This window comes from Zootoca vivipara, chromosome 13 (genome assembly GCF_963506605.1).
Source record: "Zootoca vivipara chromosome 13, rZooViv1.1, whole genome shotgun sequence".
NCBI classification, from domain to species: domain Eukaryota; kingdom Metazoa; phylum Chordata; class Lepidosauria; order Squamata; family Lacertidae; genus Zootoca; species Zootoca vivipara.
Genome location: NC_083288.1, coordinates 32,008,031 through 32,062,451, shown reverse-complemented (window position 1 = coordinate 32,062,451; position 54,421 = coordinate 32,008,031). Strand labels below are relative to the sequence as shown.

Below are 54,421 nucleotides of genomic sequence, written 5' to 3'. Positions count from 1 at the left end.
GCAAGATCAACAATCCACATCTGAAGTGCTATAAAACCCTTATGTTCAGAATAGGATATAGGTAAGAACTGGGTTCTGTTACTCTCTTCTAAATCCATTGACCAGCAAATCTTCCTAATTCCAGATTCTGACTAGGTATTCATGAGCACACACAAAAACATGCAACCTGCTATTTACCTTCCATTCTTTTGCAACAACTGATTTCGCACCATTCTACCCCACTTTTGCACATTAAGGCATTGCTACATTTTCATTTTTCACCATTAGATGAAGAGTGAAGAAATAAATGATTTGATCCTGAATTTGCTGAGCATAGATCTCATTTAAATCAATCAGACAACTCTGAAACAATTTAAGACCCATTAATATCAGTGAGAGGTTAGTTACATCATTTAATTGGCAACGAAAGGAAATACATTGTTCAATGACACTGGTGGAAAAGAGCCATTATTAACTGCCTGCAGTGGTTCTCAGATTCCCTAAGATCAGTGCACCATTCAAGTCAGTTTGTGGCAATCCTGATAAAAACTGTGTCAAATGCTGTAGAAGAAAACTTTGGAGTCTGGATTTGGCATAGGCGTTCTATCAACGGGATCATGTTGGTCATTGTGTTGCTACTAGCACTACTATGTCATGCTGTATGCAAGAAACATTCCATTAATTGCAGCATATATGATGATCCCCTTCCCATTACTCATGAATTTTACCAGTCAGGAGACCTTCTCATTGGTGAAATTGTTTCTCAAGTATTCTTCCTCTATGATCTCCTCTCTTTTATGAAACAACCTACGCAGATTGTGATTTATGAACCGATGTAAGACTTCAGGTTTTTATCCTCTTTCTCATTTCTTCATTCTTTTATATGTCTCAACCATATCTGTTGCTTGACCCATCGTCATCTTGGTGCAGTGACTCTTAGTTTCTTGCATGTATTGAGTGATATAATATTAATAATAATAGGCTATTGGAGAGATGGCAAAAAAAATCACTCTACATCTCCCTTCTTCTTAGCATTTCCTTTAAAAAGTTAGTAGTCATGTCATAGTTTATATATGGGCTTGGGCTTATTGTTTTTAGGCAAAGGGAGTGAGTCCATTAAGTGCACATAGAAGCTCATTAACTAGAATGAACCATCAACATTTTGAACATTTAGCTCTTCAATTCAAATCGTGTATATTATTTTCTAAGGTTGTTAAGTTACACCTCATTTTTTAATATATGGTTCTTTTTATTAAAGTATTTTCATAGTTAACAAGGGTACATACAACCTCTCTGATTTCAATTCACAGAATCCTTTCTACAGGTCAATTATTACTGAATATATGAAAATCAGTTCTGAAGAATAAGAATGCATTTTTATTGCTTCTGAAACAATTGCTTTATTTATCAGCTGTAACAACTCTAAATTCCATTACAGTTCAGTGCCAAAGAACTACCAGCACATCCTGGCCTTGGCATTTGCTGTAAAAGAGATCAATGAGAGTCCCAACATTTTATCAAACCTCTCCCTGGGATTCAGCATTCTTAATAGCTACTACACTGCAAGGATGACCTACAAGGCCACCCTCAGTCTGCTTTCTGCACAACATAGGTTTGTCCCCAACTTCAAGTGTCACAACCAGAACAATCTGATAGCTCTCATTGGAGGGTGTCTATCTGAGATCTCTGTCAATGTGGCCATCATTTCAGCAATCCACAAAACCCCACAGGTAAGCTGTGGTGGTATGGTGATTTTACAACTGTGGCACAACATCATAAATTCAGAAGTTGCCCATGATATTTTGGTTACAAACTAGTTTAGGGCAAGCTATTTGATATTCTTGGTCTATCACTAGTAGTATAAGATGTTGGATATAACTTGTAAATGCAAATAATGGTAATGGTAAAAAAGCTTTAATGTCACCAAAAAAGTATTCTAGATATTAATAAGAAACAGAAACTTTTCTACACACTTCCATGTAAACAAAGATACAAGCATTAGATGCAAATATATACATATACTGGTCAATTACTGAGAAAATTATTTTTCAGCAGTTAAATTTGGAATCACTAGGCTTTTCCAGCAGTCCAGAAGTATAAGTTGTGGGCAGTGAATGAAAACAGAATAGAATGAGGAATGTGGGGGCTTTATGTCTACACATGCCATTTTTTAAAAGCTGTATCATGGAGGCACCATTTAGAAATTATAACCAGTGCTGTTTTTCTAGAAAACGAGGTGCCAAAACTCATGATGAACACCTCCTTTGTTCTCTTATAATGGAATTGGTGCCCATGTGAGAGGTGCCAGAACTGCTTTCTGGCAAGTTCGGACTGAAGAAAAGCCCAGATACTATAAAATTGAGTCTCCAGGAAGATCCTGTTTATTGGGAACATCCATTGAAAATATTTAGTGGCTCAGTTCTCAAAATATTTCTGTGTTCCAGCTTCAAAAAGATATGTTTAAAGAAGGTTAACTGCAAAAACTCCCCCCCTATACACTATAAATCAGAAGATGACAAATAATTTGTTTGTTTTTACTCCATAATGATTTATTGTTCCCTAGGTCATTGTATTCCTCCCATGTGTCATGATGAATAGAACATGTTCCTATATCAATCAATAATATATCAACCATATAAAGGACATGTTCTGTAGATCCTAAGCGAACCATAGCAGCGCACAGAAACGCCGTTTACCTTCCCACTGTAGCAGTACCTATTTATCTACTTGCACTTTGATGTGCTGTCAAACTGCTAGGTTGGCAGGAGCTGGGACTGAGCAATAGGAGCTCACGCTGTCGTGGGGATTCAAACTGCCAACCTTCTGATCGGCAAGCCCTTGGCTCTGTGGTTTAACCCACAGGGCCACCCACATCCCTCTGTAGAGCCTACCACCTGATTATCACAAGGGCATGCTCTTAAAGAGAGAGGGAGCCAGCATACCTGCCCCAAAGCACTTGGCATGGAATGACATCTAGCGAGAATAAACATTCTGCACTATTAAATAACATTGGATGTAAGGGCACTACAACAATTGAACAGCCAACTGTTGCAGCTCCTCTTGCTGTCAGAATCCACAGGTTGTTTGACCCAACTGCCTACAGGACTCACTGAAATACATTGATAGAATATGTTTTCGGGATCCATTTGAATAATGCTTATAAATTTCCTTCCAGCTCGCTTATGGATCATTTCTGCCCGGAGAGCACGCTAAAATGCAATACCCTTTTTTGTATCAGATGGTCCCAAATGAAGCCCACCAGCACATAGGAGTGGTGCGCTTGCTTCAGCATTTTGGATGGACATGGGTTGGACTCGTTGCTGTGGATGATGACAAAGGGGACAGGTTTTTACAAACAATTATGCCAATGCTTTCACAAAATGGCATCTGCTATTCTTTCATAGTGAGACTACCAAAATGGAATTATCTGGATGAAATTATAGACTTGGCTGTACAGCATTTTGAAAGCTATACAATTGCATTCAAGACAACAGCTAAAGTAATTTTTGTATATGGAGAACCTCCATCTTTTCAAGGTTTGAGATTTTTGCTGTTTGCAGCACCCTTCTTCTCTTTGCCACCTCTGAGTAGAGTGTGGATTGTTACATCTCACTGGGATTTTGCATCACTTTCTGTTCAAAAAGATTGGGATTTACAAAGCTTTCATGGTACCATATCCTTCACAGCTCACTCAAATCAGCCATCAGGATTCCCAAAGTTCCTTCAGATGCTAAACCCCTCCTGGGCAAAAGGAGATGGCTTTATCCAAGACTTCTGGGAGCAGGCATTCAGCTGTTCACTAGAAATGTCTATGGGCCAAGAGACAAACCAGAAGAAAACCTGCACTGGGGAAGAGAACCTGGAGAGTCTTCCTGGAAGTGTGTTTGAAATGAGCATGACTGGACACAGCTACAATGTCTACAATGCAGTCTATGCAATGGCACATGTCTTGCATGCCATATACAAATCCAGCCCCAATGAGAGAAGGTTGATAGAAGGAGAGAAAATGTTTTTTCAAAATGTTCAACCGTGGCAGGTAACTGTAACTCGTATAAAAGAGAAAGATGAGCTAGCTTTTAATAAAAATAAAATAAAAGGGATTATATATCTGCATAATACAGTCCCACTATTTTGTGCTTTTCATTTCATTTCATTTCATTTCAATCTTGGTTTTGTTTCTTTCAAATTCATTTTGGTAACAAATAACAACCATATGATAAAATAAGGTAGGGTTGTTTTATGTGTGTGTGTTTATAAATAAACATAGCCAGTTTCCTATTTGGAGCCAACGGAGGGAAGTGGCATCAAGTACTATAAAGTTCTCACATGTGCTGTCAAAATAAAATGGAAGATGGACCTAATAGTCCCTTTCTCTACATTCTCTTTCAATCTAGATCCATAACTTTCTCAGAGGCTTCACATTCAACAACAGTGCTGGAGATACTGTGTGCTTTGATGAAAATGGGGAATTCGTTGTAGGTTTTGACGTTACAAACTGGGTGATTTCCCCTAATGGGTCAGTAATTAGAGTCAAAGTTGGAAGACTGGAACCTCGGGCTCCTACAGGCAAAGAGTTAACCATTCATGATGATCAAATTGTGTGGCATCAAAACTTCAATCAGGTGAAATATAGTTGCCTGATTATTTGCTGTCTGTGACCAATTATTATCAGGTGGATATTTTAGTTCTAAAAAGGTTTGCTGTGGATCTCTTAGGTAAGAGTCTCTGTCTGTAGAGTTGGAACAGATGCGGCTGTAACGTAGGGCCTGGCTGTATACAATGGATTGTTTGGTATGTTTGGGATGGTAGCTAGAAGCATGTAGATATGTTTGTTGGTCAGTTGGTTTTCGGTATAAGATGGTGTCTATATGCCCACCCTGTATTTTTATAGTAGTGTCCAAAAAATGTATTTCTTGCATAGGTTGGTTCATTGTTAGGTTGATGGTGGGGTGAAAGTCATTTAATGTCTGGTGGAAGGTGTCCAGGGTCTGTTGACCATGTGTCGAGATAATAAAAATATTGTCAATGTATTGCAGGTACAAGAGAGGTTTGAGTGGGTAGGTGTTTAGGAAATGTTCTAAATCCGCCATGAAGATGTTGGCATACTGTGGGGCCATGCAGGTGCCCATTGCTGTGCCGCTGATCTGGAGGAACAGGTCATCACCAAATTTGAAGTGGTTGTGGGTAAGGACAAAATGGCAGAGTTTGGTAGCAAAGTCTGCTGTGATTTTATCTGAAATGGTGTTCCTTATGGCTTGTAAACCATCGTTGTGTGGGATGTTGGTATACAGAGATTCCACATCCATAGTGGCTAGTATAGTGTTGTTAAGAAGACTATTCAAAGATTATATTTTCCTCAGAAAATCTGTGGTGTCACGTATGTAGCTGGGAGCACTGATGGCATATGAACAGAGTCCATATAGCCAGAAACACCCACTGTAATAGTGCCAATACCTGAGATGATGGGGCGTCCTGGATTTCCTGGTTTGTGTATTTTAGGTAGAAGATAGAAAGTTCCTGGTCGAAGTTCCGCTGGTGTGTTTGTGAGGATCTGTTCTTGGATGTGTGGGGGCAGCTCCTTAACAATCTTGTTCAGTTCTTTTTTGTATTCTTGTGTGGGGTCTGAGTCCAATTTCATGTTATAGGCGGTATTGGAAAGTTGTCTGTGAGCCTCCTGGATATAATCAGTTTTGTTCATGATGATGACAGCTCCACCCTTGTCCGCCTCTTTAATTATAATGTCTGGGTTGTTTCTGAGATTATCTATGGCTCTCCTTTCAGATTTTGTTTTAGATTTTGTTGTAAGCGATGGTGCTTTCTGGTCACATCCATTTGGATTCTGTGGCAGAAGCAGTTGATGTACAGATCTAGTGTGGTATTGCGTCCATCAGGAGGGGTCCATGTGGAGTCCCTTTTTGTGTTACATTTTTTCGGTGGTAGTTGGTGGTCAATGTTCTGTTCATTAATGTGTTGGGAGGGTGGTGATTGTTCCCCAGTAGGTTGAGAGATGTTGTGTTGTGAAGATGTTGTTTGTTCTACTTTGTCTTGTTCTTGTATGTGTTGAAAGTACTCCTTCAGGCGCAGACGGTGGAAAAATGATTCCAGGTCCCCGCAGAACTGAATCATGTGTGGGGATTTGGCAGGGCAAAATGATAGTCCACGTGAAAGGACTGATTCCTCAGCTGGACTTAGTGTTTGCTGTGAGAGATTGACAATATTGTTGATCTTGTTGTTTTGATTAGTAGCCTGTAGGTTGGAAAGGTTAGAGATTATTTGCTGTCTGTGACCAATCTTTGTCCTATAAGCCATTTTTTGTAGGCCATTGAAAACAACTTGTTTTAATTTTGGTAAAAGCTAACAGAAATGGTTGTACGTGCCCATAAAGACACCTTTAAATCATCCATAGCGGCAAGTGGGAGGCATCACCGCCCTGGGTCAGTGGCAGAGCTTCATGCTCTGGCACCAGGGGGCGGAGAGCAAGTGGGGGCGGGGCTGGCACACGTCCTGGCATGCCGCCTGCAAGGGCGTGGTGCCCAGTGGGGGGGGGGGGTCAGCCATGATGGGACCCTACTGGGATCATGCAGCTGGGGGCAGTGCACTCCCCTCACACTTCTCTTCCTCCGCCAGTGCCCTGGGTGGCTTCCAACTTAGTGAAAACACCGCAAAACATCAAACATTAAAAACTTCCCTGATATAGGGTTGCCTTCAGATGTATTCAAAAAGTTGTGTAGTTTTTTTTCATGTTTGATATCTGATGGGAGGGTGTTCCACAGGGTGACTGCCATTACCAATGAAGACCTCTGTCTGGTTCCCTGTAGTTTCACTTGTCACAGTGAGGGAACCACCATAAGGCCCTCAGAACTGGACCTGAGTGTCCAAACTAAATGATATTTATGCAGATGCTCCTTCAGGTTTACAGGGCCAAGGCTGTTTAGGGCTCATCCTCATTCTCCCCCTCATATATGCTAGCTGTTGCAGAGGTTGATGACTGAAGAGCATTAATCTGTAATTGCAAACCCCACTTTTATGTATCTCTATAGGTGTATCCCCTTTCTGTGTGCAATGACAACTGCTACCCTGGCTATAGCAGGAAAAAGAAGGAAGGGGAGAAATTTTGCTGCTACGACTGTGCTCCATGTCCAGAAGGGATGATCTCTAAGTGGAAAGGTAGGAGGCATAATGTACAGAAATATCAATACAATTCTATAACACAGGATGTTTCTTTTGAAAATATGTAGCCCATTGAAGGTATATGAATGTAGTGTGCAATACAGGTTTAAAACAAATAACAATCCCCCCCCCCAAACAAAATTATCACTTTTAAAGTCATTATGGTTTGTAGGCAATGTAGCATGGGAGCCAGCATGGTGTAGTGGTTAAGAGCGGTGGACTTGCAATCTGTTGAACTGGATTCACTTCCCCGCTGCTCCACATGCTGGGTGACCTTTGGCTAGTCATACTTCTCTGAAGTCTCTCAGCCTCACTCACCTCACAGAGTGTTTGTTGTTTGTTGTGGGGGAGGAAGGGAAAGGAGAATGTTAGCTGCTTTGAGGGGAGTGAAATGAGTGAAAGGGGAGTGAAAGGCGGGATATCAAGTCCAAACTCCTCTTCCTCCTCCTCCTCCTCCTCCTCCTCCTCCTCCTCCTCCTCCTCCGGTCCCATAGTTTTATTCTTGTTCCACCAGAAGATATTTTTGTGCCAGTAGATTAGAACATTGCTGCACAAGAGAATGCATGAGCAGGTTGCTAGTATATATATATATATATATATATATATATATATATATATATATATATATATATAATGTAAAAGGGGCATGTGGGAGTTTATCCACTTTTCACCAAAACCGCTTGACCGATTGAGGTGAAATTTTGACACAACATCACATGTGAATGTCCGAAGGATATAAGATAGTTTGTTAAGATGGATGCCACACCTGGGCCACATAAAAACCCCCAAAACCCTGTGTTCCAGAACTCACAAATCACCTGCAAGTGCATGCTGGGAGCACAGGAGATGTTGCAAACCAGCGCCCTCTAGCGGTGGCTACACTGGTACTGCACCTATAAAACCTTCCCTCTCAACAACACCCCGGCTCCCACTTACATACTAGGCCGAAGCCTTTAGAGACTTGGCCGAATGGAGGTTCTGATTTGCCTGGGTGGGGATTGGGGGCAGGAGGGGACAGGATAGGTCAGGACATGGTGGAACCAGTCACAGGGATGAACCGGGGTGGGGGGAGGAGGGGGAATCACAGGGATAAGCCAGGGGGGAGGGGGGAATCACAGGGATAAGCCGGGGGTGGGGGGAGGAGGGGGTGGGAAACGTCATGGATCAGCACAGGGTGGGGAAAATCACACGGATATGCCACAGCAATGCATCACAGGGATAAGCCGGGGTGGGGGGGAGGGGGCGGGAAATGTCATGGATTGGCACAGGGTGGGGGAAATCACACGGATAAGCCACAGCAATGTGTGGCAGGGCCAGCTAGTTACTTTATAGTGCAAGAGATTGAACAAGCTTGTGCAATGAGTTTGCCCTAATGCAATTGCTGCATTGGATTCCTCTGATGAGCAACAAATAATATTCACTGATATGCTAGAACAAGTTCCCTTCGGCTAGCAGACAGAGAATTCAGGATATATCAAACTCAAAGCAATTTACATGGGCCTTCCAGGAGACCTTGGGACTAAAATTCACAAATTAAATGAACATACTAACATTTGGCATTTGAAGGGCACTTGGTGAATGTTTCACATACAGTATCCCAGTAAATCCTAAAAGACCCTGTAAAAATGTTTATTCCTGTTAAATGAAGGACTGTAGAAATGAAGTATCCCCCCCCCCTTTTTCTTTTTTCTTTTGCCAAGGGCTACATTCGATTGCTATACTGAAAGCTGTCCTTTAAGTAATGCATGAAAAGTTTTCTTCCAATGCTTGCAGACTGCTAAAAACATTCTCTTCATATATTTTTTTTGTTGATGTGGGGTTGAATTTACCTTAAACCTTAATGTTATGAGGTAGCCATGGGTGGTGTGCCCATTAAACATTTATTCCTCTGCTTGTTACATCATTTTCCTATCACTCATTGAAACACAGGAAGCCTTGGAGAATAGTTCCCAAGTACCTGAGAATATTGTGAACACTGGTTTGGTATTTAAATGAAGTTCTTCCATTTATCTTAAAAAAAAATAACAACTCTGCTCCCAAAGGACTAAAAGAACACAAAATGAGACACTTCATCTGTCTAGATAAATATTGGTCAGCAACTTTAAATATTTATTTAAAATAATTTGAATAACTTTTCTTCTTTTTTCCAGACATGGATGCCTGTGCCAATTGTCCAGAGGATCAGTACCCCAATAAGGAAAAAACTCAATGTATTCCCAAAGCTCCGAGCTACCTCTCTTACAAAGAAAATTTAGGGGTCAGCTTAGTTACCTTAGCTATTACTTTCTCCTTCCTCACAACCTTAGTACTCTTAACTTTTGTGAAGCACAGCGATACCCCTATAGTCAAAGCCAACAACCGCACCTTGACCTACATCCTTCTCATCTCCATCCTCCTTTGCTTCCTCTGCTCCTTCCTCTTCATTGGAAAGCCTGTAAAGGCAATCTGCCTTCTCCGACAAACAGCATTTGGCATTGTCTTCTCTGTGGCCCTTTCCAGCATTTTGGCAAAAACCATCACTGTGGTTCTGGCATTCATGGCAACCAAGCCAGGATCTAGGATGAGGAAGTGGGTGGGGAAAGGACTGTCAAATTCTATTGTCCTTTCTTGCTCATTCATTCAAACTGGCATTTGTATTCTTTGGTTGAGAACTTCCCCTCCATTCCCAGATACAGATATGCACTCAGTCATGGGGGAAATAGTACTGGAATGTAATGAGGGTTCAGCTGCCATGTTTTACTGTGTCTTGGGCTATATGGGTTTTTTGGCCATTGTCAGTTTCTTTGTAGCTTTCCTAGCCAGGAAACTACCTGACAGTTTCAATGAGGCCAAATTTATCACTTTCAGCATGTTGGTGTTTTGCAGTGTTTGGATAACCTTCATTCCAACCTACCAAAGCACCAAAGGGAAATACATGGTAGCTGTGGAGAGTTTCTCCATATTATCCTCCAGTGCTGGATTACTGGGTTGCATATTTTTCCCTAAATGTTACATTATTGTGCTTAAGCCAGAGTTGAACAGCAAGGCACAACTGATAAACAGAAAAAAGTGAGGGAAAATATATAAATCCATTCAGCTCTTATATAGATATTATTGGAAATGCTAGAGAAGGGGATGTCAAGAGAATTCAAACATAGGTGCTGTCTTAAATAAACATTCCACACTCAATTTATGAGGAATAGAGTTGAAATGGAAATATCCTGTTTCAATTTGCCCCCGATACCCTACCTTAGATTTGCTTCTATGGACCTACTGCTGGAATAGCAGTAGGTCCATAGAAAAAAAGAGCTATTCTCACTCTTCAATTATCATTTATTAATTTTATAAATGGCTGTATTTTATAAGCTACTTATAGCCAGAAGCTATTGAAGATGTGTACAGTACACAGCATTCTGTTCTCACAGTAGATAACCAGATGGCTTTGAGAAATCCACAAGCAGGACCTGAATACAAGAGCACATTCTCTTTCTCCAGTTTCCAGCATCTGGTATTCAGAAGCATACTGTCTACAGCTGTGGAGGCAGCACATAGCCTCCATCATGGCTAGTAGCCATTGCGAGCCTTCTCCTCCATGGAAAATTATACATGAAAATCGACTTCTTTTTAATGAATGTAGTCATGCTGCATATGACATATGAAGAAATGTGCATGCAGGGCTGGCCCTAAGGCAAGGCTGGGTGGCGCAATGCGCCAGGGTGCTGGCCCACCAGACAGCCATGCTTGGAAATGGGGTGGGGGGCGCCAGAGGGATAGTTCGCGCCACAGCGCCAGATATGCTTAAGGCGGCCCTATGTGCATGCACACAAATGCTCATACCAATGCCAACTTAGTTGGTCTCTAAGGTGCTACTGGAAGGAATTTTTTTATTTTGTTTCAACTATGGCAGACCAACACACCTACCTACCTGTAACTACATATGACATAGGGTTTTTAAAGATATAGGTTTAATATGCTTAAACTGCTATGTTTGAATGTATTGTATGTAAAATGCTGTGCAGAGAGCTCAACATTAGGTTGTCTCTAGCTAAATCTGGGGAAGAAAAGCGTAGACATTTCCATTCAAATTAATTGATGACTCATCCCAGAAACTCTTCCAGCTACAATCTCTTTGCTAGCAGGAAGATGAAACCTGAGGACTCGGTGTCCCAGTCAGTCGTTGAAGCTCAGCAATGATGAACACGCAAGATGCTTACATAGGCTCTCTCTGTGAGTCCAGAGAAAGGAAAGTTATTGAACTGTATTAAAGACTAAAAAGAAGATGGGACCAGATTGCTTGCTGTTTAAAAGCAATGTGCTACTTTGTTTTTTGCAATTTTTGGTAACTAGCTTGAGACTGTTCTGCAATAAATCTTTGAAACTTATTCTTGTGGTGGAGAGCACAAGCATTTCTACTCTGCACAAAGTCCAGATAAGGGATTCTGTTTGCAACAACTCTTAACAGAGGCTGCTTTCATTCTTTCTTAATACAATGGTACCTCGGGTTAAGAACTTAATTAGTTCCAGAGGTTCATTCTTAACCTGAAATGGTTCTTAACCTGAGGCGTGCTTTTGCTAACGGGGCCTCCTGCTGCCTCTGCGCTGCTGGCACACAATTTCCGTTCTTATCCTGGGGCAAAGTTCTTAACCTGGAGCAACCACTTCCTGGTTAGCAGAGTTTGTAACCCGAAGCATCTGTAACCCAAGGTACCACTGTAGTTTCAAAATGCTTTGGAGCAGGTTCAAACTTTGCTGCTGTTCTTGGTACATAAACAAGGAGATGTTGCAAATCACTTCCTGTGAAACTTTACGGTATGTAGAATGGTTGAATACACAGGAATATTAAATGGAAAAGCTATGGGTGCCCTCAGATATTGTTACGTATGGCTGTATCCTAATTTAGATCACATATTTCTGTTCCATTCTTGGCAGCCGTACAAAGTGCACAAACCAAGTAATTAGCTCCATATTATTTAGAAAATGAAAGCTCCACCCCCCACCCCGACATCACTAGAATGATTTGTAAGTGAATTTAATTCTAGCTCTGTGCAGAAGCAACAAGATTCATTTTTAAACCCCTTCATCTTTTATGCATAATGCAACTTCAAAAGCAAACAGCACATTTGAGATTGTTAATAATAGCTATTATAGTAAATTACTTGCTGGTTTCCCCATAGCAAACTTGGCAATCAGTGTTTGAAAAAAGCTACAAAACATACACTTTTCAGAAATGAAGCCAGGGATAGGCAGGGCTCTGCCAAGCTTTCTTCTTGCCCAGTGAATTTTACACTTTCCAGATTCTTATTGTGAAAAACTGTACCTTGACTGGGTATTAATTAACATCCCTGCACATTGCCTTACCACTGTCACATATGGACTTTGTGACAAACGACTGGACATTGAAAGAGCTATAAAGCACATTTTTTTAAAAAAATTATAAAGCACACCAAAGCAAAGCATTGATATTTATAGCTGAATAGCTGTATATGATATCTATCTTTGTATCGCACATTCTTATAAAATAAAGTAAGGAGATAAAGCATTGGATCCAAACTAACTCACCTGTTAAGTATGACTTCCATTGAATTCAACAGTCATACCCTAACTTAAATTCCATTGATTTCGATTGGAGCTAACATCAACTAACTTAATCTGTGGGAATCCAACCCAATGAGAACATGTGGTTCAGGGAAACTGAGGATCAGGGAACATAAATTAATTATAAACCTATGGCATGGGTGCCCTGATTATGTAAGAGGATAAGCTACACATCAGTAAGAACATCATCCGCCATTCAAAAGAGGCCATAATAACATTGCTATCATCTACATTTAATGCTATAGTTGGAAAAAATGGAAAACTGTGTTGGGAGGGGGTATTTTGTCAACAAAATCATGCTGGTGGTGATGTTATTGCTTGTACTGCTCTGTCACACAGTGTGCAGGACATATTCTATAAATTGCAGCATATACGATGATCTCTTCCCTATTTCTCATAAATTTTACCAGCCAGGAGACCTTCTCATTGGCGGGATTGTTTCTCAAGTCTTCTTTCTCTATAACAACCCCTCTTTCGTGGAACAGCCTACAAAAATCACTATTGGTGAACCTATGTAAGGCACCGTTTCCTTGTTCTCTCTCATTCTGTAATATGTTCAAATATCTAGAGATGCAACATTATGGGGAAATATGCTTAAATAACAGTTCATTTTCTTTCTGTCATGAGATTGGTGACATTCCTGCAACTTTTCTACTTGTTAATTTTCATCTCCTACCACCTTCTGTGTGGCTTTGCTAGGCATAAATGCTAGTATGTTTTCTTCCAAAAGTCCTTTGCAATGAGTGGATTCTGTGTATTTTTATAGGATTCCTGAAGAATAACCAAATCATGAATTATGCCTTTCTATAACTTTGTCATACCTGTTCTTCCCACACTTTCTTCCCTCTCATCCTTGGCCTCCATTGTTGCCTCCTCCACTGCACTTCCACTCCTCAGTTCTTTTTAATATTTAATTTTATTATTTTTTCAGTGTTTGTTTCTTTTAGAAATACAGTAATATAATAATCTTTATTGCGATCCAATGGGCCATAACATGGATTCAGAATAAAATACAGAGACATACAGGGAATGTCTCCCAGGGAAGGGAGACCGAAGTGTTATTTGTTTAGTCATGGGTATGCTGATCTTTGATTCATATGACTACTGAAAGAAACTTTGCCATGTTTCTTTCTTCATATTGTTTACAGCTCTGCAGTTTGCATGGTCTGTTCCCACCTTTCTAGTTCCTTCAGCTGACTTCATATAAATTGTACATATTTTTTTGCGTATTTCTTGTTTCATTGAAAGAGTTTGCACAAAGTTTCTCAGTGGGGTAAGTGATAAAAAAATGAAAGGAGTATCACAGTATGAGTTTCATCATTTAGACTTTGCTTTTAAATAACTAAGAGCAAATTCTAACTGCCACATCTGTCTGTTTACTTTATCTAGAGTTAGGTTTTACTGTTGGCAGTAAAGGGATTCACTCCAGTAAATTTAGGAACAGCACAAGAATAATCCTACACTATTTTGAGGATTTAGTTTTTCATGGGGTGAATAATTTACTTAAACCTCTTACTTTATTTTAACTTGACCTATTACTGTCTATGGTTTTCAAATTGGGAAGCATACAGCTGAGTGATGACAAAGATTACACCTGCATTTTTTCATTGCTGTTGCTGTTGTTTTATTAAAATGCTGTTAACTCTTATTGCAGTTCAACTCCTAAGAACTATCAACACATCCTGGCCTTAGCATTTGCTGTCAAAGAGATAAATGAGAACCCCCACATCTTATCAAACATCTCTCTGGGGTTCCAAATTCTCAATAGCTACTACACTGGAAGGATGACCTATAAGGCCACCCTAAGCTTGCTTTCCACACAGCATAGGTTTCTCCCGAATTTCAAGTGCCACCACCAGAACAATCTGATAGCTGTCATTGGAGGATGCATCTCTGAGATCTCTGTCAATACTGCAATCATTTTAGCAAGCCAGAAGACTCCACAGGTTAGCTCCATGAATGGGGGTATGGGAATTTAACAGCTATGGAACATCATCTTGATATCAAATGAGCATTTGATATCTATCACAAATATATCTTGGGTAGAAAACTGGTTAAATATGGGCTTGAGGACAATGGGTGTGTTTGCAAGGCATACCAAGCAAAGCTGGCAAGGATGGCATAGCTGTTGTTCCACCTTGGGGTTAAAATTCAGGAGAGGAGGAAGGCAGAACTGAGTTCCTCTCCAGGATCACACACATAAATCAGCCATATGTTGGCTTACTGAGACACACAAACCAGACCAACATATTGATTTTATTTATTTATTGTGCTGATTCACAGATAATTGGAAAATAGTATTCAAAAGTGCTCATAAAAAGACTCGAATGAGCTTGTCGACATTTTTATCAATGGCTTAGATCAGGGGTCAGCAAACTTTTTCAGCAGGGGGCCGGTCCACTGTCCCTCAGACCTTGTGGGGGGCCGGACTATATTTTGAAGAAAAAAATGAACAAATTCCTATGCCCCACAAATAACCCAGAGATGCATTTTAAATAAAAGGACACATTCTACTCATGTAAAAACATGCTGATTCCCGGACCGTCTGTGGGCCAGATTTAGAAGGCAATTGGTCCGCATCCGGCCCCCGGGCCTTAGTTTTGGGACCCCTGGCTTAGATGAACGGTGGCACATGCTGCAAGACTGTGAGAATTGTTAACATCAATGAAGGCAGAAATAACATCATCATCATCATTATTATTATTATTTTGTTGATGTGAAGGATATTATATAGAAAATTAAATTCAAGCAACAGAAAGCACTTTATTTAAGTAAAAGAATCAGATGTACAGCTACAGGATGTAGGATGTCTGATAGCAGTAGTATGTATGCAAATCGTATCATAATTACATTTGCTGAGAAAAGTCAAAACCTAAGTCAGCAATTGGAAAAGAGTCAATAAAAGTTTAGTTTGCTTTAATGGAACCATAGTTTCTATGTTAAAATACTCAGTTATTTAACATTACGTCGCAGCACCTCCTTGGGGGTATTAGATGCAGTTTTCCATGTTTACTTTAGGATACAGTACACCAAGAAAATCATTAAAATACAACAATAAATTACTGAATCCCATTACAAAATTACACAGGCTAAAATAGGCTGAAACCAACATTAGAGACATGACTAAAGTTCATTGGACACTAGAGAAGTTCAACAATGGAACTGATTAGCAGGATTTATGAATGGAAATGAACATTCAGCAATGGAACAATAGAGGTATTCTCCCTTACCAGAGGTCTAGGAAGCCATACATTTAAGATCTTTTGGCTCTGTATTGGAGAATGTGCCCCACTTCCCCCTACTATGAGTTAATGATTTAACACTCACTATTTTTCCATCATAAAAATAAGTTTATATTTTATTTTAGCTAACTTACGGATCATTTTTGCCAGTACAAGGTGTCAAAAGGCTATTTCCATTTTTGTACCAGATGGTCCCAAATGAAACCTACCAGCATATGGGAATTGTGCAGTTACTTCAGCATTTTGGATGGACGTGGATCGGGCTCTTGGCTGTGGATGATGACAGAGGGGACAGGTTTTTACAGACAATTGTGCCAATGCTTTCCCAGAATGGTATCTGTTCTGACTTCATAGTAAGATTGCCAAAATGGAATTACCTAGATGAAATTCTAAACAGGGTTTTACAGCAATGGGAATATTATGAAGTGCTCTTCGATAGAAAAGCCAATGTGTACTTTGTATATGGAGAACCTCCTTCTTTTCAAGGCTTGAGACTGTTGCTGTTTCTAGCACCGTTCTTCAAACTGCCACCTCTGGGCAAAGTGTGGGTTGTAACTTCCCACTGGGATTTTGAATCACTCTCTGTTCAAAAGATATGGGATATACAAGCCTTCCATGGTTCTATATCCTTCACGGTGCACTCAAATCAGCCAGTAGGATTCCAAAGGTTCATTCAGATGGTAAAACCTTCCTGGTCAAAATACGATGGTTTTATCCAGGACTTCTGGGAACAGACATTCAACTGCTCATTAAAAATGCCTAAGGAAAATAAAGTGGAAGAAAAGAAAACCTGCACAGGGGAGGAGAAACTGGAGAGCCTTCCTGGAATTTTGTTTGAAATGAACATGGTTGGCCACAGCTACAATGTCTACAATGCTGTCTATGCTGTGGCACATGCTTTGCATGACCTATACAAATCCTATTCCAGACACAGAAGAATGGTAGATGGAAGAAAATATGCATTCCAAAAGGTGCAACCATGGCAGGTAATTCAATACTGTTTACAGCATTCATTTTTCCATTCTTTCTGAGTGAATTTTGAGACAGAGCTAAAAAGCAGGTGCTGACCTGCATAAAACAATTCTAACAAATTTGTTTTTCTGTTTTCCTTATATTTTACCAGCTTTTCACACTTTGAAAAGTACCGACAGTAACATGGAATAGTGTTATATTATCATGGAGCAAACAGAGGTCAATGATCATATACTGTAAAGCATTAAGTCCACAAATATATTTTCCATTAGAGCAGGAGAGCAAAAAGAGAGGGGGAAGCTTAAACAGGTTGCTGTGAATCTCACACAATTAATTTCAAGACCTAGTTGTCCCTTTGTTAATATTTCTTTCAATCTAGGTCCATCACTTTCTAAAGCACATTGTATTCAACAACAGTGCTGGGGACAGCGTGTACTTCGATGAAAATAGAGAATTAGTTACTGCTTTTGATGTTACAAACTGGATGATCTTCCCTAACGGCTCAGTGGTTAGAATGAAAGTTGGAAGTCTGAAACCTCAGGTTCCTCCAGCCAAACAGTTAACCATTAACGATGACCAAATTACATGGCATCCATGCTTTAATCAGGTTTGTTGTAACTGCAGATACTTGAGTTTATAAAAATAAAAAAAGATTAATTCTGATTAAAGATTATTTTGCTGCTCAGCTATGTGAGGAAGCATTCACCAACCCTATTTAACTGCCCCCACACAATTAAAATCACATGATGAGTGGGAAGGAGCTCATTTGGTGCACCCATTCCTTGTTGACCATTCCAATTACTTCCACATCCTAATGACTGACAGTCAATTCTACCCATGTAGGCTGCTAATGCAAGTTAGAACTTTTTTTTAAAAGTCCTGTATATATTGAGCTACAGAAATGGGTGGCATGTGTGTGACATCTGGGGCCTTGGATTCATGGACACACACACACACACACACACACACACACACACACACACACACACACACACTATGTTGGAGGAGAATGATTTAAAGGAGCTAATCTCTTATTGCTGATATCTTTTATAAAATTCTGTACAGGTGCTTCCTATTTCAGTGTGCAATGATAATTGCTATCCTGGCTACAGCAGGAAAAAGAAAGAGGGCGAGAAATTTTGCTGCTATGATTGTTCTCAATGTCCAGAAGGGAAGATTTCTTACCAGAAGGGTAGGAGTCATCATATAAAGAGATAAGCAAATTTCATTAACAAGACCTACTAGTTTATTTATTCATGTATTTATTTTGGGGAGAGAGTGATTCATTGAATATACAAAAATATAATTCTCAATACAGATTTTTCTAATCAACCACATAAAATGGTGAAGATGAATTAGGACCAACTACACTGTGTTTCTCCAAAAACAAGACACCGTCTTATATTTATTTTTCCTCAAAAAACAAAACAAAACACAGTGGCTTATTTTCAGGGGATGTCTCATTTTCAGAGAAACACGGTATGTGCTGCCTTAGGCTGCCTGGGTTAACTACTTGAGTGAATGGTGGGATATATAACTGTGGAAGAATAAATTTAAATAAAGAAAAGAAAAGAAAAGGGAATCATAAAACAGCACCAGCAATTTTATAAGTCAAATGTCTGTCCAAAAACAAACAAAAAACATATCTGGTCTCAATTGCCACGGAGAAAGATCTCTCCTGGCTCCCAACCTATTGTATGCCTAGAGCCAGATCCCCAGTGAGATACCCACCAACGAATCATATTGCATAGGTAGGTTAAGATGAGCAGACTACATGGTATTCAGTAATGTTCAGAAAGTTTTGTTCTCTTCACCTTTTTGATACTAGTCCAGAAACTGTGATAATGGTTGGCTGTAGCTGCAACCACTGTCTCTGTGTGGAGGCTAACAACAATGTTTCAGCTTCCTTTTATCTCCTTTTTCCTTTTTTTAAAATAAATTTATTTAGTTTTCAGATTTTGAGATTTACAAACCATTGTCAAACAACCAAAACAAAAAGAGAATTCCATAAATTCCCATGGACCTCCTTCCTTCCCTTTGTGGGTCCTTATGCTAACTTTTTTTCTTCCTATTAATCCACTTCTATTAAATCTCCATTACAACCATAGTCCAACATAAAACTACAAGTGTCATTCCAATCCTACTAATAATTTTGTTTACAATGACTTTTAAGTTAAATTATATATTTTCCCCATTCCTTATTAAAATTTTGGTCTTCCTGGATTCTAATTCTCCCGGTCATTTTTGCCATTTCAGCATAATCCATCAGTTTAATTTGCCATTCTTCTCTGGTAGGGGCTATGTCTTCTCCCATCTCTGGGCTAGTAACATCCGAACAGCAGTGCTCACATACATAAATAGTCTCTTCTGGTCCATTGGTATTTTGGCACGTAGAATTCCTAGAAGGATTCAGCTTCCTTTTCAATGCTATTATTGTATTTTTTTAAAAAAATACATTGCTGTCTATTCCCCTAGTAGCTTTTGAGATGTGAGTTTCCACAAGAAGTACTAATGATCACTAATTTGGATGGCTTTTGGTCTGCAAACATTATTTAAATAATTACATTGTTTTCGGCATTTATCTTCTATTGAAATGCATTGAAATTATGTACTTAATTAACTAATTATACAACACAAATAACAAAGATACTAACAGAAGTTGAACTGTAGTAGAACAGAAACAGAGCTGATTACAAAGAACACAAAATGGAACTATAATCACTGTCTCCTTACATCCTAATTTATAGCTGTAGTGATTCTTGGCATGTGAAAAGTACTTTGTGAGTGCTTGAAGTACTGCCACAGAAAACACCACAGAACTCTTATAGCCACCCTGCAAGAGAAATTAGTATTATTATTGCCAGCATTGTAGATTAGAGCAAAACTGAGAAAGAAAGGCTTGTGCCTTAAAAATGTCTTAAAAATAGTAAGCACATCAGCTAAGTCACAATGCAGAACTGCAAAAAAGCAGAAAGATGCATTCTATCTGGCTACACCCAAAACTACTTAACATCTTCCTTTTATTTCAGACATGGATAACTGTGTCAGTTGTCAAGCAGACCAGCATCCCAACAACGACCAAACTCGATGCATCCCCAGGGTTATAAGCTACCTCTCTTACAAAGAAGACTTAGGGATCCTCCTAGTTATCCTGGCCATTTCTTTCTCTCTGATCACAACATTAGTACTTGGGACTTTTGTGAAATATAAGGACACTCCCATTGTCAAAGCCAACAACAGGACCCTCACCTACATCCTCCTTGTATCCCTACTCCTTTGCTTCCTTTGCTCCTTTCTCTTCATTGGACAGCCTGGAAAGGTGACCTGCCTTCTCCGACAAACAGCTTTTGGCATCATCTTCTCTTTGGCCCTTTCCTCTGTACTGACAAAGACCATCACTGTGGTCCTGGCTTTCATAGCAACCAAACCTGGAAGCAAGATGAGGAAATGGGTGGGGAAAGGATTATCTAATTTTATTGTCCTTGCCTGCTCCTTTATTCAAGCTGGTATTTGTACTTTATGGTTAAGTACTTCCCCTCCATTCCCAGATATAGATATACACTCATTGAGTGGGGAAATGATATTGGAATGTAATGAGGGCTCAGCTACCATGCTTTATTGTGCCTTCGGGTATATGGGCATCCTATCCATTGTGAGCTTCATTATGGCTTTCTTTGCCAGAAAGTTACCTGACACTTTCAATGAGGCCAAATTTATCACTTTCAGCATGTTGGTGTTTTGCAGTGTTTGGTTGTCTTTTGTTCCAACCTACCTGAGCACTAAAGGAAAATACATGGTAGCTGTGGAGATCTTCTCCATCTTGTCCTCTAGTGCTGGCTTACTGGGTTGCATCTTTTCCCCTAAATGCTACATAATTGTGTTGAGGCCTGAGATGAACACGAGGCAGCAACTAAGCAGGAGGCAGGGGGGAAATGAAAGACTCTAAGTTCATCTCTTCTTTCTCCAACTCTTATTGACATATTTCACTGGAAATGCTATTGAGAAGGATAGATTCATGGATGGGTGTTTTCACACATCATCATTTTTTTGAGTAGACTTACATCAGGTACAGATTCCCTCACTTGACCCACTATAATATTTTTTCCTCTCAAAGGACTATAGTGCTGCTACTTGAACAGTAGCAGGGGGGCGGTTCATGGGAACAGGATGGGTTACCATGCATTTTGTTAGAGCAAAAGTGGGAAGACTGGATCCTCAGGCTCCTTTCGGAAAAGAGTTAATAATTAATGATGACCAAATTCTATGGCATCCAAGTTTTAACCAGGTAAGATAGGTTAGCTGACTTACCGGTATAAGTATATAAAGCAGCGAACACGACTATGTAAATGCGAACAATATCGATCCGAAACTGTATATAATGTACATATATGTGAAATAAATGTGGAATACCGTATTAGGAGAATTTTTTGGAAAAAGAAGGACTAGAAGGAGGAGAGGAATGCAAAGCATGTGTCAGCCAAGGAATCCAGCAATCCTCTCGTTACCAATTTCATTTCAAGATGGAAGAGGAGTCTGTTGTTCATAAAGCTTGAGTCATATTTGATGCAAGCACTTACAAAGATCTCAGGTTGCCTTCCAAACGGCTTGCGTTCATTGTGATTACAAATGGCATTTGTAATGTCAAGGTCAACCACCCGCAATATGGAGATCAGCAAATCTCTACTTGTTCTTAGGTTTTCATCCCCTGGTGCTTTTTTTGATTCTGTGAGGAAGAGTGTGGGAATGAGCCTGCTGGCTCTGCTTACATTCTGGGTTCTCAATGCTAGCAGTAAGGAGCCTTTTCTACCCATGCATCATTCTTAATCATATGCCGCTGATGCAACACTGCTGACATGAACAAAATTTCAACAGAGAAGGGTCTCTACTGAAGACTTCAGATTTGAAACATATAGAAATTAGTGAAAGGGGGTCAGAAGAAAGTGACAGAGGCATCTGGGCCTACCAGGTTTTTCTCACTCTAACCCTCACATGATTCAAATCAGATGGAATGTTGACGACAGAAGTGTGAAAATATCTTATTGCTAATCTCCATGTTATAATTATGTATAGGTGTTGCCTATTTCTGTGTGCAATGACAACTGCCAACCTGGCTACAGCAGGAAAAAGAAGGAGGGAGAAAAATTTTGCTGCTACGATTGTGCTCCATGTGCAGAAGGGATGATCTCTAAGCAGATAGGTAGGAGATATAATATCAAATACATCATATGGAAGTATGTCTTGACCCTTAAGGCACATATAGCCACTACTTTGATGAACCTAAGCAGTTCTGGGTCTGATCAGTATCTGGATGGGGGACAGACTGGGGACCCAATATATACAACCTTGCATTTCACAGTGGGGGAAAAAGGGATATAAATGTAAGAATATATTTTAAAATTCATATTAAAGCTGTTTGAAGGGGGTGGGGGGGATATCCCCTCATAGTTTATTGTTAGTTTTACAGCTCCTTGGGTGAAAGGGGACATCTAAATGTAAAAATATAATTAATAAATAAATACAAGTCTAATGTACCATAAAATAACCAGAGAAATATGATAGTACAAAGGCCTATCAAAATTAAAGGAGGCAAAATGGACCACCCTTTTCCAGGGAGTTCCATAACTGCTGAGACCATCTCCTGGGTCCCAACTAATCGTATCATGGAAAACGGAATTCCAGCAAATCTTAATGCATGGAAAGATTAGGAGAACTCCATCAGTGGCCAAACTGTAAGAAGTAGAGAGCATTGTGATGTAGCAGCACAGAGCTGCCCAGAAACTCTAAGTGTTTTCATATTAACTTTAACCATGAAATACACAGTGCCTGCAGAAGTCCCTCCCATGATATGGGTTTCATGAGTCAAGTTGTTAGGCTATCCCAGCCCAGATAAGGGTGCAGCTGGGTCACCAGCAAAACCTGATGGAAGACAATCTGAGCCACTGAGGCCATCTGAGCCTCAAGGAACAGCAAAGGATCCAGAAGTATCCCCAAGCTGTGAACCACTTCACTTCACTGCACTTCAAAGGGAGTGCAGCCCCATCTAGAGCAGGCAACATCCCATCCATTCCACCTCACACCAACCCCCCGCAGGTGGCAAAATGACATGGGCCAACCCTGGGCTCTTTTGTAATCTGAGTTTGGCACATTCCTATTCCAATCCTATTTCTTTCTCATTGTATACTGACTCTCTTCTCTAATCAGAAGAGAACTCAAGGCAATGTACAAAGAGATTCCAAGCAGTCTGCTATCCAGTGAGAAAGCTGGATCAGTCATCAGTCACTTTAACAGGATGGTTATGCATTGTACCTTCATAGCATAGGTAAAAAGTAAAGGTACCCATGACCGTTAGGTCCAGTCGTGACCGACTCTGGGGTTGTGGCACTCATCTCGCATTATTGGCCGAGGGAGCTGGTGTACAGCTTCCAGGCCATGTGGCCAGCATGACAAAGCCGCTTCTGGCGAACCAGAGCAGCACACGGAAAAGCCGTTTAACTTCCTGCTGTAGCGGTACCTATTTATCTACTTGCACTTTGACGTGCTTTCGAACTGCTAGATTGGTAGGAGCAGGGACCGAGCAATGGGAGCTCACCCAGTTGCAGGGATTCAAACTGCTGACCTTCTGATCGGCAAGCCCTAGGCTCTGTGGTTTAACCCACAGCACCACCTGCGCCCCCTTAATACCATACTCTATAAGAATAGCATTATCCAAACCAGCAGCAAATTATTAATAGAAAGAAAGAAAAACAACAGTAATGATGATTTTCCTATTAAAATTACTTCTTTAGCCTTTAAATTGATTTAAGTAAATTAGCCCTGTAAGTTTTAAACACTGTCAGATTAGTGGGTATTAGTATTGTTCTCACAGCAAAGCATACAGGTGAAACTAAAAAAAATTAGAATATCGTCGAAAGGTGCATTTATTTCAGTAATGCAACTTAAAAGGTGAAACCAATATATGAGATAGATGCATGACATGCAGAGCAAGATATGTCAAGCCTTTATTTGTTGTAATTGTAATTATTTGTCGTTAGGCAGGTCAATTATAAATGGAAAGTGATTAAGGAAATGTAACAGCGATGTTTATTTTTGTTGTAACGATTTGTTTTAGTACTGTGGAATTGCCAAAAGAAAGCACTTGTAAAATAATAATAATAATAATAATAATAATAATAATAATAATAAATACCTTGCATTACTTGAATAAATGCACTTTTTGATGATATTCTAATTTTCCGAGTTTCACCTGTAGATGGTTGAGAAGTTTCATACGGTATTATTTACTTGAGATGAAATTAACATCAAGGATTTTGATATTAAGGGACCCCTTTCCCCTAGAAATTCATTCTCACTGATCGCCCCTTTAAATAGGTGATGATCAACTTCTGGAAGTATTTAAAGTAGCTCTTTTCTATTTTCAGATATGGATGCCTGCGTCAAATGTCCAGAAGACCAGTTTCCCAATATGGACCAAACTCAATGCATTCCCAAAGCTGTAAGCTACCTCTCTTACAAAGAAACATTAGGGATCACCTTAGCTATCTTAGCCATTTCCTTTGCCTTTATCACAACTTCAATACTTGGAATTTTTGTGAAGCACAAGGACACTCCCATAGTCAAAGCCAACAATAGGACCCTCACCTACATCCTTCTCGTCTCTCTCCTTCTTTGCTTCCTCTGTTCCTTACTCTTCATTGGACAGCCTGGGAAGGTCATCTGCCTTCTCCGACAAACAGCCTTTGGCATCATGTTCTCTGTGGCCCTTTCCAGCACCTTGGCAAAAACCATCACCGTGGTTCTGGCATTCATGGCAACCCAGCCAGGATCCAGAATGAGAAAATGGGTGGGGAAGAGAATGGCAAATTCAATTGTCCTCTCCGGCTCCTTTCTTCAAGCTGGCATTTGTTCTCTTTGGTTATGTACTTTCCCTCCATTCCCAGATATGGACAAGCACTCAGTGACTGGTGAAATGCTACTGGAATGTAATGAGGGTTCAGCTATCATGTTCTACTATGTCATAGGCTACATGGGTTCCTTGGCCATTGTCAGCTTCATTTTGGCTTTCCTAGCCAGGAAGTTGCCAGACAGTTTCAATGAGGCCAAATTTATCACTTTCAGCATGTTGGTGTTTTGCAGTGTTTGGCTGACTTTTGTCCCAACGTACCTGAGCACCAAAGGAAAATACATGGTGGCTGTGGAGATCTTCTGCATCTTATCATCCAATGCTGGGTTACTGGCTTGCATCTTTTTCCCTAAATGCTACATCATTGTACTGAGGCCTGAACTGAATAACAGGGAGCAACTAATAAGGAAAACCAAGTGAAGCATATATGAGAAAACGTTAGGTTAGTGAATGAATGCATTTGGGCTTGATTAAGGAAACATTAAGGAAATCCTTGCAACTTCAACTAAGATGTGTGCATCACATTTCAAGTTGGCTTTCAGAAATTCATTCACGTCCCATCTGATGAGGAACCCTTCCCATGCAGAAGATCATGGTGGTTCCCACTATTCCCTTATAATCTCTCAACAAATGTTTAGAAACTTCTTTTTTGGCTCTGTCGCAATAAATAGTTTACAATATACTTTGCATATTTCTTGGAAATATCTCCCATAACAAGTTTAATCTGTAAATCTCCAACCTTGTCAAATCCTTTCTCCCAATCCAGCATGGAAGGCACTGTTGATAATTTCTAATATAATGTGCTATACATTCTAATAATAGTCTATAGCGGCCAATTACTTTATGTTCTCCACCAATATCACGTGTCATGTTAGTATGTGCTCTCTCCTCCGCAAACAGAAGTGACCATGGCTCAGTGATTTTTTACAATATGTACAAGTCAACAAGAGTTCACAGTAAATCAGTCTGAATCATCGCAGTCAGTTGCTGCCAATGATTTATGGCTTCAATTCCAACACCTAAATTGCGGAGTTTTATTACCCTCCTCTTATTCTCCAGCCACACTGGTGTAATTCCCTCCCCTTCCTCTGAGTCAGAGGTTAACCCTTTCAGAGTTTGGAGGTCAGTTGGCTCTCCTGTTTCAGTCCTCTGCTCCTCTACCCTTCCGTGCTGGTCTCTGCTGCATCTTCGTCACTGAACCTGCTATTCTCTACCCCGTCTGGTTACTGCCAAACTTTTATTTCCCTTACTCTGTTGCTGCATGTCAGAACATGCATGTCAGCATACGTTTTATGTTCCTTAATTAAATATTAATTATTTCCTTAATTAAATATATGTTCCTGTTTAGAAGTCTGTGTTTTAGTGCAGATGCATTCAGGTTTAAATATTAAAGGTTTCAACAAGCACCAAAATGCTGTACCTCCGTCATATATATCTCCAAGGTAAAGGTAAAGGGACCCCTGACCATTAGGTCCAGTCGTGACCGACTCTGGGGTTGCGCGCTCATCTCGCATTATTGGCCGAGGGAGCCGGCGTACAGCTTCCAGGTCATGTGGCCAGCATGACAAAGCCGCTTCTGGCAAACCAGAGCAGCACATGGAAAAGCCGTTTACCTTCCCGCTCTAGCGGTTCCTATTTATCTACTTGCACTTTGACATGCTTTCGAACTGCTAGGTTGGCAGGAACTGGGACCAAGCAACGGGAGCTCACCCCGTCACAGGGATTCGAACCGCCAACTTTCAGATCAGCAAGCCCTAGGCTCAGTGGTTTAACCACAGCGCCACCTGGGTCACTTCCGCCACCTGGGTCCCTTCAAGTTATCCCTAAATCACATTGTGCTCTCGTCTTGAATCATTCCATTTGGATAATATGGGTTGCAAGTTGGCTACTTGTTGAATTGTAGTTTCAATTGCATGATCACTTCACTTGCACAGAATCCACGTGTCTTTTCTACTGAATAAACAAACCTGGGACTTCAGTCCATTCCTTTGCCACTGACAACAATCCAATTCCAAGGCAATGGTGAATCTTGAACTACCCACAATCCCATACAATATCTGTATTGCCTAATTAATTCTTCTGTTGTCCTTAACACATGCAGTTTCCCAGTAAGAACATGATGGCTGAATGGTATAATTTAGGAATTACAATACTTTTTCGGGGTGGAGAGACTTGTAGTATTTTTACCATGCTTGATGAAATTTCAAAGTCTATCAACTCACTGGGGAAGTTATAGACATCCCTGTCATTGTCAAAATTACTGGTTTCCATCCTCTGACTTAATTGATGCCTAGAGACCATAAATAGGAATAACAATGAATATCCAAAAGAAAAAGCTATAAAGTCTTCATGCTGCAAACTGGATCTAGGAAGAGGCACTGCTCTGTCATGCATTTGTTGGGTCAGGAGGGCTTCCATGAGCTGCTTCTGCCACCATTCTATCGCAAAAATCATACTAGGAGTATAGCTCATCACTTTGTTTCCACAAGTTCATCTTCCAGTTCTTAGTGTTAAGAAATTGGGCATTAGCTATGTATCGATTCACCATCACACTGACCTACACACCCTTGACTTAATTTCCTTTTTTTGTGGGGTAGGGGGCAGACGAAGAACTCTCAGGACAACACCTCCCTTTGAAATACATATTAAAATAATTGATCCTTAGAGATGAAGATCTATAGATAAGGATTGTAGAAAGGGGAAGGAGCTTATATTTCTCACTCAGCTTTAGAGAAAAAATTGAGGAGAAAGCTCAGGATATGGTTATGGATACCGATGGGAAATGATATATATTTAAATGGACAGAAAAATTGTTATGTAACAGATCAATCAGTAAATCAGTCCAGGAAGAGCCATCTGGGGCTGACAATGCCAAGGTTTCAGGTTTGATCCCTGTACAGGACAGCTGCATATTCCTGCTTTGCCATATTGAAAAATGGGCATCTCAATTTGCGGGGAACATTTTCGCAACAGGATCATGCTAGTAGTCGCATTGCTCCTCATACTGTTGTGTCATACTGTTTGTGGGAAACATTTTATGAATTGCAGCATATTTGACGACCCCTTCCCTATTCCTCATGAATTTTACCAGCCAGGGGACCTTGTCATCGGTGGAATTGTTTCTCAAATATTCTTTCTTTATGATAGCCTCTCTTTCCTGGAACAGCGTACACAGACCATCACTGATGAACCTATGTAAGACCTTCCCTCTTCCCTCTCTCACTTTGTAAGATGTTCAGTTCATAATTACTGAGAATGCATTGTCAAGAAATATTGTGATTTATTTACTGTTCATGTGAGAAATGTGGTTTCCCAGTAACAGTTGGAAATTGTTGGTAGATCTATTACATTCTACATTATATTGTTCTTCACAGACCATTAATAAGCTTTCCTCCATGACCCCACTGATGTGAAACAAAAAAAAAAACCCAATTACATCATAGTGAAGTCCCTTCTGCTTAGGTTGGTAGTTGCTGCTCTTGTACAAAATAGGAGTGAGTACAATATGTACGGAGAGGAATTTGGTCAGATTGAACATTTAGGTCTACACTTTGTGGTAGCTCATATCATGCTTATGGCTATGCATTTCAATAGTGTATTGTATAATTCTAAGCTACGATACATCTCCGTCTTACAAGCTTACAATTAAAATGCTGTTTTATTGTAGCTGCAGTCCTTATTTTATTAAACAGAATGTAACTCTGATTACAGTTCAGTGCCGAAGAACTACCAGCACATCCTGGCCTTTGCATTTGCTGTCAAAGAGATCAATGAGAATCCCAACATCTTACCAAATATTTCTCTGGGACTCCACATCCTCAATAGCTACTACACTGCAAGAATGACCTATAAAGCTACCTTAAGCCTTCTGTCAGCACGACATAGGTTTGTCCCCAACTTCAAGTGTGACAACCAGAACAATCTGATAGCTCTCATTGGAGGGTGCATGTCTGAAATTTCTGCCAACATGGCCATCATTTCAGCAATCCACAAGACTCCACAGGTAAGCTCTCTTCATGAGTGTATGGAGCTCTTACAACTCTTGTACACTATCTTGATCTCAGCAACCCTTTCAATAAATTTCCTGTGAGCATTTTCCTGTGGACTACATATGCCTGGTTGCAACGTTCCCTATGTAAACTATTTTGAAAATCAATTCTCTCCTATTATGTATTTTATGTTATTTTCACTATTATATGCATTCTAACACACACTATACCTTTGCATATGCATTTTAGCACATATCACTCAGCTGGTGATTTTCATTGCTAAATTAAAGAATGGAAAATTTCAAAAGGCTGCTATCTTTTCATTCTGAGGTTGTTTTGCACATGAGCATTATGTAGGTCCCTGCTTAAATGGGAACTGAATATTATATCTGTTCCATTCCTACGTATTCCCAGTGCTACAGTGAAGCTACTCTAAATATTGTCAATCCTATGGCAAGGTTTTGTGACATTTTGTTTTGTAACATGAGAAATGGCCTCCTGAAAACCACAGACTTGTTGGAAGCCTAATGTCTCTCCCAATGTTGCCAGCTTCAGTCAGGATCACTGTTGTGTTCTCTGCTACTACAACTTAAGCAAGCAATGGTGATAATTGATGAGAGAGCTCTAGCAACATGGCAGCAGTGTTCAATGGCCTTTCAGGGCACCATCCTAACCAAAGAGTGCTCTGCCAAGTTCATTTGGCATGGTAGAAGGTAGACATGCATGCAGCAGTAAATAAAATATTCAGAAGAAGAGACATGCTGCCTGAAACAAGTGATTCAGGGTAGGTCATGATGAAACCAATTACTGGGGAGATCTTCACAGGGGGTCTTCAAAGAGACCTTCAGGACCTCCTACAAGTGTATGATTTAACATTCTCTTCTGCTCTTGTACTTTTCAGCTCACTTATGGATCATTTCTGCCACTAAAAGGTGTTCAAAGTTTATTCCCTTTTCTATACCAGATGGTCCCCAATGAAGCCTACCAGCACATGGGTCTTGTGCGGTTACTTCAGCATTTCAGATGGACCTGGATTGGACTTGGGTCTGTAGATGATGATCGAGGAGATAGATTTTTACAGACAATGATGCCATTGCTTTCCATTCATGGTATCTGTTATGCCTTCGTCACAAGAATACCCAAATGGAATTATGTGGATGAGATGATAGACTTTGCTTTGCAGCATTTTGAAAGCTATGCAAAAATCTTTGAGGCAAACTCCAGTATGGAAAATCCCAGTGTATTCTTTATTTATGGAGAGCCTCCATCTTTTCAGGTTTTGAGAATGCTGCTGTTTGCTGCACCTTTATTCTCACTGCCACCTCTGAATAAAGTGTGGATTGTTACATCCCACTGGGATTTTGCATCGCACTCTCTACAGAAGAATTGGGATATGCAAGCCTTTCATGGTTCTTTATCCTTCACAGTTCCCTCAAGTCATTTATTAGACTTCCACAATTTCATTCACAAGTTAAGGCCATTGTGGGCAAAAGGTGATGGTTTCATCCAGTTCTTCTGGGAGCAGGCCTTCAGCTGCTCATTCAAAATCTCTAAAGGACAGCAAGAGGAGGAAAACAGCAAAGCTTGTACTGGGGACGAGAAGCTGGAGGGCCTTCCTGGAATTCTGTTTGAAATGGACATGACTGGCCACAGCTACAATGTCTACAACGCTGTCTACATTGTGGCACATGCTTTGCATGCCATAAAGAAAAGCAGCTCCAGGAGTAGAAGGATTATGCAAGGAGGGGAACTGGCATTTCCAAATGTGCAATCATGGCAGGTAATTACTATTCTACATTTGGCCAGAGGTAAAGGGAGCTGTAGATTTGCATAATTCATTTCTAGCTACAATTTGTATGCCTGCCTTCTTGCTTTATTTTGAAAAGGCACTGCTTGATAGATTATATAATTGTCCTAATATAGAGTTATTTAATGAGAACGACTTACTGTTGAAAAATTAGTAAGTCCTCCGTGAAACCCATTGAATAAATTTCAAGATCTAGTGACATCTCTGCATATATTCTCTTTAAAAGCTGCATTCCTTTCTAAGGCACATCACATTCAATAACAGTGTTGGAGATTCTGTGCATTTTGATGACAATGGAGAATTAGTTGCTTCTTTTGATGTAACAAACTGGTGGATTTTTCCCAATGGCTCACTGGTTAGAGCAAAAGTGGGAAGACTGGATTCTCAGGCTCCTTTAGGAAAAGAGTTAAGAATAAATGATGACCAAATTCTATGGCATCCAAGTTTTAACCAGGTAAGATAGGTTATCTAACTTTTATGTATATAAAGCAGTAAACACTTGAGTAAGTAAATGAGAAGAATATCAATCCAAAACTTTATATAATGGACATATTTGTGAAATAATGTAGAATAGGAGAATTCTTTGGAAGGAGAAGTAGGAGAAGAAGAAGAATGCAAAAATCTGTCAGCCAAGGGATCCAGCAATCCTCCCCCATTTCATTTCAAGTTGGAAGAGGATTCTGGCGATTTTTAAAAATCTAGACTCATATTTGATGCAAGCACTAACAAAGATCTCAAACAGGTCAGCTTCATTTTCATTACAACTGGCACTTCTAATGTCAGGGTCAACAGCCCAAAATACAGAGATCAGCAATTCCCTACTTATTCTTAAGTTATTCATCCCCTGATACATTCATGATCATGTGATAAAGAATGTGGAAATGAGCCTGTTGCCTCTTACACTGCAACACTGCTGACACGAGCAGAAATTCAGTAGAGAAGGGTCTGTACTGCAGACCATAGATTCGCAACAGATAGAAGCTGGTGCCAAAGGGTCAGAAGAAAGTAATAGAGGCATCTGAGCCTAATGGGGTTTCCTCACTCTCCCCCTCACTTGATTCAAATCAGATGGGAAGTGAATGATAGAAGAGTAAAAGTATCTTATTGTTAATCACCATATTATTATTATTATTATTATTATTATTATTATTATTATTATTATTATTAGGTGTTGCCTATTTCTGTGTGCAATGACAACTGCTATCCTGGCTACAGCAGGAAAAAGAAGGAGGGAGAAAAATTTTGCTGCTACGATTGTGCTCCATGTGCAGAAGGGATGATCTCTAAGCAGATAGGTAGGAGATATAATATCAAGTACATCAGATGGAATTATGTCTTGACTCTTAAGGATCATATAGCCACTATTTTGATGAAGCTAAGCAGTTCTAGGTCTGATCAGTATCTGGATGGGGGACAGACTGGAGACCTGATATATACAACCTTGCAATGAACAGCGGGAGAAAAATGGGATATAAATGTAAGAAAGTATTTTTTAAATCATATTAAATCTGTTGGGTGGGGATATCCCCTCATAGTTTATTGTTGGTTTTACAGCTCCTTGTGTGAAAGGGAGTGTATAAATTTAAAAATAAAATTAATAAATAAATACAAGTCTAAGGTACCATAAAATAACTAGAGAAATGTGATAGTACAAATGCCCATCAATATTAAAGGAGGCAAAATGGACCCCTTTTCCTGGGAGTTCCATAACGGCTGAGACCATCTCCTGTGTCCCAGCTAATCCTATCACTGAAAAAGGCCATCCAGCAAATCTTAATGTATGGATAGATTAGGAGAACTCCATCAGTGGCCATACTGTAAGAAGTAGAGAGCATTGTGATGTAGCAGTTAGCACATAACTGCCCATGGAAAACATTTTGCATTGTTCTCTTATATCATCTCAGATGGGCAAATGTGCCCATGTGGACTTAGAAATTGGCTTTTGCAAATTTTAGAGGTTAGGATATAGAACTGTTTTTTTGAATAGCCAGGAAATAGCCCCGATGATTTGATTCACATCATGATCCATCCAGATCAAATTAGCTTGCCACACTGCTTCTGCTGCTGGTGGAATCCTCCCTCTTGCTGGTGAGAGTGGGGTGTTTCTACACACAGTGTGACTGCTCAACTTCCCTACCCTGGTGTGAAGGAGATGAGCAGTAATTCCTTGTTGAATGCCCTGGCTCATGACAGTTCCATGAGAGGGGACATTCCTGCAGTGGTGTGGAATGGTGGTGTGGTCACTGGCAACTCTCTCCCAATTTGCCTCAGGTGGCGAAATGCCATGGGCCACCCCTGGGCTCTTTTGTAATCTGAGTTTGGCAAATTCCTGTCCAATCCTATTTCTTTCTCTTTGTATCCTCCCTGTCTCATGTAATCAGAAGGGAACTCAAGGCAATGTACATAGAGATTCAAAACAGTCTACTATCCAGGGAGAAAACTGAATCAATCATTAGTCATTTTTACAGGATGGTTAGGCATTCTACCTTCAGAACATAGCCTATAAGAACAGTACTACCCAAACCAATAACAAATTATTAATAGAATAAAAAAACAAAAACAATAATGATAATTATCATATGAAAATTACTTCTTTGGTCTTTAAAGTGAATTACATAAATTCCTTGTAAGTTTCTAACACTGTCAGAAAAGTGGGTATCATTCTCACAGCACAGCATAGATGGTCAAGCAGTTTCATATGTGTCACAGGCGCGTTGGTGGCTACTCTAGAGTAACGACTCCTCCAGGCGTTTTATTTAGTGCTGATTATTTACAGTGCAGAGCAGTACTATGTACATGTTGTCCGTTAAGGGTCAGAAGCTCCGAATGGAGATTTGCGCGTTTTCCTCCAGCAAAGTAATCTCGGCATACTGAATCTCCGCCCCCGTTGTTTCATCCTCAGTTCCGGGGTCGGTGGGACTGGTCTTCTTCCTTTGCTTCCCACTTCCCTTCCCAAACTGGACATGGGCTCCGCTACCTTGCCTGAGCCTCGGACACCACTTCCTGAATCTCCGCTGGAGATCTCTTCCTCCCCACTAGCGCTCCCATTGGGTGATGAGCTGCTGCTTAAGATGGGAGGGACCTGCCTGTACGTTCTGTCCCTCACAATATGGTATTCTTTGCTGGAGATAAAATTAAAATACTGTAAAGGATTTTGATATTAAGGGACCCCTTTCTCCTAGAAATTCATTCTCACAGACCTCCCCTTTAAATAGGTGATGATCAACTTCTAGAAGTATTTAAAGTACCTCTTTTCTATTTTCAGATATGGATGCCTGTGTCAAATGTCCAGAAGACCAGTTTCCCAATATGGACCAAACTCAATGCATTCCCAAAGCTGTAAGCTACCTCTCTTACAAAGAAACATTAGGGATCACCTTAGCTATCTTAGCCATTTCCTTCTCCTTTATCACAACTTCAATACTTGGAATTTTTGTGAAGCACAAGGACACTCCTATAGTCAAAGCTAACAACAGGACCCTCACCTACATCCTTCTCGTCTCTCTCCTTCTTTGCTTCCTCTGTTCCTTACTCTTCATTGGACAGCCTGGAAAGTTCATCTGCCTTCTCCGACAAACAGCCTTTGGCATCATGTTCTCTGTGGCCCTTTCCAGCACCTTGGCAAAAACCATCACCGTGGTTCTGGCATTCATGGCAACCCAGCCAGGATCCAGAATGAGAAAATGGGTGGGGAAGAGAATGGCAAATTCAATTGTCCTCTCCGGCTCCTTTCTTCAAGCTGGCATTTGTTCTCTTTGGTTATGTACTTTCCCTCCATTCCCACATATGGACATGCACTCAGTGACAGGAGAAATGCTACTGGAATGTAATGAGGGTTCAGCTCTCATGTTCTACTGTGTCATAGGCTACATGGGTTCCTTGGCCATTGTCAGCTTCATTTTGGCTTTCCTAGCCAGGAAGTTGCCAGACAGTTTCAATGAGGCCAAATTTATCACTTTCAGCATGTTGGTGTTCTGCAGTGTTTGGCTGACTTTTGTCCCAACGTACTTGAGCACCAAAGGAAAATACATGGTGGCTGTGGAGATCTTCTCCATCTTATCATCCAATGCTGGGTTACTGGGTTGCATCTTTTTCCCTAAATGCTACATCATTGTACTGAGGCCTGAACTGAATAACAGGGAGCAACTAATCAGGAAAACCAAGTGAAACATATATGAGAAAACTGTAGGTTAGTGAATTAATGCATTTGGGCTTGATTAAGGAAGCATTAAGGAAATTCTTGCAACTTCAACAAAGATGGATGCATCACATTTCAAGTTGGCTTCCAGAAATTCATTCAGATGAGGAACCCTGCCCATGCAGAAGAACATTTTTATATTCAGGACTTCTGGGAACAAGCAGCCAGCTGTTTCCTGAACCTGTTTAAGGAAGTACAGAAAACCTGTACAAGAAGGGAGAAGCTGGAGAGCCTTCCTGGAATTCTGTTTAAATGAACATGCCTAGCCATAGGTACAATGTCTGCAATGCTGTCTATGCAGTTGCATATGCCATTCGATTTACTGTATATAGCCCGGTGCCTTCACAATGAGTAACAGCGGGCAAGGGCAAGGCAATACACTAAACCGATGCAATATGAATCTTAAAAAGCCTAGAGCATAAAAGTTTGCAGCATAAAAGTTTGCAGCATAAAAGTTTTAAATTACAATCCTGGGGGGAATCAATGTGAGAACCCATAAAGAATATGGGATGAAGAATCTTATTTGGGCAAATAATCAAATAGTTCATTTTATCCTCAATCTGATTACATCCATAAATGCATTTCCATGCCATATGAACTATTCCAAGGTATTTCCCTTCTAAGTATGTTGAGGGCATCTGTTGAAACCCAAGTTCAACAAAGACCCTACATCATGGGTAGGCAAATTAAGGCCGGGGGGCTGGATCCCCCAACCGCCTTCTAAATCTGGCCCACGGACTGTCCGGGAATTAACGTATTTTTGCATGAGTAGAATGTGTCCTTTTATTCAAAATGCATCTCTGGGTTATTTGTGGGGTGCAGGAATTCGTTGTTTATTATTATTATTATTATTATTATTATTATTATTATTATTTTCAAAATATTGTCTGGCCCTCCACAAGGTCTGAGGGACAGTGGACCGACCTCCTGCTGAAAAAGTTTGCTGACCCCTGCCATACATACCCTGTTTCTCATATTTTAAGACATACCCATAAATTAAGCCATAGCAGGATTTTTAAGCATTCAAGGAATATAAGCCATACCCCGAAAATAAGACATAGTGATAGGCGCAGCAGCAATGCCGGCCGCAGCAGGAGGAGGAGGAAAAAAATAAGACATCCCTTGAAAATAAGCCATAGTGTGTTTTTTGAGGAAAAAATAAATATAAGACGTGTCTTATAATATGAGAAACACGGTAATTGTGGAAATGTAAGCATAGAAGAGCAGCCATGATGAACCAAAATGATGACACTATACTCGTGCACCATCAGAAGAAGGACAGTAACTTCTTTATTTTAAGAATTGTTGTAGGGATCCTGATCTCCACATTCAGCTGTTCTCATCTGCATGGGATGAGACTGTATAACAGGGAGCACCAAAGAAGAAGAAAGGAAAGAGAAATAATTCAACATTTCCCATTATTGCATTATAAACAAATGTTTAGAAACTTCCTTTTGGGGCTCTGTCGTAATAAATAGATTCCTGAACCTGTTTAAGGAAGTAGAGAAAATCTGTACAATAAGGGAGAAGTTGGAGAGCCTTCCTGGAATTCTGTTTAAATGAACATGCCTAGCCATAGCTACTATGTCTGCAATGCTGTCTATGCAGTTGCATATGCCATTTCCCACTATTCCCTTTGTTATGCACTGAGCTGAATCCTAGAACAATAGGATTCAGAATCAGCAGTCTGATTGGTCAGCAGGAGCTACCCAATCCAACTCCAGGTGGAAGTGAACCCGCAACCTGATTGGCCTGCAGGAGTAGCCAATCAGGCGGCTGGTAGAAGTGAATCTGCAACCTGATTGGCCTGTAGGAGCAGCCAATCAGGCTGCAGGCAGAAGTCAATCCACAACCTGATTGGCCCACAGTTGTATCCCTGAAGTAGCCAATCACGCAAGGCCCATTGTGTAAATAATGTATATAAGCAGATGGTTTTGGGAAAAGAGCATTTCTTCTCTTCTTCTCCTTGATGACTATGAGCTGAATAAAGAGCATGAAATTCACTCTCGACTCCAAGTATTGTTGTTGTTGTTTAGTCGTTTAGTCGTGTCCGACTCTTCGTGACCCCATGGACCATAGCACGCCAGGCACTCCTGTCTTGCACTGCCTCCCGCAGTTTGGTCAAACTCATGTTCGTAGCTTCGAGAACACTGTCCAACCATCTTGTCCTCTGACGTCCCCTTCTCCTAGTGCCCTCAATCTTTCCCAACATCAGGGTCTTTTCCAAGGATTCTTCTCTTCTCATGAGGTGGCCAAAGTATTGGAGCCTCAGCTTCACGATCTGTCCTTCCAGGGAGCACTCAGGGCTGATTTCCTTAAGAATGGATAGGTTTGATCTTCTAGCAGTCCATGGGACTCTCAAGAGTCTCCTCCAGCACCATAATTCAAAAGCATCAATTCTTCGGCGATCAGCCTTCTTTATGGTCCAGCTCTCACTTCCATACATCACTACTGGGAAAACCATAGCTTTAACTATACGGACCTTTGTCGGCAAGGTGATGTCTCTGCTTTTTAAGATGCTGTCTAGGTTTGTCATTGCTTTTCTCCCAAGAAGCAGGCGTCTTTTAATTTCGTGACTGCTGTCACCATCTGCAGTAATCAAGGAGCCCAAGAAAGTAAAATCTCTCACTGCCTCCATTTCTTCCCCTTCTATTTGCCAGGAGGTGATGGGACCAGTGGCCATGATCTTGGTTTTTTTGATGTTGAGCTTCAGACCATATTTTGCGCTCTCCTCTTTCACCCTCATTAAAAGGTTCTTTAATTCCTCCTCGCTTTCTGCCATCAAGGTTGTGTCATCTGCATATCTGAGGTTGTTGATATTTCAATATCAAATATCGACTCCAAGTATATTTCACCCTTATAATCTCTCAACAAATGTTTAGAAACTTCTTTTTTGGCTCTGTCGCAATAAATAGTTTACAATATACTTTGCATATTTCTTGGAAATATGTCTCCTAACAGGTTTAATCTGTAAATCTCCAAACTTGTCAAATCATTTCTCCCAATCCAGCATGGAAGGCACTGCTGATAATTTCTAATATAATGTGCTATACATTCTATTCATAGTCTATAGAAGCCAATTACTTTATGTTCTCCACCAATATCATGTGTCATGTTAGTACGTGCTCTCTCCTCTGCAAACAGATGTGACCACGGCTCGATGATTTTTAGGGTCTTTATTTTACAATATGTACAAGTCAACAAGAGTTCATAGTAAATCAGTCTGAATCATCGCAGTCAGTTGCCGCCAATGATTTACGGCATGGGTGTCAAACACAAGGCCCGGGGGCCAAATCCGGCCCGCCAGACCTCGTCATGTGGCCCGCCAAGCGCCCCAGCCAGCGGGACCCAGCAGCAGGACCTTGCTGCTGAAGCGCGGCGCCGACAAAGCGCTGACAAACAGCTGGGGCCAGGGGGGGTCCCTTCGCGCTCTTTTTTGGCGCTGAATCATGGCGGCGACCCCCCTTCCCTTTCTTTCTTCCTCTCTCTCGTTCTTATTCTTTCTTTCCCTCTCCTTCCTTCCTTCTTTATCTCTGTCTTCTCTCCCTCTTTCTTTTTCTTTCCTTCTTTATTCCTTCTTTCCTACTCTTCTTTCTCTCACCTCTTTCCTTCCTCTCTCCCTCCTGCTCCCTCCTTCCTTCCTTCCTTCCTTCCTTCCTTCCTTCCGTCCTTCCCATCTTTCTTCCTCTCCCTCATTCTTATTCTTTCTTTCCCTCTACTTCCTTCCTTCTTTCTCCCTTTCCCTCTTCTCTCCCTCTTTCTTTTTCTTTCCTTCTTTATTCCCTTCCTTATTTCCTACTCTTCTTTCTCTCCCCTCTTTCTTTCCTTCCTTCCTCCCTCCCTCCCACTCCCTCTTTTCTTCCTTCCTTCCTTCCTCCCTCCCTCCCCTCCCTCTCTTCAGAAACATAGGATGCTGTTTTATACTTCTGGCCCTTAAACCCTGGAACCAGGAGAGCAGCTTCAGTGAGTCAACCTCAGCCAGTCCCTTTGGTGAAGGGTGGTGGCTCACTGGCAGAACATCTGTCCTGCATGCAGAAGGACCCCAGCATCTCCAGGTACTAGTAGCTCTGCAAAGGTCCTGCATGAAACCCTAGCGAGCCTCCACCACCCAGTGCAGTTACCAAAAATCATTTTTCAATAAATTGTACAATAATTGTACATTTGAATATCTACTTGCCATTATTCTGACTATTTTTCTGCTTTGAGAGCTAGTTATTACTTACATTATTACAAAAACAGTAATAATTGAATGCAGTGACAATAATTTATGATAATAAAGAGTGGACACATAGTCCTACAGATACAACCGGCCCTTTGAGGGTGACCAAACGGCTGATGCGGCCCCCGATGAATTTGAGTTTGACACCCCTGATTTACGGCTTCTTTTCCAACACCTAAATTGCGGGAGTTTTATGACCCTCCTCTTATTCTCCAGCCACGCTGATATAATTCCCCCCCTCCCTCCGAGTCAGAGGTTAACCCTTTCAGAGTTTGGAGGTCAGTTGGCTCTCCTGTTTCAGTCCTCTGCTCCTCTACCCTTCCGTACTGGTCTCCGCTTCACCTTCGTCACTGAACCTGCTATTCTCTACCCCGTCTGGTTGCTGCCAGACTTTATTTCCCTTACTCTGTTGCCGCATGTCAGGAGATGCATGTCAGCATACGTATTATGTTCCTTAATTAAATATTAATTATTTCCTTAATTAAATATATGTTCCTGTTTAGAAGTCTGTGTTTTAGTGCAGATGCATTCAGGTTTAAATATTAAAGGTTTCTACAAGCACCAAAATGCTGTACCTCTGTCATATATATCTCCAAGTTATCCCTAAATCACATTGTGCTCTCGTCTTGAATCATTCCATTTGGATAATATGGGTTGCAAGTTGGCTACTTGTTGAATTGTTGTTTCAATTGCATGATCACTTCACTTACACAGAATCCACGTGTCTTTTCTAGTGAATATACAAATCTGGGACTACAGTCCATTCCTTTGCCCCTGAAAACAATTCAATTCCAAGGCAGTGGTGAAGCTTGAACTACCCACAATCCCATACAATATATGTATTGCCTAATTAATACTTCTGTTGCCCTTAACACCTGCAGTTGCCCAGTAAGAACATGAAGGGTGAATAGTATAATTCAGGAATTACAATACTTTTTCGGGATGGAGAGACTTGTAGTATGAAATGAAATTGTTTATTACGGTTGTAAACCAGCTCCAACAGCACATTCACAAAAATAAAATCTGCATTTATAAACAGTATACAGCAAACCGCTTAAGACTTAAAATTGAATTAAAGATGTATGAGAACCTAAAAGTTTAAAATTTGTGATACCATACAGATTGACCCTATCACCCTGGAGGCTCCCTTTGACTATTTTCCCCATAGGCTAATTTGTTCTTGGAGGATAGACTGCGTCTGCAAATCTGCGTGCAGAATCTGGCTACTGACCAGGTCCTCTTTTGATCTTTTCCTAAGAGGAGGGCATTTAATTTAGACTTCTCTGGAAGGTCAGCAAGCCTCTCCAGTAGGGAGGCAATGGTGTCTCTAAATGCCTCATTGTAGAAGGGGCATCTAAAGAATAAATGTTCGGGGCTTCCTATTTTTCCTAGTGGGCAGGTACACAGTCTCTGGTCGTATGGGACTTTCCCGAAGGATCCTTCCAGAACCGGCGAGGGTAACGCTGAACTTTGGGCAAGAGTAAAGGCCCTTCTTGCGTTTCTGGATTCGAGAAAATAGAGGTATGCAGCCAGGGCAGCAACGTATCTCTCATTTTCTGCGATTATGAAGTCTGGGGTAGTACTTTTGTCATGCTTGATGAAATTTCAAAGTCTATCAACTCACTAGGGAAGTTAAAGACATCCCTGTCATTGTCAAAATTATTGGTTTCCATCCTCTGACTTAATTGATGCCTAGAGACCATAAATAGGAATAACAATGAATATCCAAAAAAAAAAAGGTATAAAGTCTTCATGCTGCAAACTGGATCTAGGAAGAGGCACTGCTCTTTCATGCATTTGTTGCATCAGGGAGGACTTCAATGAACTGATTTCCCCACCATTCTATTGCAAAAATTATACTAGGAGTATGCCTCATCATTTTGTTTTCCCCAGTTCATCTTTCAATTCTTCGTGTGAAAAAATAGGGTGTTAGCTGTATATTGATTAACAGTCACACTGACTTACACACCATTGACCTAATTTCCTTTTTTCTGGGGTAGGGGGCAGACGAAGAACTCTCAAGACAAAACCCCCACTTTGCAATCCAAGTTAAAGTAATTGATACCTAGAGGTGAAGATATATAGATAAGGATTATAAAATGGGGAAGGACCTTATATTTCTCACTCAGCTTTAGGGGAAAAATTGAGGAGAAAGCTCAGGATATGGTTATGGATACTGATGGGAAATGATATATATTTAAATGCACAGAAAAATTGTTACATAACAGATCAATCAGTAAATCAGTCCAGGAAGAGTATAATCTGAGATGCCTGGTACTGACAATGCCAAGGTTTCAGGTTTGATCCCTGTACAGGACAGCTGCATATTCCTGCATTGCCTTATAGAATGCTGCACATAGAAAAATGGGCATCTCAATTTGGAGAGAACATTTTGGCAACAGGATCATGCTGGTAGTTGCATTGCTTCTCATACTGTTGTGTCATAAAGTTTGTGGGAAACATTTTATGAATTGCAGCATATTTGACGACCCCCTCCCTATTCCTCATGAATTTTACCAGCCAGGGGACCTCGTCATCGGTGGGATTGTTTCTCAAATATTCTTTCTTTATGATAGCCTCTCTTTCCTGGAACAGCGTACACAGACCATCACTGATGAACCTATGTAAGGCTTTACTTCTTCTCTCTCTCATTTTGCAATATGTTCAGTTCATAATTACTGAGAATGCGTTATCAAGAAATACTGTGATTTCTTTACTTTTGGAGTGAGAAATGTGGTTTCCCAGTAACCGTTGGAAATTATTGATAGATCTGTCACATTCTACAATATATTGTTGTTAACAGACCATTAATAAGCTTTCCTCCATGACCCCATTGATGTGAAAAAAACAAAAAACCAAGCACATCATGCTGAAGCCCCATTGCTTGGGCTGGTGGTTGCTGCTGTTCTGTGGGAAATAGGAGGGAGTACAATATGTACAGAGAGGAATTTGTTCATATTCAACATTTGGATATACCGTTTGTGATAGAACATCTACTTATAGTTGTGCATTTCAATATTATATTGTATAATTCTAAGCTACGCTACCCCTCAGTCTTACACACAATTAACTGATGATGACGTGTTGAAATGCTGTCTTAATGTTGCTACAACACTTATTTTATTAAACAGACTGTAACTCTGATTACAGTTCAGTGCCTAAGAATTACCAGCACATCCTGGCCTTTGCATTTGCTGTCAAAGAGATCAATGAGAATCCCAACATCTTACCAAATATCTCTCTGGGACTCCACATTCTCAATAGCTACTATACTGCAAGAATGACCTATAAAGCTACCTTAAGCCTTCTGTCAGCACGACATAGGTTTGTCCCCAACTTCAAGTGTGACAACCAGAACAATCTGATAGCTCTCATTGGAGGGTGTATGTCTGAAATTTCTGCCAATATGGCCATCATTTCAGCAATCCCCAAGACTCCACAGGTAAGATTTCTTCATGAGTGTATGGAGCTCTCACAACTCTTGTACACTATCTTGATTTCAGCAAACCTTTCGATAAATTTGCCGTGAGCATTTTCATGGGGACTTCTCCTAATACACATGCTTGGTTGCAATGTTCCCTAATGTAAACTCTTTTGCAAAACATATTTTTTCTATAATGCATTTTTATATGTTGTTTTCACTATTATATGCATCCTAATGCACACTATGCCTTTCCATATGCATTTTAGCACATATTACTCAGTTGGAACTTTTCATTTCTAAAATAAAAGTATGGCAAATTTCAAAGGATCACTAGTTTTTTGTTCTCAGGTTGTTTTGAACAAGGGAATAATGTAGGTCCCTGCTTAATCACCCCAGTATGGCTCACCTTCATCACATACACCCCAACAATATGACAAAAATCTGCCAATGGCATACAAATCAATAAGGCTAACCAGATTCAAAAATATACACACTCACCCCTCTCACACAGAAAAACAAATCTCACTACAGCCACCCAAAGACCAACCACATCCTGTGTCACCCCCACCTCTCTCACCACCAAGGAAACACAACAAGCAAATAGTAATACCACCCATACAAGTAATGCTGACACAAAACTCCACACATACACTAAGTAGAAGAATAGAAGCCTAAGCACCCCACACCCCACATTTCCGTGTTCCGTGGCCTTTCAGAGCAACATCCGAACAAAAGAGCGCTCTGCCAATTCATTTGGCATGGTAGAAGGTGGCTAGGCCTGCGGAAGTAATTGAAATATTTAGAAGAAGAGACAGGTTGCTTGAGACAAGTGATTCAGGGTAAGTCATGATGAAACCAATTACTGGGGAGACCCTCACAGCGGGTCTTCAAAGAAACCTACAGGACCTCCTACAAGTGTATGGTTTAAAATTATCTTCTGTTCTTGTACTTTTTAGCTCACTTATGGATCATTTTTGCCATTACAAGGTGTCCAAAGTTTGTTCCCATTTCTATACCAGATGGTCCCCAATGAGGCCTACCAGCACATGGGTGTTGTGCGGCTACTTCAGCATTTCAGATGGACCTGGATTGGGCTTTGGGCTGTAGATGATGATCGAGGAGACAGATTTTTGCAGACAATGATGCCATTGCTTTCCATTCATGGTATCTGTTATGCCTTCGTCACAAGAATACCCAAATGGAATTATGTGGATGAGATGGTAAACTTTGGTTTGCAGCGTTTTGAAAGCTATGCTAAAATATTTGAGGGAAACTCCAGTACAGGAAACCCCAGTGTATACTTTATTTATGGAGAGCCTCCATCCTTTCAGGTTTTGAGAATGCTGCTGTTTTATGCACCTTTCTTCTCATTGCCACCTCTGAATAAAGTGTGGATTGTTACATCCCACTGGGATTTTGCATCACACTCTCTACAGAAGAATTGGGATATGCAAACCTTTCATGGTTCTTTATCCTTCACAGTTCCCTCAAATCGGTTATTAAGTTTCCACAATTTCATTCACAAGTTAAGGCCGTTGTGGGGAAAAGGTGATGGTTTCATCAAGTTCTTCTGGGAGCAGGCCTTCAGCTGCTCATTCAAACTCTCTAAAGGACAGCAAGAGGAGGAAAGCAACAAAGCTTGCACTGGAGACGAGAAGCTGGAGGGCCTTCCTGGAATTCTGTTTGAAATGGACATGACTGGCCACAGCTACAATGTCTACAATGCTGTCTACATTGTGGCACATGCTTTGCATGCCATAAATAAAAGCAGCTCCAAGAGAAGAAGAATTATGCAAGGGGGGGAACTGGCATTTCCAAATGTGCAATCATGGCAGGTAATTACTATTCCGCTTTTGGCCAGAGGTAAAGGGAGCTGTAAATTTGCATAATTCATTTCTAGCAACATTTTGTTTGGATGCCTTCTTGCTTTATTTTGAAAAAGCACTGCTATATAGATTATATAATTGTCCTAATATAGAGTTATTTAATGAGAACGACTTACTGTTGAAAAATTAGTAAGTCCTCCATGAAGCCCATTGAATAAATTTCAATATGTTGTGACATCTCTGCACATATTCTCTTTAAAAGGTGCATTCCTTTCTAAGGCACATCACGTTCAATAACAGTGTTGGAGATTCTGTGCACTTTGATGACAATGGAGAATTAGTTGCATGTTTTGATATAACGAACTGGTGGATATTTCCCAATGGCTCACTGGTTAGAGGAAAAGTGGGAAGACTGGATTCTCAGGCTCCTTTCGGAAAAGAGTTAACAATTAATGATGACCAAATTCTATGGCATCCAAGTTTTAACCAGGTAAAGTAGGTTATCTAACTTTTATGTATATAAAGCAGTAAACACTTGAGTATGTAAATGAGAATACTATGAGTCCAAAACTGTATACAGTATAATGTAACTATTTGTGAAATAAATGTAGAATATGAAAATTCTTTGGAAGGAGGAGGAGGAGAAGAAGAAGAATGCAAAGGATCTGTCAGCCAAGGGATCCAGCAATCCACTCCTTCCCCATTTCATTTCAAGCTGGAAGAGGATTCTGGTGATTTTTAAATATTCTCATATTCTCATATTCGTTGCAGGCACTTACAAAGACCTCAAACAGCTCAGCTTCCTTTTTATTACAAATGACACTTGTAATGTCAGGGTCAACAACCTACAATACAGATATCAGCAATTCTCTACTTATTCTTTGGTTAATCATCCCCTGATACATTTATGATCATGTGATAAAGATGTGGAAATGAGCCTGCTGACACGAGCAGAAATTCAATAGAGAAGGGTCTGTACTGCAGACCATAGATTCGCAACAGATAGAAGCTGGTGCCAAAGGGTCAGAAGAAAGTAATAGAGGCATCTGAGCCTAATGGGGTTTCCTCACTCTCCCCCTCACTTCATTCAAATCAGATGGGACGTGAACCACAGAAGAGTGAAAATATCTTATTGTTAATCACCATATTATTATTATTATTATTATTATTATTATTATTATTATTATTATTATTTATAGGTGTTGCCTATTTCTGTGTGCAATGACAACTGCTATCCTGGCTACAGCAGGAAAAAGAAGGAGGGAGAAAAGTTTTGCTGCTACGATTGTGCTCTATGTTCAGAAGGGATGATCTCTAAGCAGAAAGGTAGGGAATAATAATATACCTTCTCGGTAGTGGCACCCGTCCTGTGGAACACCCTCCTATCAGAGGTCAGAGAGATAAACAACTACCTGACATTTAGAAAATACCTAAAGGCAGCCCTGTTTAGGGAAGTTTTTAATCTGTAATATTAGATGTATTTTAATGTTCGTTGGAAGTCGCCCAGATTGGCAGGGGAAGCCCAGCCAGATGGTCGGGGTATAAATAATAATAATAATAATAATAATAATAATAATAATAATAATAATAATTATACATCATATGGAAGTATGTTTTGACCCTTAAGGCACATAAAGCCACTACTTTGATGAAGCTAAGCAGTTCCATTTCTGATCAGTATCTGGACGGGAGACAGGCCGGGGACTCACTATACAGTATACAACCTTGCATTCCACAGTGGAAGAAAAATAGGGTATAAATGTAAGAATATATTTTAAAATTCATATTAAATCTGTTGGAGGGTGGCAGGAAGATATCCCCTCGTAGTTTATTGATGGTTTTTCAGCTCCTTGGGTGAAAGGGAGCATATAAATGTAAAAATGAAATAAATAAATACAAGTCTAAGGCAGCATTTCTCAACCGCTGTTCCGCGAGACGCTGGCTGGTGTGCCGCGACGTGCGGTGACGAGAAGGGCGATTTACATTGTCACGTGCCTGGCGGCCGCCAATGAACATCACTGGCCCGCTGGAAAGCAATATTTCTCCTCCTCTTTCCCAAAGCTCAGTGCAAACGAGCCTGGCGGCCTCCAATACACAGCGCTGACCCACCGGAAAGCAATATTTGGCAAGTGTTTCTTACAGTCATAATTATAATATAGGGCGGCACAGAGTTAATTTTTTTAACTTTTTTAATGGTGGTGTGCCTCGTGATTTTTTTCACAGAACAAGTGTGCCGTGGCCCAAAAAACGTTGAGAAACACTGGTCTAAGGTACCATAAAATAACCAGAGAATTATTATATTACAAATGCCTATCAAAATTAAAGGAGGCAAAATGGACCCACTTTTCCATGGAGTTCCATAACTGCTGAGACCATCTCCTGGGTCCCAACTAATCGTATCATGGAAAATGGAATTCCAGCAATTCTTAATGCCTGGATAGATTAGGAGAACTCCATCAGTGGCCAGACTGTAGGAAGTAGAGAGCATTGTGATGTAGCATTTAGCAAACAGCTGGTCAGAAGCTCTAAGTGTTTGCGCAGTCAGGGGGAGTCCCCCAAAAACCCAGGCAACCCCTGAGTGGAATAACGACACAGGACAACATTCTATGGGATTAAAAATTGGCCACAACTTTATTAAGATTCAGATGCAGGGAGACCTTGGCCCAGGCATTGGGCATTTATCCTTCCCAGCCCCCAGCCGGGGGTCTGGGTAATTTCAGGGTTATCCAGCATGTTTGTGGGTTCGGCTAGCTCTGAAGAACATGTTAAAGCAGATAGCCCGCATCCCTTTTCACCGCCACTGGGGGAGAGGGCAATGACGACCTCTAGGCAAATGGTCAATGCCTCCCCCTTAGACCCATTTTCAGGAACCCTGGTATCGCCCGCCGCTGCAATGGGGCAGGGGTGTCACCGCCCCCACGCCCCCCATTTATGTAGATGACTAAAGGATTCTGCCCAAGGCCTGCAACCGCCAAAGTTGTGACCAATTGCTACGGGAACGGCGAAACCTGGCAATGCAGGGAAATGCCTTTCCGGCCCTTCAACAGCAGCCTTGTCATAGCAGCACCTGTGTGCATGTATGCCTGTGGAAGAGGAAAAAGAAAGGTTAACCTGTAATGCAAGCATTAATTTTGGGAGTGGAGGGTGGGAAAGCTCTGGAGCCGTCGGCTGCTTCCCGGGTATGTCTCTCCTTCTGCTGTGTGCACTGTATGGTTACCTCCTCCTACCTGGCCAAACCCCCTGGCAACGCCTCCCCCGTCTGGATTGGACGGCTGACTGTGTGGGCGGAGACAACAAGCATCCAGCCCAGGAAGGCGGTGCCAGCCTACCGAACTGCCAGGGCTGTCCTGGGGATCCCAGGGGGCAGCGCGCGACCATGCAAAATGAACACCCCTTTTATGTGGGGAACGGTCATTTCATATTAACTTTCACTATGAAGTACACAGTACCTGCAGAAGTGACTCCCATGATATGTGTTTCATGAGTGAAGTTGTTAGGAAATCCCAGCCCAGGTAAGGGTGCAGCTGGGTCATCAGCCAAAGCTGATGGAAGGCACTCCAAGCCACTGCGGCTATATGAGCCTCAAGCAACAGCAAAGGATCCAGAAGTACCCCCAAGCTGTGAACCATTCCTTCAAAGGGAGTGCAGCCCCACCCAGAGCAGGCAACATCCCATCCATTCCATCCCCCGCACAGGTGGCAAAATGCCATGGGCCACCCCTGGGCTCTTTTGTATTCTGAGTTTGGCACATTCCTGTTCCAATCCTATTTCTTTCTCATTGTATCCTGACTCTCTTTTGTAATGTACACAGGCAATGTATGTAGAGATTGCAAGCAGTCTGCTATCATGGGAGAACATTGAATCAATCACCAGCCACTTTAACAGGATGGTTAGGTATTGTACCTTCAGACCATACCCTATAAGAATAGTACTACCCAAACCAGAAACAAATTATTAAAGAAAGAAAAACAACAGTGATGATAATTTTCCTATGAAAATTACTTCTTTAGCCTTTAAAGTCATTTACCTGAATTATCCCTGTAAGTTTTTAACACTGTCAGATTAGTCAGAACTATTGTTCTCTCAGCACAGCATTGATGGTTGAGAATTTTCATATGGTATTATTTGCTTGAGATGAAATTACCATCAAGGATTTTGATATTAAGGGACCCCTTTCTCTTAGAGTTCATCAAAGAACTACCAAAAGAGGCAACAAAATTCATTCTAACTGATCGCCCCTTCAAATAGGTGATGATCAACTTCTAGAAGTATTTAAAATAGCTCTTTTCTATTTTCAGATATGGATGCCTGCATCAAATGTCCAGAAGACCAGTTTCCCAATATGGACCAAACTCAATGCATTCCCAAAGCTGTAAGCTACCTCTCTTACAAAGAAACATTAGGGATCACCTTAGCTATCTTAGCCATTTCCTTTGCCTTTATCACAACTTCAATACTTGGAATTTTTGTGAAGCACAAGGACACTCCCATAGTCAAAGCCAACAACAGGACCCTCACCTACGTCCTCCTCATTTCCCTCCTCCTCTGCTTCCTCTGCTCCTTACTCTTCATTGGACAGCCTGGGAAGGTCATCTGCCTTCTCCGACAAACAGCCTTTGGCATCATGTTCTCTGTGGCCCTTTCCAGCACCTTGGCAAAAACCATCACCGTGGTTCTGGCATTCATGGCAACCCAGCCAGGATCCAAAATCAGAAAATGGGTGGGGAAGAGAATGGCAAATTCAATTGTCCTCTCCGGCTCCTTTCTTCAAGCTGGCCTCTGTTCTCTTTGGTTATGTATTTTCCCTCCATTCCCAGATATGGACATGCACTCAGTGACTGGTGAAATGCTACTGGAATGTAATGAGGGTTCAGCTCTCATGTTCTACTGTGTCATAGGCTACATGGGTTCCTTGGCCATTGTCAGCTTCATTTTGGCTTTCCTAGCCAGGAAGTTGCCAGACAGTTTCAATGAGGCCAAATTTATCACTTTCAGCATGTTGGTGTTCTGCAGTGTTTGGCTGACTTTTGTTCCAACCTACTTGAGCACCAAAGGAAAATACATGGTGGCTGTGGAGATCTTCTCCATCTTATCATCCAATGCTGGGTTACTGGGTTGCATCTTTTTCCCTAAATGCTACATCATTGTACTGAGGCCTGAACTGAATAACAGGGAGCAACTAATAAGGAAAACCAAATAAAGCATATATGAGTAAATTGTAGGTTAGTGAATGAATGCATTTGGGCTTGATTAAGGAATCAATAAGGAAATTCTTGCAACTTCAACGAAGACGGATGCATCATACTTCAAGCTGGCTTCATACCTACCCTGTTTCCCCGAATATAAGACATACCCATAAAATAAGATGTAGCAGGATCTCTAAGCATTTGCGCAATATAAGTCATACCCTGAAAATAAGACATGGGCGCCTCCCAGCAACAACTCGCTGCCCTCTGTCATGCTGTGCCTCGCCCGGAGCCTCCTTCCTTTTGGAATGGGACACCCACCAAAAATAAGCCATAGTGTGTCTTCTTGAGGAAAAATAAATATAAGACAATGTCTTATTTTTGGGAAAACATGGTGTATTCTGCAGTCAAATGCCACACCCTCTTGTTTCCATAACTTTTCACAGTTCGTCCAAATAAACTGTTAGTCTTCCAGAAATTCATATACTGTATATTACGGCGTATAAGACGACTTTTGAACCCAGGAAATTTTTTTCAAAATTGGGGGGTTGTCTTATATGCCAGGTATAAGATCTGCGGTCGCCGCATATGGTGGGGGGGGGGGGTTCAAAAATGGCTGCATCCACATCCCCGTCGTATGTGGCGACGGTGTCAGCGGTTCCCTCATTGTGAGAAGCCAAGTTGCAGGGAACTAGTCAGAGGGCCTTCTCGGTGGTGGAGCCTGCCCTGGGGAATGCCCTCCCAACAGATGTCAAAGAGGAAAACAACTACCAGACTTTTAGAAGACATCTGAAGGCAGCCCTGTTCAGGGAGGCTTTTAATGTTTAATAGATTGTTGTGTTTTATTTTTCTGTTGGAAGCTGCCCAGAGTGGCTGGGGAAACCCAGCCAGATGGGCGGGGTATAAATCATAAATTATTATTATTACATTATTATTTCCATGCAGGGAGGTTGTGTTGGAAGTTTACGGCGAGTATATCCCAAACTCTATATTTTGACTGAAAAAGTATGGGGTCGTATTATACGCCCAGTCGCCTTATATGCCGGCATATACGGTAGATGGGGAACCCTTCCCATGCAGAAGAATGTGGTTTTATTCAGGACTTCTCAGGCCAATCAGCCAGCTGTTTCCTAAACCTATTTAAGGAGGTGGGGGGGGGAACTGTACTTGGGAGGAGAAACAAGAGAGCCTCCCTGGAATTCTGTTTGAAATGAATATGCCTAGCCATAGCTACAATGTCTGCAACACTGTCTATGCAGTTGCAGTTGCCTATACAATTTGATTTATTGAATATAGCCCACAGCCTTCACAATGAGTAACAGAGGGTCTACGTCTAAGGAAGCCTACAGCATAAAAGTTTAATATTACCATGGGGGGGGGTGCCGATGTGAGAACCAATAAAAACATAGGAAATTAAAAATCTTACCTTGGCAAATCTACGAATAGTTCATTTTACATCCAGATTACATCCATAAATACATTTCCATGGCAAATGAACTATTCCAAGGTATTTCCTATCTAAGTATGTTGAGGGCATTTGTTGAAACCCAAGTTCAACAAAGGCCCTTCATAATTGTTCAAAAGTAAACATTGGAGAGCAGCCATGTTTGGGGGGGGGGCTCTTTTCATGATTGGAGTAGCAGAAAAACAACCATGAAACAAAAACAAAGCCAGCTCCCAATAGCTTCACCCACCCATGTAATAGATTCCATACCACCCCCCAAAATAAACTGGATAGTATATGTACGATACAATAGAGGCAGAGGAAACAAAATTATTCACTTTTGCCATTGTGTCAGCAATCACATTGAATTCTGATGGATTCTTTGGGATTCTTTCTAAACATATGCTGAAAATGTCTCCCAGCTTGTTTCCTTGCTCTCTACTCCAGGATAGAATCATAGAATCAAAGAGTTGGAAGAGACCACAAGGACCATCCAGTCCAACCCCCTGCCAAGCATGAAACACCATCAAAGCATTCTTGACATATGCCTGTCAAGCCTCTGCTTAAAGACCTCCAAGAAGGAGACTCCACCACACTCCTTGGCAGCAAATTCCACTGCCGAACAGCTCTTACTGTCAGGAAGTTCTTCCTAATGTTTAGGTGGAATCTTCTTTCTTGTAGCTTGAATCCATTGCTCTGTGTCCGCTTCTCTGGAGCAGCAGAAAACAACCTTTCTCCCTCCTCTATATGACATGCTTTTATATATTTGAACCTGGCTATCATATCACCCCTTAACCTTCTCTTCTCCAGGCTAATCATACCCAGCTCCCTAAGCCGTTCCTCATGAGGCAGCGTTTCCAGGCCTTTGACCATTTTGGTTGCCCTCTTCTGGACATGTTCCAGCTTGTCAGTATCCTTCTTGAACTGTGGTGTCCAGAACTGGACACAGTACTCCAGGTGAGGTCTGACCAGAGCAGAATACAGTGGTACTATTACTTCCCTTGATCTAGACGCTATACTCCTATTGATGCAGCCCAGAATTGCATTGGCTTTTTTAGCTGCTGCATCACACTGTTGACTCATGTCAAGTTTGTGGTCTACCAAGACTCCTAGATCCTTTTCACATGTACTGCTCTCAAGCCAGGTGTCACCCATCCTGTATTTGTGCCTTTCAAAAAGTGTAGTACTTTACATTTCTCCCTGTTAAAATTCATCTTGTTTGCTTTGGCCCAGTTGTCTAATCTGTTAAGGTCATTTTGAAGTGTGATCCTGTCCTCTGGGGTATTAGCCACCCCTCCCAATTTGGTGTCATCTGCAAACTTGCTCAGGATGCCCTCAAGCCCATCATCCAAGTCACTGATAAAGATGTTGAATAAGACTGGGCCCAAGACAGAACCCTGTGGCACCCCACTAGTTACTTCTCTCCAGGATGAGGAGGAGCCATTGATGATCACCCTTTGGGTTTGGTCAGTCAGCCAGTTACAAATATATATAGGATATAGCATAGAACTTCATTTGCTCCGGGAGAGAAGCAACTGCCCACGTCATCATTCCATTCCATTCATTGTTCAATGTTTTGACAGAAAAGCTGGCTTTATCAGCTGGAAGGGGGGGGGACTAAAGCTCCCTGGAAAATTATTCAGATATAATAGCCTCTGAAAGTGAACCATCTTAACAGGACCACCAGCATGCTGAGTGGGAAGTCCTCTATTTGCTTAAAATTCAGGAGAAGGTGATCTTAACAAGAGATGGGGATTGATGCAATGTTCAATTCAACCACTCCCTTCCCAGATAGAAAACCACATTGATAATATTGCATCATTAAATTTTATTATAAATCATTAATAACAAACAATAGAGCCAAATAATACTGGAAAGTGATTTGTTGAAGAATATTTGACTTTCATTTTGATGAAATAAAATCTCAAAAGCCCCAGGATGAGACTTTCAACCAGGGCATTCACATTATACTGAATATTAATTATCTGTGGATGAACATAACTCTAATTCTGAGCAGAGTTATCCTGGAAGCATCAGGCTAAGTGCCACTGACTAACTGTTACTTCTCACAGGAGAAAAAACAGTTGCAAAATTCAGGGGAAAAATGACATCCTTGGAGGTTTGTATTAAATGATGCCAATTCAAAGGCCAAAAGTACACTTGGGAAATTATAAGCATTCCTATTATTGTCAAAATTACTGTTTTCTGTCTTCTGACACAATGGACACCCAGAGCCTATAAGAAAAATCAACAATGAGCCTATTATTTTTTTTAAAAAAACAACCTATAAAACTCTTGTGTTATTCAGAAGTTGACCTAGGGATACGTATGATATATTCATTCATCTGCATAACCACTTTCTCTTTAAATGTTGGGGTGTGTGTCCACCAGATGATTCCACCAATATTTTTAACAAAAAGGAGTACACAGTGAGTATCCCTGTTCCTCATACATTCTCCTGCTGGCCCAGTTTATTTTCCACCTCCCAGAAACTTACTGTGGAAAACTGAAGCTCATTGACCAATATAAAATGAGACACATCCCCTGTTATTTGCATACCATTCTCTTTGGGAAACAGGCTAAGAATTCATAAGTTTCCATTTTGGTTCCTTTGCTCACCAGAGGAAAATTACTGACACCTGACCTGTAGAGACACATAGGAAGTTGTTTAAAGATAAAAAACCAAAAAATCTCCACTCATCCTTAGAGGATAAATGGAAGAGATAAAGAAAACACAATATTAAAGGGAAATTAACGACAAGAGACAAAATGAAATAAAGTAGCAGGATACTGGCACACAGATTCCCTAAACTGCCATGCTTTAAATCTGTGTAGCAACAATATCATCCACCATTCACTGAAGGCTGTAGGAAGGCTGAAAACAGCCATACTGAATACTGCAATTGGAATCATGGGAACACAGCTTTTGAAGGGACATTTTACCAACAGAATCTTGCTGGTGGTGATGTTGCTGCTTATATTATTGTGTCATACAGTCTGCAAGATACAGTCTATAAATTGTAGTATACATGATGACCCCCTCCCTATTCCACATGAATTTTACCAGCCAGGGGACCTCGTCATCGGTGAGATCGTTTCTCAAGTCTTTTTTCTCTATAACATCCTCTCTTTCATGGAACAGCCTACCCAGATAATGATTGACGAACCCATGTAAGGATTCTATATTTATCACTCAATTTGAATTATTGTACATATGAATTATAATTATTCAGAACACATCATTAATCCATGATGTGCTTCACTGAGATTTTGAGATAAGAAAAGCGGAACTTGGCTTGTTAATGTGTTTGTGTCTTGCCGTCTACATTATCTTGTTGGGCATAATAAACTGCTAGTGTTTCCTCCAGAAAACTTATAGAAATGAATGGATCACATGCATTTTTCTTTTGCTACTGGAGCACGGCCCTCTTATACAATCTATTTATTGAGCATTTTTTTCTGATTTGCTTGTTGAGTGGTTTTCTGACAAT

The 54,421-nt window shown here is 40.8% G+C and overlaps 5 protein-coding genes across 5 annotated transcripts; all 5 read left to right on the top strand.

The window, feature by feature from the left end:
• The first annotated feature begins 7,031 nt into the window (after window positions 1-7,031).
• LOC118095341 (vomeronasal type-2 receptor 26-like) lies at window positions 7,032-10,201 on the top strand. The gene is made up of 2 exons (XM_035136522.1): window positions 7,032-7,146; window positions 9,300-10,201. Exons 1-2 carry the CDS (start codon window positions 7,128-7,130, stop codon window positions 10,199-10,201), a joined length of 921 nt encoding a protein of 306 aa, XP_034992413.1. The 5' UTR covers window positions 7,032-7,127.
• Window positions 10,202-16,153: 5,952 nt separating this feature from the next.
• Window positions 16,154-20,883, top strand: LOC118094730 (vomeronasal type-2 receptor 26-like). The gene is made up of 4 exons (XM_060281210.1): window positions 16,154-16,951; window positions 17,317-17,544; window positions 18,003-18,135; window positions 19,967-20,883. The coding sequence occupies exons 1-4, from the start codon at window positions 16,154-16,156 to the stop codon at window positions 20,881-20,883; spliced, it is 2,076 nt and encodes a 691-aa protein (XP_060137193.1).
• Window positions 20,884-21,114: 231 nt separating this feature from the next.
• Window positions 21,115-25,257, top strand: LOC118094729 (vomeronasal type-2 receptor 26-like). The gene is made up of 3 exons (XM_035135340.2): window positions 21,115-21,222; window positions 22,008-22,134; window positions 24,356-25,257. Exons 1-3 carry the CDS (start codon window positions 21,115-21,117, stop codon window positions 25,255-25,257), a joined length of 1,137 nt encoding a protein of 378 aa, XP_034991231.2.
• A 948-nt stretch (window positions 25,258-26,205) lies between these two features.
• Window positions 26,206-34,800, top strand: LOC118094728 (vomeronasal type-2 receptor 26-like). Its single transcript, XM_060281209.1, has 6 exons — window positions 26,206-26,279; window positions 28,549-28,840; window positions 29,728-30,606; window positions 30,860-31,087; window positions 31,802-31,928; window positions 33,899-34,800. Exons 1-6 carry the CDS (start codon window positions 26,206-26,208, stop codon window positions 34,798-34,800), a joined length of 2,502 nt encoding a protein of 833 aa, XP_060137192.1.
• A 6,517-nt stretch (window positions 34,801-41,317) lies between these two features.
• Window positions 41,318-49,500, top strand: LOC132592950 (vomeronasal type-2 receptor 26-like). The gene is made up of 7 exons (XM_060281208.1): window positions 41,318-41,348; window positions 42,182-42,492; window positions 43,431-43,694; window positions 44,563-44,790; window positions 45,500-45,626; window positions 46,747-46,770; window positions 48,599-49,500. Exons 1-7 carry the CDS (start codon window positions 41,318-41,320, stop codon window positions 49,498-49,500), a joined length of 1,887 nt encoding a protein of 628 aa, XP_060137191.1.
• The last annotated feature ends 4,921 nt before the right edge of the window (window positions 49,501-54,421 follow it).

Excerpts from the sequence above, each read along its gene's own strand:
- LOC118094728 (XM_060281209.1), top strand. The coding sequence starts at position 26,206 with ATGCATTCAGGTTTAAATATTAAAGGTTTCAACAAGCACCAAAATGCT. Across the intron at positions 28,841-29,727 it reads CAATCCACAAGACTCCACAG|CTCACTTATGGATCATTTCT; the intron begins GTAAGCTCTCTT and ends TGTACTTTTCAG. Across the intron at positions 31,088-31,801 it reads GGCATCCAAGTTTTAACCAG|GTGTTGCCTATTTCTGTGTG; the intron begins GTAAGATAGGTT and ends TATTATTATTAG.
- LOC132592950 (XM_060281208.1), top strand. The coding sequence starts at position 41,318 with ATGCCTGGTACTGACAATGCCAAGGTTTCAG. Across the intron at positions 44,791-45,499 it reads GGCATCCAAGTTTTAACCAG|GTGTTGCCTATTTCTGTGTG; the intron begins GTAAAGTAGGTT and ends TATTATTTATAG. Across the intron at positions 46,771-48,598 it reads ACTCCATCAGTGGCCAGACT|ATATGGATGCCTGCATCAAA; the intron begins GTAGGAAGTAGA and ends TTCTATTTTCAG.
- LOC118094729 (XM_035135340.2), top strand. The coding sequence starts at position 21,115 with ATGCATTTTGTTAGAGCAAAAGTGGGAAGACTGGATCCTCAGGCTCCT. Across the intron at positions 21,223-22,007 it reads GGCATCCAAGTTTTAACCAG|GTGTTGCCTATTTCTGTGTG; the intron begins GTAAGATAGGTT and ends AATTATGTATAG. Across the intron at positions 22,135-24,355 it reads GATGATCTCTAAGCAGATAG|ATATGGATGCCTGCGTCAAA; the intron begins GTAGGAGATATA and ends TTCTATTTTCAG.
- LOC118094730 (XM_060281210.1), top strand. The coding sequence starts at position 16,154 with ATGGTCCCAAATGAAACCTACCAGCATATGGGAATTGTGCAGTTACTT. Across the intron at positions 16,952-17,316 it reads AAAAGGTGCAACCATGGCAG|GTCCATCACTTTCTAAAGCA; the intron begins GTAATTCAATAC and ends CTTTCAATCTAG. Across the intron at positions 17,545-18,002 it reads GGCATCCATGCTTTAATCAG|GTGCTTCCTATTTCAGTGTG; the intron begins GTTTGTTGTAAC and ends AATTCTGTACAG.